The 56,603-nt window shown below is 65.7% G+C and overlaps 1 protein-coding gene across 2 annotated transcripts; it reads right to left on the bottom strand.

Annotated features, from left to right (window-relative positions):
* Positions 1-5,677: 5,677 nt before the first annotated feature.
* On the bottom strand, positions 5,678-53,955 carry LAMC2 (laminin subunit gamma 2). 2 transcript variants are annotated; one of them, XM_062211474.1, is made up of 23 exons: positions 53,793-53,955; positions 33,587-33,775; positions 32,314-32,449; positions 29,041-29,139; positions 28,179-28,315; positions 27,601-27,723; positions 26,647-26,836; positions 25,791-25,903; positions 24,513-24,731; positions 23,991-24,173; positions 23,480-23,725; positions 21,263-21,432; positions 19,441-19,591; positions 19,115-19,320; positions 17,957-18,036; positions 16,328-16,471; positions 14,625-14,769; positions 14,143-14,292; positions 13,128-13,242; positions 12,268-12,467; positions 10,647-10,805; positions 8,684-8,783; positions 5,678-6,980 (listed from the first exon to the last, which is right to left on the bottom strand). In XM_062211474.1, the coding sequence occupies exons 1-23, from the start codon at positions 53,866-53,868 to the stop codon at positions 6,727-6,729; spliced, it is 3,585 nt and encodes a 1,194-aa protein (XP_062067458.1). In that variant the 5' UTR covers positions 53,869-53,955; the 3' UTR covers positions 5,678-6,726. The 2 variants fall into 2 exon arrangements, with proteins under 2 accessions (XP_062067458.1, XP_062067459.1); XM_062211475.1 differs by having other exon boundaries at positions 29,041-29,136.
* Between the last annotated feature and the right edge of the window lie 2,648 nt (positions 53,956-56,603).

Raw genomic sequence — 56,603 nt, 5'->3', positions numbered from 1 at the left:
ACACCACACACGCTGCACATGTAGCACACACACCACACATGCATCACACCCCCACGATACACAGACACTTATCACACTCCACACACGCTGCACATGTAGCACACACACCATGTGCCACATGCATCACACATGTTCTCCCACACCATACACCAGCACTGTACACACAACTCACACCACACATACTGCAGATGTAGCGCACACACCACACACGTGCATCACACCCCACACACGATACACAGACACCACACACCACACGTGTATCACACATACCCTCCACACACATCATACACACACCACACATACTACACATGCCCCACACGTAGCCCACATCACACACCACACTACACATGTAGCGTGCACACCGTGCACCACACACATGTACCCCACACACCAGCGTGCACACACCACACACGTACCCATGCAGCGCACACATCCCGCGTGCACCGTGCACACCCCATGCAGCACACATGACACACGCACACACGATGCACCCAGAGCAGCAGCAGCGGCTCTGGGCCAGGCTCTGAGGCCTGGAAGCACGTCCGGCCGTGTGCGGGTTCCTCGGAACTCGAGTCCGTTCCCATTTGCCCGCGGCCTCTGGCCCCGCAGAGCCAGTCCTTCTCCCTTCCCAGCTGGCTCTGCCCGTCACGCGTGGCTGCACGTGTGGTGTGTGCAAGGGGTCCCCAGAGTGCCGTGGAGGCCACACGTGGCCGCATCAGAGCCTGTGTTCACGTCTTCAGACAGAAGCTGAGGCCACCTGGAGGTCCTTGCTGACTGGAGCCCCTCCTTGCCTGCTCTGCTGGGGGCTGCGTCTGTGGCCTCGGGCTCAGGACCACCCTGCCTGCCCCAGCTCCCGCTGAGGTTGCCCAGGTGGTGCCCAAGGCCAGCGCTTCCCCCTCAGGACCCAGGGGCTGCGGAGGAAGGCGGCCGGCGGGGGCAGTGGGGCCTCGGCCGCACTCCTGCCGGCAGAGCGGGGCTCCTCTGCTCCGGGCCCCTGCTCTCGGTGGTCTCCGAGGAATGGGCCCGAGTCTTTTACCAAAATGCACTGGGTGGGCCGTGAGGCCAGGGACGACGTGCTGTGCCCCTTTCCCCGTCTGCAGGAGAGGCCCAGGATGGGCACAGAGCGTGGCAGGCAGCGCCTGGGGGACACCCTCTGTGTCACGGAACGGTCCCCAGAGTCGGCGGCTCAGGAGCAGGGTGGAGCCGCCCCCCCACCCCAGGAGGTGCAGGGTCAGGGATCCACGGCTCGGGCGGCCAGCGGTGGCACAGCAGGCTGCACAGGGACTGCCGGCTCTGTGGGTGCACCTTGCCGGCTCCCCCAGCACCCGGCATCCTCCCAAGGCTGGTGGGGAGACACGACACCGACGCCGGGATGCTCAGCTGTCTGAGGGAACCCGAGAACGTACTGCCTGCATCCAGGAAGCTGGGGCCGGCCCGAGAGGAGCCTTGGGTTGGGGGCCTGAGGACCGGGGACATGGGGGCTGGGCCCTGGGCACGCGGGGGGCTGCAGGCTGCGGGCAGAGTGCTGGCTACAAGCAGCCCCAGAGGCCGTGGGCTGGCGTCCTCCACTCTGGGGCCCCGCTGTGGCCCTGCTGGACTCGGCCGCGAGGCGTGGGGTGGGCGGGTGGGTGGGGGGTGGGGTGGGGGAGGGGTGCTCAGGAAGAGAACAGGCCTGGACCTGGCTGAGCCCACCCTGGGGGCAGAGGGAGGAGGTGAGGGCAGCTCTCCTGCGTGAAGGAAGTGGGGGGGGGGGGTCCTTCCTCCTCCCTGGGGACAGCCAGGACCAGGGTGCAACAGGAGAAACTCCATGCCTGCTGCCCCCCTGGGCACCGCCCCCTCAGGGGCCAAGCCGAGACCGGCAGGGCCCTTAAAGGCTGGGGCCAGGATGATCAGGGCCGGGAGCCTCCAGAACTGACCCCTGGCCCTCCGGCTTCCTGGCCGTGGTTCTGTCCTGGGGGTGTCACGCCCCACGCCAGGGGGCCTCGGCCATCCCGTGCCCGCTCCCCGACTGCACAGCCAGGGAGAAGCGCCCCTGCCTGAAGTGCCTGAGGTCCCAGCTTCCCAGACTGGCGGCGTTGGGCCACGGCCGGCGGCAAGGGCGCAGGGCAGGGACGCGCCGTGGGCCACAGGTCCACGCGCCCTGCGGACCGAGAGTGAGAAGCTGCGATTCCAGGCTCATCGAGAGAGCAACGCAGGGGCGGAGCCACACGAGGGTTCAGGGTCCCCCGGGGAAGGGGGCCCAGCCCCCCCGGCAGTCCCAGCACCCCCCCACCCCGCCTCGCCCTGGCGCACTCCTGAGAGCTGGTGTGTGGAGGAGGAGGGTTTTCCGATTCTCGTTTTGGTCGTACACCTGCCGTTTTCAGAGTAGGGTTTGTTTTGTGGAAATCGATTCATGAATTAACCGAAATCTAAGTTGCAATAGCTTCACAGCGAAATATTTTCAGTCAGGTTTTGTTGCTAAAATAGTCGGTTTTACCAAAAGACGTGCCCGTTATGTTCACGGAGAAGGCCGCACTCCCGGCGGCGTGGGTCTGGGATGTTCTGTGAGGGGCAGGATGAGCCGCTGTCCTCACAGGCCACCACGCTCGGGGAGGGGACTCAGAGCAGGCTTCTGCCTGGCCGGCCGATGCGCGTGGCGCGTGGTGCGTGGCGACTGCGGCCACGGCCAGCGTCCCCGGGGCAGGAAATCGGCAAATCTGTCAGTCGTGCCTGTTTTCGCAGTTCGAGACGTCAACCTTAGACCTGGCTAATCTGCGTAACCCAGTGTTGGTTAACTTTGGCTCCATAATGGAATTAGTACTTTCCGAAATAAAAGTAAATTTGTGAAAATCAAAAGCTTCACCGTCGGCTCTGGCGCGGAGATCTTGAGTGAGACAGATCTGGCGACGCGCACTTTGCTCCGACAGCGCTGGAAGCAGGCGTGTGCGTGGGTGAATCGTGGGCTCCGGCCCCTCCACTTCCCCCGGCCTGCTCGGCTTCTCCTGGTCCCCTCGACTTCTCCCGGCCCCCTCGGCTTCTCCCGGCCCGCTCGGCTTCTCCCGGCCCGCTCGGCTTCCCCCAGCCCGCTCGGCTTCTCCCGGTCCCCTCGACTTCTCCCGGCCCCCTCAGCTTCTCCCGGCCAGCTCGGCTTCTCCCGGCCCCCTCCGCTTCTCCCGGCCTGCTCGGCTTCTCCCGGCCTGCTCGGCTTCTCCCGGCCCCCTTGGCTTCTCCTAGTCCCCTCGGCTTCTCCCGGCCCCTTCAGCTTCTCCTGGTCCCCTCGACTTCTCCCGGTCTGCTCAGCTTCTGGCCTGCTTGGATTCTCCCGGCCCCCTCCACTTGTCCCGGCCCCCTCGGCTTCTCCTGGTCCCCTCTGCTTCTCCTGGCCTGCTCAGATTCTCCCAGCCCCCTCAGCTTCTCCCGGCCCCCTCTGCTTCTCCTGGTCCCCTCGACTTCTCCCGGCCTGCTCGGATACTCCCGGCCCCCTTGGCTTCTCCCAGCCCCCTCCACTTGTCCCGGCCCCCTCGGCTTCTCCCGGTCCCCTCTGCTTCTCCCAGTCCCCTCAGCTTCTCTCAGCCTGCTCGGCTTCTCCCAGCCCCCTCTGCTTCTCCTGGTCCCCTCAGCTTCTCTCGGCCTGCTCGGCTTCTCCCGGCCTGCTCGGATACTCCCGGCCCCCTTGGCTTCTCCCAGCCCCCTCCACTTCTCCTGGCCCCCTCGGCTTCTCCTGGTCCCCTCTGCTTCTCCCAGTCCCCTCAGCTTCTCTCGGCCTGCTCGGCTTCTCCCGGTCCCCTCTGCTTCTCCCACCCCCCTCAGCTTCTTGCAGCCCCCTCGGCTTCTCCCGGCCCCCTCAGCTTCTGGCCCCCTCCACTTCTCCTAGTCCCCTCTGCTTCTCCCAGTCCCCTCAGCTTCTCCTGGCCCCCTCTGCTTCTCCCAGCCCCCTCCACTTTTCCTGGCTCCTTCAGCTTCTCGCAGCCCCCTCCGCTTTTCCGGCTCTGGCTGCAGGAGAGCTTAGTGGCCATGGCCACGGGTGCCCCACGGCGGGGCCCCGGGCGGGGACACAGCAGCTCCCTGCGGGCTGGCTACTGGAGGGCTCGCGAGGTGTTTGTCGGACTTACTTATTTTTACAAAAATCCTCTGGCTCTGGGGTTTTCTTTTTGGCGTAAAGCTGGGAGTGGGCGGGTTTGCCTGCCTCTGTGCGGGCTCCGTGGCACTTCCTGTGGCGCTCCGTGGGCCTCGTGCAGCCGCGGCTCCTCTTTGCTCGGCTGTTTTGTCCGCAGAGCTGATGTTGACGAGAGCTTTAGAATCGAGTGCACACACCGGGGGTTGTTAGCTAGCGCCTGTCCACGTCCGAACGCCACGTGCCGAATATGGGTCAAGGCGTGCAGCTCCGTGTCCTGAGGACCCCAAGGAAGCCTCGGATCGCCGCACTGCCCAGGAAGCTCCGCGTGGCTGGCAGAACAAAGAGATTCTAATCTGGGTTACGAGAGCCCAGGCGTTTCCCACGGCCCTGCAAACAGGAAAGGGGACGTGACGAACAGCTCCCTGGTCCCTGAGCCCTGTCCCAACACTGGGCAGCACCGAGCCGCCTCCCACGCTCTGCCGGCCTCCAGGATTTCTGACAGAAACCACAGGCTGGGGTGGGACTGGAGAGGGGTCTGCGGAGGAGGGGGCAGTGTGTCGACGCTGCCCGTGTCCACCCAGGATGGGCCCGACGCTGCTGTGTGCGGCTGCCCGCCACCAGCACAGCCGGCCCCAAGTGCCCCCACACACTGCTGGGATACAGGAAGGGAAGCCCCCACCAGCGCCGGAGGCGCAGCCCGGGGAAGCCGTGTCCAGGCCACGTCCACCTCCCCCTTCCGTGGGCCGCTTCTTGAGGACCTCACAAGAGGACAGTACTTCTGGCTGAGTCACTGTTCCGAGCCGGGGTCACCTCCCGTGGGTCAGGGTGGTCATTCGGGTGGTCTTGGCCATCGATGGGTGAGGGCCGAGGTTACCAGCGCGGGAGCCCTCGGCAGGCACTCGGTGTGGTCCGGCACTCGGGCACTCGGCACTGACGCCTTGCTCGCCCCCGCCTGTGGAGCTGTGCTGAGTGGGGGCTTCCCAAGGGGCCACATCCTCAGGACCCCCGCAGGCTGAGGTCCTGACACCGGGTTTGGGGCTGGCGGGACCTCGGGGCATCTCCTCATGCTCCTTCCCCCCACCCCCGCCCCCCTGAGGTCAAGAAGAAAGGTCGGCTGTGTGCATGGCCGCACACGCGCAGGACACAGCGGCATCGCAGCGAATCCACACGCGAGCGCTCCACCACGCTCTGTTCCTGGGCCTGACAGGTGGGCAGGTGCACAGGGGACAGGCCCCAGCCAGCAGAGCCACCAGGGTCCAGGCGTCCGTGGGGACCCCCTGGGGAGGAGGCCAGGGCGAGATCTCACTTGAGTAAATTTGGACTTGTTAGAAAGCAGGACATGCACGCAACAAATTGTAGATGTCACCTTTATTTTACAGCTGACAAAAACACGGGCAAGGACCCCAGCTCAGGCCGGTCCAGAGCGAGCCCCAAGCTCAGGAGGTGGGGCAGGACGGGGAGGCGGGGCAGGATGGGGAGGCGGGGCAGGACGGGGAGGCGGGGCAGGATGGGGAGGCGGGGCAGGACGGGGAGGCGGGGCAGGACGGGACAGGGCGGGACACTGCCATGTGTCTGGGCTCCTGCGCTCTGCTTCAGTCCCTCCTCTAACAATAGCTGAGGAAGTGGGGGCCTGGCCCCAGTCATCTCGCCCAGCTGGTGTGAGCTGGGGGGCTCGGGCCCTGGGGTTCCCACCGGGCGCTCCTCACCCCATGGTCCGCCGTGGCGGTGCAGGCAGCCCTGGCTGGCTCCCCCAGCTCGAGGAGATCTGCTGGGAAGAGGTTGCAAAGGCCCGGGGGTGCCCACGACAAACAGCGAGGCTATGGGTTGGCTTCTGGACTGTCTGCCTCCCGGGACAATCGGCAGTGGGCCGATGACCACGCGCTCTGCCCGGCCCGGGCGTGGCCGCAGCAGTCTCCGCCCGGGAGAACCCTGGCGGGACTGAGTGAGGATGGGTAAACCTTCCGGCAGCTTCGCCTCCTGTGACGCCCCGTTATCCACCCCCGGGAACCCCAAAGGAAGCACCTGCCCGAGGCTTGCTCTGCGGTAGGAAACGCTTTAATACAAATTCGCCACGGCACAGTGGGGAGAAAGCCCGTCACTCGGAGTCCGGAATGTGGTGGCAGCAGGGCCCCCCACGGGCACCCTCCCTGCCGGGGCAGTGGGACCTGGGCCGACAGGACGCGGGCAGCGGACGGCAGCAGGCAACAGGGTCTCCGCTGGCCACAGTGCAACTGGACCCTGCCCTCCTGCTCTGACCTGGGAAGAAATTTATGTCCAGGCAGAGTCCAGAGTGGTCTGTTAGCCACTGGCTGCAGACGGAGGCCCGGGGCGCCTGACACAAGCCAGGTCGGCTTACCACGACGGCGCTGCGCAAGCCCCTGCGGGCCGGGCTCCTCCCTCCCGGGCGACTCTTTGGGGGCAGCTCCTGGGGGAGTCTCATGCCCAGTGCCATTTGCCTCACTGCAAATGGGATGAGCTAGTGGCGGCGGGACAGCCAGCCAGCCACGGCCGGGGACGGCTGGCTCAGCGGGCCCGAGCACGTCCGTCAGGTCCCCGACCCAGCCCACTCGCGAGTGGATGCCCAGGGGCAGAGGTCTGTGGGCGAGGAGGCTGTCACAACATCAGGGGCCTCACTGCTGCTCCAGCGCCTGCGTGTTGTAGCAGCCGGGGGGCAGGGCGGCCCGCACCCGCTCCAGGTTGTCCACGTCGGCCAGCACCCCGGCGATGCTCGTCTCCAGCAGGCGCAAGTGGCCCCGCTGCCGCTGCACCCTCTCCTCCAGCTCGGCCATCAGGGGCCGCAGCTGGCCGTCGACCTGGGTCTTGGCTCGGGACAGCTCCTGCTCCAGGGAGGTCAGCCGCGCTTCGTCCACGCCGCCGGGCCGGTCTGTGGCGGGGGACGACAGGGGAGTCAGCCCAGCTCCTGCAGCGCCTGCGCTGCTCCCACCCCCTCCCCAAATGCCCGTTTCCACCTGCTCGGCAGACTCGAGCCAGAAGCCCCCAGAGGCAGCTCCGAGGGCCCCGACCTCGCGTTGGGCCCTGGGCGGCCCCAGCAGGACCCTGGCCTCAGTGGCTGGGCCGTGCAGAGCTTGGATCTGTCCCACCCCCGCAGCTGGCCTGCTTTCAGAACACGGCGAAATGGGACAGCTCCGGACGCCGTCCGGTGCCAGGGTGCACAGCCGCCAGACGGATCCCAGCTGTCAGAAAGTGACTGAGACGCCACTCGGCGTGGGGCTCTGGCTGCACTCTCGTCTACGTCCGGTATGAAACGTGACCACCTTGGTCCGGGCACCTACCCAAGAGCTCCCTCAAACCAACGTGCCCAGGAGGGGCACCTGGCCGCACCACTCACTCCAATCAGGGCTGCGGGGCCTTGGGCCACTCTGGCTCCGGGCCAGCTAGCCCCACTTGCCAGGGCCACAGGACCCGTCCCTCTCGGGGACCCAAGAGAACACGACAGCATGGAGGAGGAGCCCAGGGCCCTGTGCCTGGCGGGGATGGCATGGCAGGTCAGGGCCTGTGCCACACAGAGAGCCGAGACGACCCGGGGGCAAAACAGCCCCGTGGACAGGCAGTGGCGAGAGCGCGGGAAGAACAGGCGCGGCGTGGACAGACGGGGTTTGGTTCCCACCTTCCCCAGCTGCCTTGCTCTGAGCCTCAGTGAAACAGAACTGTCAACCAAAACCACCTCCCGCGGCCTCCCGAGACGGCGATGCCACCGCGGCAAGAAAGCCGTGGGTGCGGAGCTGGCTCGGCGACGCCTCGCGGGGCCCGGCCCTGCATGGCCCGCGCCCGCTCTCCTGGCCCTGGCCCCCGCTGCTCACGGAACACTGCTGACGTCGCAGTGGGTCTCCCTCTGCGGGGCTGAGATCCCCAAACAGAGCCCACGGAGAGGGGGCGCTCTGCCGCGGGGCTGCCAAGCTGACCGCCGCTGGCCCCGGCCGCCCAACCCAACCGCTGCTGGCACAGCCGAACGAGGGGCCCAGGTCAGCTCTGCCTAAAGGCCGTGTTGTAGCTACGACCAGCTTTCTTGGGGAGGGACTCCGTGGGGCGCCTGACCCCTGCCCGACTGCTGCCCAACCCTTCCAAGGCCTTGCAGTCTCTGGGCCATGGCCCCGGCGGCCCCGGTGCCCCAGCTGCTGACATGGCACAGCCCTGGCTGGGGAGGGGGCTAGCGCCAGGCCACTCCCGACCTTACAGCCGCCCCAGCCGCTCTCCTCCCACCACCTCCTCCGCCCTCTCCACCCCCTTCCAGCCCTTTCCTCTCAGCTGCCTCAGAGAACTTTCTGGAAGACACGGCGGTGCTGTAATCCCTCTGCTTGACACGGCCCGAGGGGCTCGGGGTCCAGGCCAGCGTCCCCCATGGACCCCTGGCCGCCTACGAAGCCGGAGCACGCCCAGGGCCTGGCCCTGCCAAGTGCCCATCTCACAAACAGAGGCCGGAAACGAGCAGCCGCCTGCCCGGGCACTGGGCCAGGGACACCGACGGCCACAGGCAGTGAGCGCCGTCCACCGCCGCCCGGGGCTGGGCACCGCGGGTGTTCCAGGGACGCGCCCTGGAGCCGGCGCAGGAGGCGGGTGCCCACAGACCTATCAGGTGCAGGATGCTGTCCAGCGCGTCTAGTGCGTCCAGAACTGTAGCTCCCGCGCCGTCAGCTTTGGCGCCCACCCGCTGGGCCTCGGCAAGCACCTGGAGAAAACGTACAGCCCCGGCCTGAGGGAGCGTCCCACACTGCCCGGCAGGGGGTCCCCGGGGTCAGGGCTCACGGCGTCCACACTGCCTGTCTACAGGGATCTCTCAGGGTCAGGGCTCACTGTCTGATCCACACTGCCTGTCTGGGGGTCCCCGGGGTCAGCAGGGCTCACTGTCTGCGTCCACACTCTGCCTCTGGGGATGCCCAGGCCTGAAAGGGAGCTTCCCACACTGCCCGTCTGAGGGGTCTTCCAGGGCCAGGGCTGTCTGTGTCCACACTGCCCATCTGGGGGTCCCTGGGGTCAGGGCTGTCTGTGTCCACACTGCCCGTCTGGGGGTCCCCGGGGTCAGGGCTGTCTGCGTCCACACTGCCCGTCTGAGGGGTCTCCCAGGGTCAGGGCTGTCTGTGTCCACACTGCCCGTTTGAGGGGTCTCCCAGGGTCAGGGCTGTCTGTGTCCACACTGCCCGTCTGGTGGTCCCCGGGGTCAGGGCTGTCTGCGTCCACACTGCCCGTCTGGGGGTCCCCGGGGTCAGGGCTGTCTGCGTCCACACTGCCTGTCTCGGGGTCCCCGGGGTCAGGGCTGTCTGCGTCCACACTGCCTGTCTCGGGGTCCCCGGGGTCAGGGCTGTCTGTGTCCACACTGGCCGTCTGAGGGGTCTCCCAGGGTCAGGGCTGTCTGTGTCCACACTGCCCATCTACAGGGGTATCCCAGGGTCAGGGCTGTCTGCGTCCACACTGCCCGTCTGGGGGTCCCTGGGGTCAGGGCTGTCTGCGTCCACACTGCCCGTCTGGGGTCCCCGGGGTCAGGGCTGTGTCCACACTGCCCGTCTGGTGGTCCCCGGGGTCAGGGCTGTCTGTGTCCACACTGCCCGTCTGAGGGATCTCCCAGGGTCAGGGCTGTCTGCGTCCACACTGCCCGTCTGGGGGTCCCCAGGGTCAGGGCTGTCTGCGTCCACACTGCCCGTCTACAGGGGTCTCCCAGGGTCAGGGCTGTCTGCGTCCACACTGCCTGTCTCGGGGTCCCCGGGGTCAGGGCTGTCTGTGTCCACACTGCCCGTCTGAGGGGTCTCCCAGGGTCAGGGCTGTCTGTGTCCACACTGCCCGTCTTGGGGTCCCCAGGGTCAGGGCTGTCTGCGTCCACACTGCCCGTCTACAGGGGTCTCCCAGGGTCAGGGCTGTCTGCGTCCACACTGCCTGTCTCGGGGTCCCCGGGGTCAGGGCTGTCTGTGTCCACACTGCCCGTCTGAGGGGTCTCCCAGGGTCAGGGCTGTCTGTGTCCACACTGCCCGTCTTGGGGTCCCTGGGGTCAGGGCTGTCTGCGTCCACACTGTCCGTCTGGGGTTCCCCGGAGTCAGGGCTGTGTCCACACTGCCCGTCTGGTGGTCCCCGGGGTCAGGGCTGTCTGCGTCCACACTGCCCGTCTACAGGGGTCTCCCAGGGTCAGGGCTGTCTGTGTCCACACTGCCTGTCTCGGGGTCCCCGGGGTCAGGGCTGTCTGTGTCCACACTGCCCGTCTGAGGGGTCTCCCAGGGTCAGGGCTGTCTGTGTCCACACTGCCCGTCTGGGGGTCCCTGGGGTCAGGGCTGTCTGCGTCCACACTGCCCGTCTGGGGGTCCCCGGAGTCAGGGCTGTGTCCACACTGCCCGTCTGGTGGTCCCCGGGGTCAGGGCTGTCTGCGTCCACACTGCCCGTCTGGGGGTCCCTGGGGTCAGGGCTGTCTGCGTCCACACTGCCCGTCTGAGGGGTCTCCCAGGGTCAGGGCTGTCTGTGTCCACACTGCCCATCTGGGGTCCCCGGGGTCAGGGCTGTCTGCGTCCACACTGCCCGTCTCGGGGTCCCCGGGGTCAGCAGCACTCACCGCCTGCACCATGTCCGTGTCCGAGGCCAGTGCCAGCCCGCGGCGCGCCAGCTCCCCCTCCATGCCCCGCACCTCACTCTTGAGCGTCACCAGCCCCTTCTCCAGGGCCAAGGCCCCATCTGCTGTCACGTTGGCTTCCAAGTTCGCACTCCCGATCTCCTGGGAGGGGAAGGAGCCAGGGGCGGAAGGGGAGTGAGGGTGAGGCCACAAACATTGCTGAGTTGCCTCTGGAGGACTCGCAGCTGCCCGTGGCGGGCCTGGGGGCGAGTCTGTGGACACGGGGAGCCTGGGCCGGGGACGCCCATTCCAGGGCTGTCGCAATAAGTGAACGTGGGGTCAGCCCAGTGCTCAGCACGTGGGGCCCAAGAGGGCCGCTGGGGAGACCGCGGGACCAGAGCCTCATGTCGCCCCGGCTCCTCTGCTGTGCGGTCCCTGGCTGGACTTCCTCGGTGCCCGAGACGGCCGAGTGTGGGGTGCGGGGCGGAGGCGCCACGGTGGCCGGCCGCTGTGTTTGTAAAGATGGCGCTTTCCAGTATCCACCAACGAGCTGGGATGGTGCATCGGACAGCAGTGGGCACACGACTGGCCTCTGCTCCCAGCAACGTAAAACCAGAAAGTATCCCTGCAGGGCCACCAAGGGGCCCGAAAGGAGGCCGAACACCAGGGAGCCCCCGGTGCCGCAGACGCTGGCGGGCCTGACCCCTCCCACCTCGAGTGTCCCTTGCACACGGGGACCGTACAGCCCCGTCCCCGCAGCTCCGGCCGGAGGAAACAGGGAGAGGTGTGGGAGGCCTCAGAGGACCCAGGGCTGCAGAGGAGCCATGACGCAGCTGCCCCGGGGGGAGCCGTGTCTGAGGCCGGGGCCCCACCCTCCTCGGGGCCTCGCTGGGACGTGGAGCTGCTGCAGATGTCCTTAGCTATGGCGAGGTCACCCTGGGGCCCTTGAGCCCTGTCCAGTACAGCTGTGCCCTGGGAAGGGACAGAGGCTGGCAGGAGGACAGCGCGTGACAGCACAGCAGAGATGGGCCGGGGGGGGGGGGCTGCAGGCGAGGCCGGGGGCCCGGCAGCTGCAGGAGGCACGGCAGGTCAGCCTAGGGTCTCGGAGGGGGCACCGTCCTCAGTTTGGACTGCTGCCTTGCAGAACCGGAGAGCACGGACTCCTGCTGCCTTGCACCTGCCCGTCTGCCGGAAAACCACCCGGGGCCGGCAGTGGGCGCAGCGGGTTAGCCGCCATCGTGCCTGGGGAAGCAGCGGGAGACGGCCAAGTGCCTGGGCCCTCCCCACCCATGTGGGAGCCCTGGAGAGGATCCTGGCTCCTGGATTCAGCCTGGCCTGGCCCCTGCCATTGAGGCCATCTGGGGAGTGGACCAGCGGATAGAAGACCTCTCTCTCTGGGTCACTCTGCTTTTCAAATAAAGAAACAAATCTTTACAGAAACCACAGAGATGGTTCTTTTCCTGGGGTTGCCCGACAGGGAGCTGCCAATGAACTCTCGCAGGTGGACACGGGCCCTGTGGGTCAGTCGGCCATGAATGCAACAGGCTCTGGCCATGGGATCAGGGCCACGGGGGCCGCCTCTCCTCCCGCACCGCCCGCGCCCACCGCACCTGCAGCCTCTCACCCGTTCTATCCCGCGGGTAATCTGCAGTGCCTCCCCAGCCGCGCTCCTGGCCCGCTGGGTGTCGGCGGCCGCGCTCCCCAGGGCCGCCTCTGCCTGCCCACTCTTGTCGCTGGCCTCTGCGACCTTCCGGCTGATGGACGGCAGTCTGTCCATGGCCTCTTCGGCCTCTGCCTTTCTGTCTCCCACCTGCAGGTCAAACTCTGGACCGAAGGAAAGAACGGCCGTGAAGACGGACTCGTGTCACGGGGAGGGTGCGGGGCGTGGGCGCTGGGACGCCCTGCCTCTGGCCCCAGTGGCGCACCACGAGGAGCCCAGCTGTGACCCCAGGGGTCCTCTGCCTGGGTCCACGGGGCTGCGGGGGTGCCGGGACCCCCACCACAGAGCCCAACGCACGGGCAGGAGGCGGGAGCCCGAGGGTCCCTGATCTGAGTGGGGGGGTGCGGAGCCTTCTGTGCAGGGCAGCCAGGACGAGTGCCATGAGCGGCCTCTCACTGCAGGGCCCTGGAGTTGGGGGGCCAGGGACAGAGGGGGCTCTGACGCCCCACACAGCGCCCGTGCCACTTCCACCTCGGAACCAGCCTGGCCGCAGAAGCCAACTCAGGCTTTTCCCTCTGAAGTTGGCAAAGCGGCGAGACTGGTCCGGGGCCACACAGCTGGCCCGGCCCAGACCCCTGGCCCGCGAGCTCAGGACTCAAGCCGTCCAATCCAGCCCACGCGCCCCCACCGCGCCGGAGACGAGTGCGCTGTTCTCTCCTGAGATGTCACGTGTCAATGCCCCGTCCAGCTGCTGGGTGAGGTGGGCGTGCAGCAAGGGGGGGCTGTTCCCGAAGGCGCGGGGCGCCTGGACGGCACGGGCTCACCTCGGAGGCTCCGCAGGATGCTCTCCACTTCGTAGAAAGTGGCATTGCCCATGCTGAGCGCTTCCTGGGCTCTGCTCCTAGCGAGGTTGGCGCGGGAGAGCAGCTGGTCTGATTCCTGCCATAGACAGAGGAGAGTGAGCTCAAGGCGCTGGCCGGGCCACTGGGCCACGCCGTGTGCCCAGACACAGAGCACGGTGACGCCACAGAGTGTGTCCCGGAGCGCACGGCCCAGAGGCAGCAAGTCTGACGGTGCCCTCAGGCACGCGAGCAGTCTGCACGTTGTGATTTCTCCCCAGAGCTGGGCGAAGACTCAGCAAAACCAGCCTGGTTAAGCTGCCACTGTGACACTGGCATCCCGTATGGGAGCGCCGGCTCCCCTCCCAGCTGCTCTGCTTCTGATCCAGCTCCCTGCTAACGCGCCTGGGGGCAGCAGTGACGACCCGAGTCCTTGGGGGAGGCCTGGAGGGCGTTGCTGAACCCTGGCCATGGCGGGCATCTGAGGACCGAACCAGTGGGCAGAGGCTTCTCTCTCTCTCTTTCCCTTTCTGTCAGTAAAGGCAGAGTGACAGCGACAGAGGGAGGGGGACACAGAGGGATCCTCCATCTACCGGTTCACTCCCCAAATGGCCACAATGGCCAGAGCTGGGCTGATCTGAAGCCAGGAGCCAGGAGCCAGGAGCCAGGAGCTTCTTCCAGGTCTCCCACACAGGTGCAGGGGCCAAGCACTCGGGCCATCTGCTGCTTTCCCAGGTGCGTTAGCAGGGAGCTGGATCGGAAGTGGAGCAGCCGGGACTCAAACCGGTGCCCACATGCTTAACCCTTTGCACTCAGTGCAGGCCCTCAAATAAATCTTTAAAAAACAAAACAAGAGACCGAGGCAGCCGGGGCGCTCCTGCTTGGTCGGCGGAAGACTGGGCGGTGGGGCAGAGCCACCCATCAGGCCTCGGACCCAGCACTCCCTGCGCACACGGCAGCCCCAGGCCCCTCGGGTCCCTGTGATGAGCTGAGAGACTACCTGTCGCCCGCTCCGTCCACGCTGCAGGAGCTGCCGGCTCTCCTCTTCCCAGCTTCCCAGGCGGCTGTGCATGCGTCCGAAGGCCTCTGTGTGCTTCGTCACCCGGCTGGAGAGAGACCTGGCCTCTGCTCCGGTCCTCTCTGCCTCCGCCTAAAGCCCAGAGAGGCGACCTCAGCTCACAGCCACCGCCGCGGCCTCCCTGGGCCTGCCTGTGCCATCTCGGATGGACGCAGCCGCCTCCAGGAGCCAAGGCTGCAGCCACAAAGCCGAGGGCCCGGGGAGCCGCAGAAGCAAGCAGTGCCAGGAAAGGCGGGCGCGGTGCTTGGTGATGGCTTCCCAGGGCCCCAGAATGAGGGAAGGGACAGACAACAGGGAGAGAGGCGGGCGGAGACGCTTCCCGCCCGGAAGCAGGGAGGCCGGAGCGGAACAGCTCCCCGGAGCCCCAGGAGGAGGCACACGCGCCTTCTCGCCGGGGGCCTCACCTGGAGGGAGCGCACGTCGGCCCCCTGCAGCTGGGCCACGGAGTCGAGGAGGCGCAGACCCTGCTGCAGAGCCGAGTCTGCTGCCCCGTCTGCCCGCTCGGCCTCCCCGGACAGCCGCTGGGCCAGGGAGCGGGTCTGCTCCAGCCTGTGGGGGAGGAGAGGGGAGGACCCTGAGCCGTCACTCACAGTAGAGAAAAAATGCACCCTGTGGTCTAAATGTAGCTGGACCAGCAGAAGACCGGGCAAGGGGGCCCGCCGACATGTGAGCCCGACACACACACGTGCACATAACGCACACACATGAGCATACGTGTATGCACACACGTGCTCCCATGTACACAATATGGATGCACACATACACATGGGTGTGCGTACACATATAATACATACACACGCACATATGTGCACATAATGCATACACATGAGCATACGTGTATGTACACTGCACAATACATCCACATGTGTGCATACACACGTGTCCATGAGTATTTGCACATATATGCATGTACACATGTATGTACATATACACACGGGTGCGTGTACACATATATAACGCATCCAGTGCACATACATGCACATATGTGTGTTTGTGTGCATGCACACACATGCACAGCACATCCACATACATGCATACACAAGTGTTGATGTGTATGCACACAGATGCAAGCGTGCACACTACATCCATACACACATGCATGTGCATATACACACATACATGTGTTTGTGTATGTGCACATAGATGCATGCACACATGCACACAAATGCACAATACATCCACATGTATGTGCACACACATGTTCACGTGCACACACATATATGCACATACACACGCATGCACGTATACACATGGATGCATACACATCCACACGTATAATACATCCACACGCATACATGCATACACACGTGTGTTCGTGCACACACATGCACAAACATGCATACACATGTGTTCACATGTGTGCAGAGATGCACACACATATGCATACGAACACATGCAGTACATATATGCACGTATATGGGTTCATGTGTACGCAGAGATGCATGCACACGTGCAAATACACACATGGTACACACATATACCCATACACACATGCACACATGCACGTGTACACGTGTTCGTTTGTGTGCACATAAATACATGAGTGCACACATACACCCATACACGCATGCACATATACACGTGTACATGTGTTTGTGTGTGTGCACACATACACACATGGTTGCACACACACCCATACACATGCACATGCGTACACACAGATGTTCATGTGTGTGCACACACATACACACATGGGTGCACACACATACACGCATGTACATATACACACAGATGTTCATGTGTGTGCACACACAGATGCATGTGTACATGCATACACACATGCAAACATGTCGACACACCCATACACGTTTGTATGCACACATACACACACATGCAGGCACACAGGCTGGGTCCCAGCAATGCAGCCCCAGGCCCCGACCCCGATCATGTAAATGTCACCCCCACGCCGTCAGATGTGTTGCTGTGACGACTGGAGCTCCACGGACGGAGACCCCAGGGGTGCCACGCGGAGCCGGCCTCCCGGGCTGCAGAGTTCGCCCTCAGGAACTCAATGTCCCGCCCGCCTGCGGCCGGTGCTGTGCATCTGGGAGCCAACACGGGGCCTTCGCGTGTGGCTCCGTGGTCCCCACGAGGGCCTGACACACACTTTTCCACCAGGTCTGGCACCAGGGAGCCATCAGGGCCGCCGCCGCCTCCGCTCTGAGCCTCTCGCACCAGGAACAGCGCCTGCTCGGACAGGTCCTCGGCCTCCCTGGCCAGCTGCTCCACGTGGCCGGCCGCCTCGACGTGGCTGAAAGGGCGGACAGCAGAGTGAGGGCTCCCGTGGCAAAGGGCTCCGTCAGGGCTCTCACAGAAACAGGGGAGGAAAGGGGGCCGGGTGGCTCGAGGCAGGACCGGGGACGGGCATCGGGCACGGCGGCGGGGATGCCAGCGGGGGCACCCACATCACGGCGCTTGGGTTTCCGGGTCCCAGCCCCCTGCTGAGGCCCCCGGAGGCAGCAGGTGATGGCCCAAGTGCCTGGGCTCCCTCCACTCCTGTGGGGAACCAGCACGGCTTCGGCCCGACCCAGCCCTGGCTGCTGTGGCATTTGGGGAGTGAGCCAGCAGGTGGAAGATCTCGCCCTGTCTCTCAGATAAAATGAAAATTCGAAAAAAGAAAAAAGCCAAACAGTAGTGACCCAGATATTACAGAACTCAGCCACTCCCAAGAGGCAGAGACGTCCTGAGGTTGGTGCGTGTGAGCCGTCCTGCACAGCGAGTGGAAGCGCATGCGTGTGTGTGTGTGCATGTGTGCGTGGGGGCTGGGGGGGGCGTGGTGCTGAGCAGTGCACGGGTAAGCTGTTTGCTGCGGGAGAGACCCTGCACCTTCCTGCATCTGGGGTCCAACTCCCCACCCACCCCCACTGCAACTCTCAACAGGGCTGAGCTGTTCCAGGAAGTCCCCCAGACCCTCTGTTCTGGTTCTAGAAAGGGATTTTTAAAACAGGGCTCAGGGGTCAGCGCTGTGGCACAGCAGGTTAAAGCCCCAGCCCGCAGTGCCAGCGTCCCATACGGGCTCCAGTTCGAGTCCCAGCTGCTCCACTTCTGATCCAGCTCCCTGCTGTGGCCTGGGAAAGTAGTAGAAGATGGCCCAGGTGCTTGGGCCCCTGCACCCGCCTGGGAGACCCAGAAGAAGCTCCTGGCTCCTGGCTTCGGATTAGCCCAGCTCTGGCCATTGCAGCCATGGGGGAGTGAACCAGCACATGGAAGACCTCTCTCTCTCTCTGCCTCTGCCTCTCTGTAATCCCACCTTTCAAGTAAATAAATCTTTAAAACAAAAACAAACAAACGAAACGCCAGGGCTCGGGAGGCAGCTCATGCTCCAAGCACACGCTCCAGCCCCCGCTGCCACGGAGCGCCTCTCGGACCCACGGAGCCGGCCGCTGGCTGCACTCAGTGAGCCTCTGCGAGCCGCAGGGGCTCAGAGCCGGCCAGGACCCAGAGGAAGCGGCTCCCCCCGGCCGGGCCCGCAGGCTGGCCGACGCCCCGCTGCTTCTCGTCCCGAGGCTCCACGTGGGAGCCTGGGAGTCCCTGAAAGCTGCGAGATGTGTTCTTCCAAGGGCTGACTCATCTCACGTGGCTGGGGAGCGCCTCGGACAAACAACAAGGCCCCTTCTGGGTCACGGAGAGGTCTGGGAAAGAAACGCCCACCCCGCTCCTGCACACACAGAGCCCAGCGTGGGGCTCGGAGCCTGGACACCCCCAGTCCCGGCAGATGCGGCCCGGCATGGCTCACCTGTCTGCCAGCCGCGCGGCCTCCTGGGCCAGACTTCTAAAGCCGTTGGGCCCCACGTAGCGCTCCGAGGCGGCGACGTTCTGCGGGAAAGAACGGGTTAATGCCTCGCACGGGGCCACTGTCACGCCCGCCGCCCACACCGAGTCCTGCTTTACCACGCTGGGCGCTGGGCGCAGCAGGAAGCCAAGCCAGAAACGTCCGCACACAGCTGCACTCAGGAACTGTCCCCCGGGAAGGCCCAGGGCACACGCGCCAGCTCGCGCTCCACGGTAAACAGCTTCGTCACCGGGAAATGAGCACACACTGTTCCCACGGGGTCTCCCACCACGGCAGCTGGGGCGCTTCCCGCTTCCCTCACTCACGCGCACCGTCCACCCACGCCAGTGCCGCCCAGCCCTTTCCACGCGGCTGCAGGGCCTGCCCTCCTGCCCGCTGAGGCCGTCGCTGGGGAAACCCTCTTCTCCGAATCAGGCCCTCGGCCGGCGCGGTGGCACAGCGGGTCAAGCGGCCGCCTGCACTGCCGCTTCCCATGTGGGCGCCGGTTCAAGTCCCGGCTGCTCCACTTCCCATCCAGCTCTCTGCTGTGGCCTGGGAAAGCAGTAGAAGATGGCCCAGGTCCTCGGGCCTCTGCACCTGCGTGGGAGACCCAAAGCAAGCTCCTGGCTCCTGGTCCAGATCGGCTCAGCTCTGGCCACTGTGGCCATTTGAGGACTGAACCAGCGGATGGAAGACCTTTCTGTCTGTCTCTGTCTATAACTGTTCCTCTCAAATAAATAAAATTCTTAAAGAGAAAACCCTTCCCTCAGCGGGCTCCTTCCCTTCGGGGCCTCTGCTTGGCCTCTGCTCCCATCAATCATCCACTTGCTCATCCATCATGCGTTCACACAGCAGGCGCCGGCGTGCAGATGGGCACGGCACGTACAGGAGAGGCGGGGCCGGGGAGCACGTGGTGCGGAGGGAGCATGGGCACGGCACGTGCAGGAGAGGCGGGGCCGGGGGGAGCACGTGGCTGGCCATAGAGCAGGAGCCTGCAGCAGGCAGGAACCTGCGCGGCGGGGGCGCTAAGCGCAGGTGCGACAGAGGCAGGGAGGGGGACACCCGGGGCAAGAGCGCGCTGCAGCCCGGCGGCCCTCCCCACGCCAGACCAGGCAAACCCACGGTGTTTCGCAGCGCCGCGTCGCTCTCCTCCAGGCTCAGGCGCATCTGAGCGAGCAGCCGGCGAGTGTCCTGCGCCCGGCGCTGGTGCGGGGTGCCCAGGGCCTGCAGCCTCTCTGCCGTCCTCCCCAGCTCGGCCAGGCGTGCCCGGTAGCTGTTCTCTTGGCTTCTCATCTTGGCCAACTGGACACTGAGGGCTCTGCCCGCATCTGCACACAGAGGCGGGAAGAGAGGGCCGAGGGTCACGCACAACGCTGACCCCAGGGACCTCCATGTGCAGGTGCCGAGGCGGCGGGCAGGGGCGCTGGGCCACACGAGCACTCGGTCACCTTCTGAGCCCTGGGCCTCTCGCAGGATGTCCCGCAGCGCCTGCTCGGCCTGCCGCACCCGGCCGTCCAGCTCCGCGTTGGGCACCGCGCCGCCCTGCGCCTTCGACGCCAGGGCCTCCAGGCTCCACAGCTGCTGCATAAACGGATCCAGCTACAAGCGCACGGGAGAGAGGGCCAGGGAGAGGGTGGGACGGGGCCCAGGCCAGAGCCGGCCGGAGCAGCGGGGAGGCAGACCCCGGCCAGTCTGGGCCCAGGTGCTCGGGGTGAACCCCAGCCCCACAACTCGCCGACGGCGTGACCCTGCGCAAGTCACCCCTATGCCCACAGAATGGGACAGTGGAAACCATAAAACCACGTCACAGTGCTGCTGCTTGGACGCAGGGAGTTAACGTTGCGAAGTGAGGGCCGGCTAAGCCTCTGCCTGAGGCACTGGCATCCCACATGGGCGCCAGTTCTGGTCCCGGCTGCTCCACTTCCGAGCCAGCTCCCTGCTCATGGCCTGGGAAAGCAGCAGAAGACGGTCCAAGTGCTTGGGGCCCCGAACCCATGTGGGAGACCCAGAAGCAGCTCCCGGCTCTTGGCTTCGGATCGGCACAGCTCTGGCTGTTGCAGCCATTTGGGGAGTGAACCAGTGGATGGAAAACCAACCCTGCACCCCAACTCTGCCTCTCAAATAATAAATAAATCTTTAAAAAAAAAGTTTGCAAAGGCCCAGCACAGCGGCTGGCACCCGGAGCGTACAATGAGTCTAAAGCAGGTGGGTCTCCGTCTGGGCCTTCTCCCCTGCATCCCTCACCCCAGAGGAACAGAAGCTAACGAGCAGCAGCCGCAGCACCGAGCTCCTTCTCCCGCGGGCGGGCGGGAAACCCACGAAGCCCAAGCCTCTTTGGAAAGCGCCGCCCCTGGGGACCCATCATGGGTGTCACGGGCAAGGACCTGCCTCGGGAGGCAGCCCACTGGCCAGGGGCCTGGAGCAGCTCTGGGCTCAGCGAGGGCCCTGGGGCCAAGCCACTCTCAAGGACTGCAAGTGTTCCAAGCCCTGCTCGGCCCCCGCTTCTGAGGTCAGAACGCCTGCCTCCAACTGAGCCGCGGGGAGTGCCAGACAAGGCGCAGCTGCCGGGGAGCACGGAGCCGCTCACGGGACAAGACCGTCACGGGGCTTTGCGAACCTTGTTTACTTCTCTGAGAGATGGAAGGGGGAGGGGAAGGCGAGGTCCCTTACAGGCTGCTCACACGCCCCAACGCCAGCAAAGGCAAGCGCGGGGTCCCTTACGGGGTGGCAGGAGCCCAAGCGCTTAGCCACCGTCACTGCCTCCCAGCAGGGAGGGGAGCTGAGCGTAGACCCAGCTACTCCGGTCAGGGCACCGTCGCGCTGCCCGGCATCTCAACCACGGGGCCAGACACCGGCCCTCAGGGTTCGTCTGTGTGGGTTTTTGTTAGATTTATTTATGTATGTGTTTATTTGAGATGCAGAATGAGAGAGAGAGAGAGAGAGAGCGCGCGCGCTACCACCCGCTGGGTCACTCCCTAAATGTCGCACAGACAGCTGGAACTCCCTCTGGGTCTCCCATGTGAGTGACAGGGGACCGAGCACTTGGACCATCATCCGCCTCCTGCCCAGGCACATTGGCAGGGAGATGGATCAGAAGCAGAGCAGCCAGGACTCACACTCGGATACGGGGTGCGCCTGCGTGGCCAGTGGCAGCTGAGCCTGCTACGCCACACACCCAGGACACCAGGCAGGGCCTAGGGCTGCGCTGGAGCCGCCCTCCGGGCCCCTGGGGATTGGGTTCTGCAGGGTGGGGTGGAGGGGCGTGCACACCTGACTCTGCACTCGCTGATAGCAGGCAGGACAGCCGGCCGGTGCCGTGCGGGCAGGGGCGGCCGGGGCTGCGTGCTCACAGTTGAGGCCGCTGAACCCCGGCTTGCAGACACAGCTGCCGTCCCGTCGACACTGCCCCGGCTCCGAGCCCTCGGGGTTGCAGTTGCAAGCTGGAGATGAGAGACAGACAACACAGCCTGCCCATCACACTCAGCCCAGCGCCCCGCGGGCAACAAAGCCGAGAGGCAGTGGGGCGGCCGGTGGTGAGGAGCCCGGCACCCCGTCACGCCCTGTGGCCTGCAAGCCCAGCGCACGCGGTGTGGGCTGGCCCGAGTGCCCGGTGTGTGGGCCAGATGTCACTCTGGTGCTACGCTCAGCGCCTGCCTGGCCACTCAACTACCCCGAGATGCTCCGCAGACGCGCACGGGCCTTGCCCTCGGGGTGAGGGACGTTTCTCCCAGGCCTGCAGTGTCCCCGTCTTACTGAGGAGGCACGCCAGCTCGCGGGGGGCGAGGAAGCTGCCCGAGGGCCCGCAGCACGTGAGCAGGAAGCTGAGCCTCCACTCCCTTCCCTCTGCTCAGCCGGGGCTGCGGGAGGCGCCACAGGAACTTCCCCACCACTGCGGTGGCGTTGGCACAGGTTCCCGGCTGTGCGCCTTCCTCCGCTGCCTTGCTCCCGGCCGCGGCCTCCGTGCTCGGACAGTTGGGTGACAGCCTCACCGGCTGCGCACAGCAGGATTAAAGGCCACGCCCACTTTGGTGCAAACAGCTCTGAACACCACGCATACCAGGGGCTCTAAAAAAAGTTCACGGAAATGCACGTTTTGAAAATGAACTATGCATAGATTTCAAAACTTTTTGCACCAAAATAAACTTGTCTTTTTTAAAAAATTTTTTTGACAGGCAGAGTTAGACAGTGAGAGAGAGAGAGAGAAAGGTCTTCCTTCCGTTGGTCCACCCCCAAAATGGCCACTACGGCTGGCGCTGTGCCGATCCAAAGCCAGGAGCCAGGTCTTCTTCCTGGTCTCCCATGCAGGTGCAGGGCCCAAGCACTTGGGCCATCCTCCACTGCCTTCCCGGGCCACAGCAGAGAGCTGGCCTGGAAGAGGGGCAACCGGGACTAGAACCGGCGCCCAACTTGTCTTTTAATTTCACTTTTCCACGCACTTTCATAGCTCCCTAGTTCAGTGGAAGCCAGGGAGAGCTGCGTCCGGGACCCCCTGGGCTGGGTGGACGCCGCCGGCCCAGCGTGTGCGTGCTGCTCTTTCACCGCGACCACTGCTGTGAGGGCAGATGTGTCCCCACTGCGACCGCCACACCGCGCCCTGCCCGCACCTCAGGACTCTAAGGCCCTGGGCTACCCCCGCACCCTGCAGCCCAGGCCCAGGCTGGACATCGCCGAGCCCAGAGCTCCAGGTGGGGGGTGTGAGGGGAGGGGGTGGGGGAGGCTGGGGGAGGGTCAGTGGGGTGAGGGCCAGTGGGGAGAGGGTCAGTGGGGGGAGGTTCAGTAGGGGGGAGGGTTAGTGTAGGAGTAGGGTCAGTGGGGGGAGGGTCAGTGTGGGGGAAGATTAGTGGGGGGAGGGTCAGTGCAGGGTTAGGATTGGTGGGGGAGGGTCAGTGTGGGGAGGGTCAGTGGGGGTGGGGAGAGCCGGGGGGCAGAGCTGGGGGAGGCTCTGAGCAGCCTGCAGATCTCAGTTCTCCACCCTGGGTCCCCAGAGCCATTCCTGACTTTGTCTCCCACGAGCTCTGGAGTTCTGGGCACCAGGCCCAGTGTGGGGTCTCTGTGACAGCCACACGAGCCCCTACTCCTGGTCTCTGGAGTGCCACATCGGGGGGCTGCGCAGGAGAGGACCCGGCGGGGACCGCCCACCACTCTCTAGGCCTTTCCACCTTGCTGGCTTCCTCGGGGGCCTCTGACCTCTCGTCCCCCCCCCCTCACTGGCTGATTCGGGCTCTGTGCCTCCAGCAGCAGCTGTGAGCGCCGCTCCACCTCAGGAGGGGCCCAGGATGGAGCCCGCGCTCCCTCGGCCCTAGCGACGTGGACCGATCGCCTCCCGCCTCCCTCCTGGTTTTCCCAGCAGACAGCCTGCAGCTGTGTCCCGAGCCCTGGTCCAGGGGAGCCGGGTTGGAGGGCACGTCCGGGGAAGGGGCCGTCGCAGTCACAGAACGTGCATCGTGATCGCCCACTGCTGCACCCTGCCGCTGTGGGGCCTCCTACCACGACACTTGTCTGCTGCGTGGGGGGCCAGCGGGTCCCCGAAGTAGCCTGCTTTGCAGCGGTCACAGTGGGCGCCGGCGGTGTTGTGGATGCACTTCAGACACCTGCCCGTCAGCCGGTCGCAGTTCCCGGAGGCCCTGGGGTCCACGTTGTTGTTGCACAGACAGGGCTGACAAGGCCTCGTGGGGCCACGTTCCCCCAAGGGGTCCCCAAAGTAGCCATCGGCGCAGAGCTCACAGCGGGCACCTGGGAAGGAGGCGGCAGGGCCAGGCTCAGGGGCCTGCACTGCGGTCACCCTCTGGGAGAGCGCACGGAGGCCCCCGGGGGCAAGCTCTCCCGCTCGCCCCACGGCAGCACAGTGGCAGGGCCCAGCGGCCACCAGGCCCCTGAACAGGAAGAGCTCTGCCTTTAGGGCAGAGGGGGCGGCGCTGGAGGGGGTACCACGTCGTCCACAGAAACACCCACGACGGAACCCCCGGGAACGGAGGCCGAGGGAGCAGCCCGGGCTCACCCGCGGCCCCCGGCGGGCAGCTGCTGCACACCACCTCCTCCGTCTCCGGCATCACCGAGCAGCCGAGCCCATCGGGACACGGGCAGGGCTTGCAGCCGCGGGGGTCCTGAGGGTCGTTGTAGAAGCCGGCAGGGCAGTCGGCGCACTCGATGGCGGGGTTCTCGTCCCCCGCGTAGCAGTCCCCTGGGACAGAGGAGCGAGCAGGTGTCCACAGGCGGGGCCAGGGCAGACAGGCAAGCCTCTCTTTCTAGAATGTTCCCCAAAGAGCCCAAGCACCGGCATTCAGCCCTCCCGGCCCGCCGCAGGTCTTGTCCTCGCCGCCCTGACATCGGTAACTCAGCGAGGCGACCTCAATGCCATCCTCTCCCTGCCCCGCCTCTGACCCCCCCCCCCAACGCTGCCCAGCGCCCCGCCCCGCGCTGAGCCCTGCAGCCTCTTCCTGGCACCGGGCACCTTTCCCACACCCCTGTGGCATTCCAGGTGACCCCAGGCGGCCACCCGGCCAGCTGTCACCCCACTCACCTGTGTCGGGATCGCAGGCCCCGCCCCCTGGGCAGCTACAAGGAACACAGGTACCGAAAGGCCCCAGCCCCGCGGCGTCTCTCTTGTAGCCGGAAGCGCAGTCCTGGCAGAACTGGCCCCTGTACCCGGCTGGGCACACGCACTGCTCCACCCAGGGCGCAGGGGCTCCAGGGACGGGGCGGGCAGAGGTCAGGGTCACGTTGTCGAGGTACCCAGTGCCTGCAGCACAGAGGACAAGCTCTGAGCGGCCAGGCTGGGCAGGCCTCGCTTAGGGCTTTTGTGTTTCCTACCAGAGGCAGGCGGCGCTCGCCAGGCCGGGTGCGGGGGGTGGCTGCCCCCACAGGCAGGGGGTGCACTGGGCCGGGTGCGGGGGGGCAGCTGCCAGGCCGGGTGCGGGGGATGGCTGCCCCCACAGGCAGGGGGTGCACTGGGCCGGGTGCGGGGGGGCAGCTGCCAGGCCGGGTGCGGGGGATGGCTGCCCCCACAGGCAGGGGGTACACTGGGCCGGGTGCGGGGGTGGCTGCCAGGCCGGGTGCAGGGGTGGCTGCCAGGCCGGGTGCGGGGGGCAGCTGCCAGGCCGGGTGCGGGGGGTGGCTGCCCCCAGAGGCAGGGGGTGCACTGGGCTGGGTGTTGGGGGCTGCCTGGCTCGGGGCTCACGGGCTCTGCAGCTGGAGGGCCAGGGTTGGCCCCGGCACCACCCTCACCAGCCGTGTGGGTTTCCTCTTCCCTGGCTGCAGATATCGGGTCACAGCGGTGCCTGCATTTTTTTGTGAGAACTAACAGAGACGACGCGTGGACCGTAGCTCCTGGTGCAGCGGAAGGCTCGGCCTTTGGTTACCAAACACCTTTTCACTTCCTGCCATGTCGGCTGCACCGGCGACACGGAAACCATGTGTGTGGCTGAGCCTCCTCTACGTGAGGGCTATGGAGCTGGGTGGGGGGCTCTGAATGTGAAGCAGGAGCACCCAGCGTGCGGGGTTCAAGAGGGGACAGACAGGATCCCGGGGAGGCACGTGCTCCTCCCAGACAGTCCTCGCCCTTTCCCAGCTAAGGAAACACTCTCGCTGCCACCATGGCCACCTCCCACCTCGCGTCCCCCTACCCCACCCCGTGCCGGCCTGTTTCTAGAGAGACAAGAGCATCTCCTAGGCCGCAGAATCCTGGACTGCATCACACTCCCCATCAGCACCGTCGGGAGGGCTGGCCGCCCCGAGCCCCCTACCCTGGAGAGCAGAGCCAGGGCACCGAGGGCGGGGCGGGGGGCGCTCAGCCACTCACTGTATTCTCCGTACGTGGCTCGGATTCGGAGCGCCGTGAGGTTCCGCAGCAGCCGCCTGTACTCAAAGTAGCTCAGCTGGGGGCTCCAGTGACTGCTGGGGTGTTCGCTTAACCTGCACGATCGAAAGCCAGTCTCGACCCTGGCCGCCACTCCTCCCGCCCTACACAGGCTGTGCCTGTGCGCAGGGGAGCAGCCCGGCTCCAGGCATGGGCGGGGGGCACCCCGGCCAGGGCGGGCTGGGCCCAGGGTTCTGCTGCCCCAGCACAGCTGCTCCCAAGGGCCACACACGCCCCTCCACTCACGCATGGGCGCCGCCTGCCCCGACTCGGTCTCAGCCCCAACCTGCGAAGCCCCCGACTCCCCCTGCAGAAGGAGGCTCTTTCCGAGACCGCGCACGGCAACACCGCCGACGCCACGGTTGTGCAGTGTGCATTCGCGTCTCCCAGCCATGCAGCTCCCCTGGACACCAGTGCTCACGGACAGCGGCCCCTGAGCAGGGTCAGTGCCGGACCCTGAGCTCTCGGGACGCACGACGCTGTGTCCCGTCCTGGGGATAGCGCACCCTCCCCAGAGATGCACACAGGCCCCGAGATGGCGCCCCATTCGCACTCGGTCCCTCAGAGTGCAAAACTGCCCACGGCCACTGCAAGCCTCTCTCCTTCTCTACCAGGAGCGGCTGCTGGCATCGCTCAGGCCTCCGGCCAAGCCGAGCCCCTCCTGCGTCTCGGGCCCCGCAGACTCTGCCGCTGTCACCCGCTCAACCAGGCCCCTACATCCCCCACTGACCACACCGCCCAGCCAGGGCCGCACCGCCAACCAGGCCGCTGCACTGCCAGCACACGGGCCTCTCCTCACCTGAACGTGTACGTCCTGGTGACCCCGCACGGCAGCGCCTTGCCGCGTGGCATCAGGGGAGCTGTGACCCGCAGCCCGGCACCTTCCAGGATCACGTCACGGGCAGACGGCTGCCTGCCCCCCCGGTCCACACGGTAGTCGAAGGACAGCCTCTGCCCGTAGCTCACCTGTTGGTTCCCAAGGAACTTGGCTACGGGAGAGAATTTTACAAGAGAGACATCAGCGGCGCGAGTTTCCACGAGCGAGGGGGCTTCTGCCTCGGCCCGCCTTCCCTCCCGTCCAGCCCCGAAGCACCCTGTGTGACCCCGGCCATGCCACCTGCCGTGGGCCATCATGGATGGCTAGGCCACTCCATCTGCGAGAGGGTCACAGTCACGGCGCAGCCCGGGCACGGAGGGACGCGTGGGGCCCCGGCTGCCACAGCAGTGGCGTCCCGTCAGGTGAAGCCCTGCAGCGCACAGGGTGCCATGAGGCGAAGTTCTCTGCTCCCGGCTGACGGCCCAGGGGACTGGGGACACCTGGCCGGCACTGGCACGGCCCAGGGGACTAGAGATGGAGGCCACGGGCACCACCTGGCCGGCACTGGCATGGCCCAGGGGACTGGGGACGGAAGCCACGGGCACCACCTGGCCGGCACTGGCACGCCGCTGGGGGCCGGATACGGGTCCAGTTCTCCCCAGAGCCTCCTCCAAGGCCCGAGTATGAGAAACGCTCTGCTTGGCTTTTGTACCTGCCTCTCCGGGGACCCGCAGACCTGACCACAGCTCCAGGTTTCCTGCCCTGATGGGCAGCCTGGAAACTTCCATTCGATTCCGTAGGCCCCTCCGCCAGGGCCCGCCCCCCAGTCTCGGAGACCTCATCCAGCACAGCGTAAACCCCCTGCCTCCTGGGGACGCCTGCCAGCCCTACCCCACCCCCACCCCACCGCCACAGCGCACAGCGTCCCACACGTACCAGGAGCCACGAAATAGATGGGATCGGTGCGCCGGGCGGAGCTGAACACGTCCCGGTGGTGGGGCGACCACTGGAGCTTCGCGGGAGCCCCACTGCTGTGCACGGCCCTCCAGCCATCTGCATCTGTAACACGAGCAGACCCTGGGCTCGGGCGCCGGCCCCTCCGCGGGCGTCCACACCACACGTGGCCCCCGGCACCCCGGGGGCCGAGCCCAGCCTGACTCTCGGGGAAGGCAGCACGTTTCCATCTGCCCGTGTCTCCACCTCCACTGCCTGCAGGAAGGGGCCGGCCCGGGGGGGCGGGGGGTTCGGAGAGAAGCGTGGAGTCAAGCATATGGACCCCCCACGCCAACAGAGCCCTGGGTCCCCCGCGCCTCCGACCCTGCCATGAGCGACAGTGGTCCCGCTGGCAAATGTGGGTCTCATAAGCGCTCCAATCCCAACGCACGGGGACGGGACACAGGAGAGCCACACCCGGCCCCGCTGTCCCAGGTTCCTCCTTGGCCTCTGCTTCCTCCACACGTCAGGGCAGGCCCGGGCCCCGAGAGATGACGTGCTTGGAAACACGAGGCCCTCACCTCGGGGGAAGGTGGAGGAGACCTCGTGGACGCTGTAGCCCGCCGAGCTGCGGCAGCTGGCCGAGTGCCCGTAGCAGAAGCACTGGGTGCAGCCTTCGGGGTTGTTTGGCTCCAGGTGGTAGTGGCCGGGCCGACACCTGTCAGGGAACGGGATTAAGAGATCAAAGCAACAAGGTGGGGGGAGGGGAGGAGGTGCAAAGCCGCACAAGCGCGGAGGGGGGCAGCCGAGCCGTGACAGAGACCAGGAAGGGACTCCCGGGCCGGGCAGGCCAGCGGTCACTGCTGGGGCGGGTTTTGAATCTAGGAAGGCTCATCTTGGAGCACGCGAGTCCCTTCTCCCCAGCAGCCAAGGGCCACTGGAAACAGGCCGGGCGGCCGTCTGGCTGGCGTTCCCTCCGCCCAGTGGGAGAGGCTGGCCGGGTGCCAAGAGCCGCATTCTTGTAAGGGCACGAGGCCGCCTTCGCCTCCGGGCCCGCGCCCGGCCCTCTGCCCCCAGACTCTGCGGGAGAGCAGGGTTTGTCCCCAGGGAGCAGGTGAGGCTCCCAGGGCTGCACCTGCCCCACAGGGCTCAGTGCATGTGCGGCCACACCCCTGCCCTGAGTGCTGCTCCACTGTCAGACGGGATTTCTCCCAGAGCCTTAGCTCGGCCAGGACTCCCAGCGCATTCCACTTGGGCCTCTGGTGATGAAAGCGACGGCCCGGGGCAGAGAAGGCAGTCGGGGCGGTGGGGGGGGGGGGGGGGTCAGCATCCTGAAGCCTAGCTTTTGAGGACAGAGCTGGGATGAGGCCACCGGGTTTGTCAGGGGTTCCCTCACATGGCGGCCCAGGGCTGCCCTGCTGCCGCAGGCCACTGCCCACACACCTGTCACAGCGTTCCCCGGTGACAGCTGCCTTGCAGACACAGCGGCCCGCCTCACAGGGCCTGGCGGTGCCAGCGGGGTCACAGTCACACGGGGGGCTTCTGGGAAAGAAGAAAATGAAGTTTAGGGAAGCTTCGCGGCCACACACATGGAAGCCAACTGCTCTCACAGTCCTCGCGGACTGCGCCCCTGCCAAGGTCTCCGCTTGGGGCCGGGTCTCACCACAAGGGACCTGGGATTTCACTCCTCCTCCTCCCCCGCCTCCCCCAGCCCCAGCCAGGCCCCATCAGCCATTCACCTGCTTCCTGTGCCTACGGACTCGCCCACTGTGGACACAGCCTGCTCGCGGGCTCGTGCCCCGCATGGGCTTTTGTGCCTGGCTTCCCTCACTTCTCATCACGCGTGCAAGGCTCACCCCCGCCGTGCCGGGTGTGTGGACACGTGTGTGTCTGCTGTCCACGGAGGACACTGGAGCTGTCATACAAGACGCTGCCATGGTCACCTGCACACGAGTCCTCTTCGACACGTGCCCAGGAGTGGGCCTGCTGGCCGTGGCCGGCACGCGGTGTTCCAGGAAATAGCGTGAACACCCTGCCTCAGCCTCCACTGGCCCTGTCACTCACTCTGGCTGCAAGTCACACGTCCACCTCATCCATCCGAAGCCAAGCTCCCACCTTTCCCCCTCGGGTCTGCTCCCCCTCCGACTGCCCGAAGAACCCCTCCCCCAGCCCAGAGCACCCGCGGGCCTCCCTCTCCTGGGGTCCCCATGGAGGCCGGGTCCGGTTAGGAAACTCCTCCCCCTCCTTTGCCCTTTGATCCCACGCCCACCTCTGGCCTGCTCTCTCCCCTGCACTTATCCGGACCGGGTGACAATCAAGTTTTCAGCATCAGCTGGACGCCGAGCTCGTGGATACCAAGGCCACGGGGAACAGCCCCTGCCCAGGAGTGGTGAGGCCGGCCCCTATGGGACAGCCATGGCACCTGCCAGGCACGGCCGTGGACAAGACAAAGCCGCGGGGCTCGTGTTCTCTGGAGACCCAAAGAGCAGGGCCAGGGTTGGGGTTGGGGGGCGGTGTCCGTGAGGAGGTGGGGACGGGGACGCAGCCCTGGGGGCTCTGAGGAAGGACGCGTGCTCCAAGCTGGCCAAGGCCATGGTTGCTCCCTTGAGGAAGGGAGGGCGCTGCTGCGTTGGGCCTGGCGGGCAAGGAGAGACCTGGGCTGCGGAGAACTGGGGGCCCAGGGGCGCTAATGTGGGGTGAGCAGTGCAGGGCTGTGAACACTGGGGACCCGAGTGGGAGGTCATGGGGGGTGGGCAGAGCTGTGAACACTGGGGACCCGAGTGGGAGGTCATGGGGGGTGGGCAGAGCTGTGAACACTGGGGACCCGAGTGGGAGGTCATGGGGGGTGGGCAGAGCTGTGAACACTGGGGACCCGAGTGGGGGGTCATGGGGTGTGGGCAGAGCTGTGATCACTGGGGACCCGAGTGGGGGGTCATGGGGGGTGGGCAGAGCTGTGATCACTGGGGGGCCGGGGGGGGGGTCATGGGGGGTGGGCAGTGCTGTGAACATTGGGGACCCGAGTGGGAGGTCATGGGGGGTGGGCAGAGCTGTGAACACTGGGGACCCGAGTGGGAGGTAATGGGGGTGGGCAGAGCGTGAACACTGGGGACCCGAGTGGGAGGTAATGGGGGTGGGCAGAGCGTGAACACTGGGGACCCGAGTGGGAGGTCATGGGGGGTGGGCAGAGCTGTGAACACTGGGGACCCGAGTGGGAGGTCATGGGGTGTGGGCAGGGCTGTGATCACTGGGGACCCGAGTGGGAGGTCATGGGGGGTGGGCAGAGCTGTGAACACTGGGGACCCGAGTGGGAGGTAATGGGGGTGGGCAGAGCGTGAACACTGGGGACCCGAGTGGGAGGTAATGGGGGTGGGCAGAGCTGTGAACACTGGGGACCCGAGTGGGAGGTCATGGGGGGTGGGCAGTGCAGGGCTGTGAACACTGGGGACCCGAGTGGGGGGTCATGGGGGGTGGGCAGAGCTGTGAACACTGGGGACCCGAGTGGGAGGTCATGGGGTGTGGGCAGTGCAGGGCTGTGATCACTGGGGACCCGAGTGGGAGGTCATGGGGGGTGGGCAGAGCTGTGAACACTGGGGACCCGAGTGGGAGGTCATGGGGGGTGGGCAGAGCTGTGAACACTGGGGACCCGAGTGGGAGGTCATGGGGTGTGGGCAGGGCTGTGATCACTGGGGACCCGAGTGGGAGGTCATGGGGGGTGGGCAGAGCTGTGAACACTGGGGACCCGAGTGGGAGGTCATGGGGGGTGGGCAGAGCTGTGAACACTGGGGACCCGAGTGGGAGGTAATGGGGGTGGGCAGAGCGTGAACACTGGGGACCCGAGTGGGAGGTAATGGGGGTGGGCAGAGCGTGAACACTGGGGACCCGAGTGGGAGGTCATGGGGGGTGGGCAGAGCTGTGAACACTGGGGACCCGAGTGGGAGGTCATGGGGTGTGGGCAGTGCAGGGCTGTGATCACTGGGGACCCGAGTGGGAGGTCATGGGGGGTGGGCAGAGCTGTGAACACTGGGGACCCGAGTGGGAGGTCATGGGGTGTGGGCAGTGCAGGGCTGTGATCACTGGGGACCCGAGTGGGAGGTCATGGGGGGTGAGCAGAGCTGTGAACACTGGGGACCCGAGTGGGAGGTAATGGGGGTGGGCAGAGCGTGAACACTGGGGACCCGAGTGGGAGGTAATGGGGGTGGGCAGAGCGTGAACACTGGGGACCCGAGTGGGAGGTCATGGGGGGTGGGCAGAGCTGTGAACACTGGGGACCCGAGTGGGGGGTCATGGGGGGGTGGGCAGTGCAGGGCTGTGAACACTGGGGACGATGAGCGCCGGGGCCGGGACAGGGGCGTCTCTGCCGAGTCCAGCCGCCCTCCCAGCCCCCCCACACCCGCGGCCCTGTGGACTGCGGTCCTTCTCCATCTTCTTCCAGAAAACAAGACAAGGGGCTCAGGAGCTGCGGGGTGGGGGCGGGGGGGCGCCTGCTGCTCCAGGGTGGGGCTGGGACTCGGGCAGAGTGGGGGGAGTCTGGCCCACCTTCACCAACAGCAGCGGGCAGCTTGCTGACCCTCCGCTGGCTCAGGCCCCCACACCGACATGAGCGAGGCCGGCCCCACGCCCTTCAGGTCAGCCTGAGTGTGCACAGCAGGGGCTTGGGACGGAAGCCAGCGTCACTGCAGGGCCGTGCAGGTGACGGTGGCGGGCGCGCATGCTCACCCTGGTCTCTGGTCCTGGCTGCACCCGGCCTCGGTGAGCGTGTGGAAGCCTGGGTGGCACCGGTCGCACCTGTCCCCCGTCACCCCTGGCTTACAGCTGCACCGCCCAGCGCTGTCACACTGGGCCCCGAGAGAACCTGCAACCCCCAGGCAGGGGAGGGGAGAGGAGAGAAGGGAGGGAAATGGGTCATCTCCGGGAGAGCCCCCACCCCCACCCCGGGGAGCTCAATGAACACCCAGGGCCTCCCAGGAAGGGGCGGGGCAGGGAGGGCGCTCCCCTGTCTGCTCTGCTCTGGCCCCAGCGCTTCGCACAGGAGCTCTCGTAAACACGTGGGTCCCCAGGAGGGAGTGGGTGTCGGTACTGGGGGGGGCGTCCCCTCCTCCACGGGGCAGAGACCTCTCTGGAGCCCACTGCTCCAAAGAGCTGCTCTGATTCAGTCCTGCAAGCGCGCGCTGGGCGGCCAGTCTCTGCAGGGCACCCAGCGCCAGTGACTCCCAGCGAGGTCGTGTGGCCAAGGGGACATGGCAAGGCCAGCTGGGCCCGGAAACCTGTGCTCAGCAGCTCTCCGACTCGGATACAGGACCCAAAGCCGGCATGGAGCTGAGCCAACCTGACACACCCAGCAGGAGCCGGCCGGGGGGCCTGGGAGGACCCTCCAAGCACACTGCACCCACAACTCCGCTCCAGGGAGTCTGCCCGCCTTCGCACTCTTCCAGCTGCCGCTGAGAACTGGCTCCTCGTAACAAGGCGAGGCTCTCATTAGGCTGATGCCTGCTATACCACTAATGGATTTCTAGAGGTAACAGTGTCAAGTCGAGGTGCTCAGAAAACAAACCAGCCCGCCTACAGAGCGACCTCTCTACTCATTAACGTTCACTGTTTGCCTGCACCCATCTGTGCACACCCAACACCTGCTCTGGCTGCAGCCCAGTGTCTCCTGGGGGGCGCACAGCCCGCCAGGTGCTCCTGCTGTCTCCCCAGCAGAGCCAGAGCCGCAGAGCACAGGAACACATCCCCCCACCCACCTTGGGCAGAAGACTGCGGAGTGGGGAGGAGCGATCCCTGTAACTGCACAGACGGCTCTGTCCCTGGGCTGTCCGGGGGCGGGGGAGGACTCCAGCCAGCCGGCCCCCGGGGCGCCAGCTGCTTCCAGCTCCCTGAACACCCCGGAACCCCCCTGCAAGCTGCTGTGGACGCGGGTGACTCCCCGTGGCCCGGGGTCGGCCAGCCTGCCCCCTACTTCTCTTTCGCTCTCCCGCTCCCCCTGTTCTACCTGTGGGGCTGCAGCCGCAGGGCAGGCAGCGGTCCCCATCTCTGGGCCGGTAGAACCCCTCCCTGCACCTCTCGCAGTGGGCGCCGTCCGTGTTGTCTTCACAGTCCAGGCAGCGGAAGCCACTGCCCGTCTGCCGGTGCAGCTCCTGGTCGAAGATGCACCGCCGGGACCGCCCGCTGCACTCACACACTGCGGGGGACGGGAGAGACAAGTCAGAACAATCGGAGCAACGGCCCAGATTCCCGTCGTGACCCCGAGAGCCAGCGAGGGCTTCCGCGAGGTCACTTCACCCGGGACGGGGTGGGGGCAGGGGCGAGGGCGGGGGCGGTGAGCTGCAGCACACTGAGACCGCCAGGGTCCGTGCTCCCAACCCAGAAGCAGCTGCCACCCAGGACAGGGCGAGCACAGGGCTGCCAGATCACCCAAGCCTCCAGAGAAACCAGACGAGTGAAATGAGAGGTTTTCCAGTGGAAACTCCTGGTTTACAAATCTGTAAGGAATTCATTAAAAAACAAAAAACCACTGTGTGATTCCACACACCAAGAACACCGGCTGGAGAAGACCCCGGCACAGCAAAGGTGTCACCGTGCAGGCACAACACCCATCCCCCAGCGAGAGTCGGGGCCGGGAGCCGATCCCCCGACGTCAGAGGGGACAGTGGTGCCAGGATATGGACAGGTCGCCCTGCAGATGGTGCACAGAGACTGCGGTGGCTTGGCCAGCAGGGAGCGCGGGAAGACCCAGCGAGGTGGCTGGAGCCCGGCGGACTCAGAACCAGTTCTAGTCACAGCTCGCAGGACAAAGACGGGGGCCTTGAGGTTAATGGACCTGGAGGGGAGGCTGGCACTCTGGTGAAGTGGGCCAGGCTGCCCCTGACGCCAGCATCCCATATCGAACTGCCAGAGGGAGTCCTGGCTGCTCTGCTTCTGATCCAGCTCCTGCTAATGTCCCTGGGAAGGCAGTGGAAGGTGGCCCAGTGCTTGGGCCCTGCACCCACGTGGGAGACCCAGATGGAGCTCCTGGCTCCTGGCGTCGGCCTGGCCCAGGTCGGGCTCCTGCAGCAATTGGGGAGTGAGCCAGCAGATGGAGGATCTCTTTCTAGCTCTCTCTCTCTGCCTCTCTTTCTCTGTGTGTGTGTGTGTGTGTGTGTTGCTCAACCTTTCAAATAAATAAATAAAGCTTTAAATAAAAACATAAGAGAGTTGAACCAAAACCCAACTCTGGGCAACGCACTTCAACTCTCTGGGTGTTGATTTATTCACAGGGAGCAGCTCACCCCACTGCCCTCACTGACACAGACGCCTTTGTTTGAGCCGTCCCAGCCTCTTGCTTGGGAAAACTGAGCAGAGAGGGGGCGTGGCTGGACCCCCTGGACGGCTGACCTCACAGCTCAATCCACACTCCCAGGCTGGACCCCGTGGACGGCTGACCTCACAGCTCAGTCCACACTCCCAGGCTGGACCCCGTGGACGGCTGACCTCACAGCTCAATCCACACTCCCAGGCTGGACCCCGTGGACGGCTGACCTCACAGCTCAGTCCACACTCCCAGGATGGACCCCCTGGACGGCTGACCTCACAGCTCAGTCCAAACTCCCAGGATGGACCCCGTGGACGGCTGACCTCACAGCTCAGTCCACACTCCCAGGCTGGACCCCGTGGACGGCTGACCTCACAGCTCAGTCCACACTCCCAGGATGGACCCCGTGGACGGCTGACCTCACAGCTCAGTCCACACTCCCAGGCTGGACCCCGTGGACGGCTGACCTCACAGCTCAGTCCACACTCCCAGGCTGGACCCTGTGGATGGCTGACCTCACAGCTCAGTCCACACTCCCAGGCTGGACCCCGTGGACGGCCGACCTCACAGCTCAGTCCACACTCCCAGGCTGGACCCCGTGGACGGCTGACCTCACAGCGCTCAGTCCACACTCCCAGGATGGACCCTGTGGACGGCTGACCTCACAGCTCAGTCCATACTCCCAGGATGGACCCCGTGGACGGCCGACCTCACAGCTCAGTCCACACTCCCAGGATGGACCCTGTGGACAGCTGACCTCACAGCTCAGTCCACACTCCCAGGATGGACCCCGTGGACGGCTGACCTCACAGCTCAGTCCACACTCCCAGGATGGACCCCGTGGACGGCTGACCTCACAGCGCTCGATCCACACTCCCAGGATGGACCCCGTGGACGGCTGACCTCACAGCTCAGTCCACACTCCCAGGATGGACCCCGTGGACGGCTGACCTCACAGCTCAGTCCACACTCCCAGGATGGACCCCGTGGATGGCTGACCTCACAGCGCTCGATCCACACTCCCAGGATGGACCCCGTGGACGGCTGACCTCACAGCTCAGTCCACACTCCCAGGATGGACCCTGTGGACGGCTGACCTCACAGCTCAGTCCACACTCCCAGGCTGGACCCCCTGGACGGCTGACCTCACAGCTCAGTCCACACTCCCAGGATGGACCCCGTGGACGGCTGACCTCACAGCTCAGTCCACACTCCCAGGATGGACCCCGTGGACGGCTGACCTCACAGCGCTCGATCCACACTCCCAGGCTGGACCCCGTGGACGGCTGACCTCACAGCTCAGTCCACACTCCCAGGATGGACCCCGTGGACGGCTGACCTCACAGCTCAGTCCATACTCCCAGGATGGACCCCGTGGACGGCCGACCTCACAGCTCAGTCCACACTCCCAGGCTGGACCCCGTGGACGGCTGACCTCACAGCTCAGTCCACACTCCCAGGATGGACCCCGTGGACGGCTGACCTCACAGCGCTCGATCCACACTCCCAGGCTGGACCCCGTGGACGGCTGACCTCACAGCTCAGTCCACACTCCCAGGATGGACCCCGTGGACGGCTGACCTCACAGCTCAGTCCATACTCCCAGGATGGACCCCGTGGACGGCCGACCTCACAGCTCAGTCCACACTCCCAGGCTGGACCCCGTGGACGGCTGACCTCACAGCTCAGTCCACACTCCCAGGATGGACCCCGTGGACGGCCGACCTCACAGCTCAGTCCACACTCCCAGGCTGGACCCTGTGGACGGCCGACCTCACAGCTCAGTCCACACTCCCAGGATGGACCCCGTGGACGGCTGACCTCACAGCGCTCGATCCACACTCCCAGGATGGACCCCGTGGACGGCTGACCTCACAGCTCAGTCCACACTCCCAGGATGGACCCCGTGGATGGCTGACCTCACAGCGCTCGATCCACACTCCCAGGATGGACCCCGTGGACGGCTGACCTCACAGCTCAGTCCATACTCCCAGGATGGACCCCGTGGATGGCCGACCTCACAGCTCAGTCCACACTCCCAGGATGGACCCCGTGGACGGCCGACCTCACAGCTCAGTCCACACTCCCAGACTGGACCCCGTGGACGGCTGACCTCACAGCTCAGTCCACACTCCCAGGCTGGACCCTGTGGACGGCTGACCTCACAGCTCAGTCCATACTCCCAGGATGGACCCCGTGGACGGCCGACCTCACAGCTCAGTCCACACTCCCGGGCTGGACCCCGTGGACGGCTGACCTCACAGCTCAGTCCACACTCCCGGGCTGGACCCTGTGGACGGCCGACCTCACAGCTCAGTCCACACTCCCAGGCTGGACCCTGTGGACGGCCGACCTCACAGCTCAGTCCACACTCCCAGGATGGACCCCGTGGACGGCTGACCTCACAGCTCTGTCCACACTCCCAGGCTGGACCCTGTGGACGGCCGACCTCACAGCTCAGTCCACACTCCCGGGCTGGACCCCCTGGACGGCCGACCTCACAGCTCAATCCACGCTCCCAGGCTTCCTCACGGAACTGGGCCAAGCTGAGGCTCTCCCGACACACACCCGGGAAGCTCTGGTCGCTGTGTGCGCTCACCTCCAGAGCACAGCTGGTGTAGAGTTCACCAAGAGACAACCTCACCATCCTTTCATACCGCCTGCCCCAGCCACCTGCCATCTCCCTGCTCCAGGGCTCCGCTCTGAAGAACTGGGTGTTGCGACTTTAAACCCACAGCCACGTGGTGCCCACTGCAGCTCCCGCAGGGGAGGCCCCAGCGGCAGCCCCAGACCCTGCCCCGCAGGCCCGGCCTTGCTGGCCGCAGTGAGCGACGCGTGGGCAAAGGCCGCCCGGGCTACAGGAGCTGGGCACGCTGGGACGACGCTCTCTCTCCAGCCTTGCTGAGCCCTGCACTTGGCGCAACAGGGAGCGTTCCAGAGGTGCCCACCTGCAGAACCAGGGGCTCTCCACACACAGCCCCCTTCCCATCGCTGCCAGACACCGGAGACATCTCCCAAGTCCAGACTAACTCCCCGAAACTGGCCACTGGTCCTTCCCACCACTGGAAAACCTTGACCATTCGGGGTTCTAGAACATTCCCGCAAATGGGCTGAATAAAAGAGGTGAACACAGGTGGTGCTGGGGCCACTTCCTGAGCCTCCACTCCCACTGGCACGGCGCAGGCACACCGGGGACTCCACCGGGACAGCACCGGGGCGCAGGCACACCGGGGACTCTACCGGGACAGCACCGGGGCGCAGGCACACCGGGGACTCTACCGGGACAGCACCGGGGCGCAGGCACACCGGGGACTCCACCGGGACAGCACCGGGGCGCAGGCACACCGGGGACTCCACCGGGACAGCACCGGGGCGCAGGCACACCGGGGACTCCACCGGGACAGCACCGGGCGGGAGCAGGGCGACGCTGCCGAGGACAGGTGACGGGCAAAGCCCACCGCAGCCGGCGCCTCCGCCCGTTTCCCAAACAGACAGACTGGCTCCGTGCTGATTTCTAAGCATCGGCCAACAGTGTTTAAAGTTTCTTTTGAAACCAGGCAGATCTGCGCACACGGCCGTGCACTGCTGGCAGGAAAAGCCCACCTAGCGCTGGACGGAGAGAGTACCTGAGCCCTGGCACGCACCGCGGCAGCCCCCACCATTCCCTCCTGTCCTCTCCACTCACCTGCTCGCCCCCCCTCCAGTGCACACCGCACAGCACCTGCCCCAGGGCTCCCCACTGCCCCCTGAGCGCCCCCCATGCTCACCCCCCCAGTGCACACCGCACAGCACCTGCCCCAGGGCACCTGCCCCAGGGCTTCCCCCATGCTCACCCCCAGCAGTGCACACCACACAGCACCTGCCCCAGAGCACCTGCCCCAGGGCTCCCCCCATGCTCACCCCCTCAGTGCACTCCACACAGCACCTGCCCCAGGGCTCCCCACTGCCCCCTGAGCTCCCCCCATGCTCATCCCCCCCAGTGCTCACTGCTGCCCCCTGAGCGCCCCCCATGCTCACCCCCCAGCACACACCACACAGCACCTGCACCCTGGGAGGGCTGAGGGTGTTTGACAAGCAAAGAGGCAGATGGTCAGGAGACCCGGATGTGTCTCAGTCCGTGTGTCCCCACGTACCTGGACTTGCCCTAAAGACACAGACTTCCAGCAGTGGGCCTTCTCCCAGCCCCCAGGCGCCGGCTCTGCAGGAGGCCTCAATCAGAGCATCATGACTTCGTACACAATAAATCCATCAAGGGGCCTGCGCTGTGGCCACTCTGCCTGCAGTGCCTGCATCCCCTGTGGGCCCTGGTTCGAGTCCCGGCTGCTCCACTTCCGACCCAGCTCTCTGCTATGGCCTGGGAAAGCAGTAGAAGACGGCCCAAGTCCTTGGGCCCCTGCACCCATGTGGGAGACGTGGAAGAAGCTCCTGGCTCCTGGCTTTGGCCCGGCGCAGCACTGGCTGTTGTGGCCATTTGGGGAGTGAACCAGTGGATGGAGGACCTCTCTCTCTCTCTCTTCTCTCTGTATCACTGCCTTCCAACTGAATCAACTTTTAAACAAACACACACCTACATGTGCTGCTGCTGCCTGGCAGCTTCCTCGCCCCCTTCTTGTAACTCCCTCCCCAGGCCCCTCAGCGGTGGCTCTCGCGGGACCGACCCCCCACCCCGCCTCCTTCCTCCCCCCTGCTGTCCCTGGCCAAGGAGCTGTGTCCACTCCGTAAACACCGCTTGGCAGCTCTCGGACCTCACGAGCGGCCAGACTCCAAAGCAGGGCATTGTTCAGGTGGTTTTGCGTTCCTTTGGTTCGTCAGCGGCCTCTCCCTGGTTCAGCAGAGCAGGCGTGGGCCCGGGACCTGCCTCAGCTAATACAGGAGCAAACCCCGTGGGAGCCCAGGGGACAGCAGGGGTCCCTGAGTCCCGGGTGCCAGGTCCACTGTCGGCCTGGGCCCCTCAACGCCCCAGATCTCCCGGAAGCCAGGGTTCTTTGCGTGGCCAAAGGAGGCGACTCGTCAAGTTCACCCCAGTGCCTGGTCAGCACGTCTCAGGTGTCTCGGGCGAGATCTGAAGCGTGGGTGGTGCCCGGCGGCCCTCAGGCACTCATTATCATAACCACATGGCGCCCCCGGCGGGCCCACAGGTGCCTCTTAGGCAGGCTCCCAGCCACCCCCTGCCAGACACGGATCAAAGGGGCGCGGTCCACCCACCAGGCAGCGCCGCCGAGCACCCGGAGCCCGGCGACTCGACAGGGGACAGGTCGGGGCAGGCAGCGAGGGGCCCAGGCTGCTTCCAGCTGAGCCGAGCCAGGCCCGGGCGTGGAAGGAGACAAAACCCTCCCCAGGGCTGAGCTCAGGGCGGGGCCCTGGGAGGAGCTCCGGTGAGGCAGTCCCAGGGCTGCAGGAAGGTTTTGAGCAAGGTACGTGAGGAGCAGAAACGTTAGCCGTGGGCAAACGCGTGGCCTTTGTGTCCAGGCAGACGCCAGCCTGAATGCACTTGGGGGCTCTGGCCTGCGACCTGCGAACTCCTGGTGCCACCAGGGAGCCGCTTGGAAACAAAGGCCACGCCGCTCCCCGGGCAGCCTGGCCCCACACCCGCCCGTCGGCCTGTCCCCCACTTCCTGTCCCGTACATGGCACCGAGCTTTCCCACCGGCCTGCAGGCTTGCTCCCTCTGCTGCCCAAGCGCTGCCCCAGAGCACCCAGGCCGTCACCCCGGGTCCCCCAGAGGAGCCCATCAGGCGCCCCTCCCTCGTGGCCTCTGCCGCCGTCCCATCTCTCACTGTGTGCCCACTGCGGCCGAGCTGGCTCAAGGCCAGGACCGTGGGCTGGGTGGGAAGGGGAGGGATGGAGCAGGAGGGAGGCAGGGAGAAGGGGCCACAGGCAAGAGTCTAAACACCCAGAACCCCCAGAATCCCGGGACCACTGGGAATCCCCCAGCACAGCGCACAGAGGTTTCACTGTCCACGTCGTGGCGTTCGGTGTCACAAACACAGACGGCCAGGCAGGGACAGGAAGAGATGGGGAGGGGCGCTCCCGGGGGCTGCTGCACCCCGCAGGTGACGACTCCCCACCGGACCGCTCCCTGCACCCCGAGCTGCCAGTCCTCCCCCAATGGGAGCACGGGCAGCGCACCTGGCCGCGGTGGGGCGACCTCAGGGCCCAGGAATCCGAGCGTCCTGTCTGAACCTGCGGCTGCCAGCACTCCTGCCTCCCAGCCGCGCGGGGCTCACCCGGGTCTGAGAGCCGGGAGGCGACATCACGCTGTCTGCAGCGTGTGTGTGGAGGCCATGCTCAGTCCTCGCCCTCCTCCCCTTCCCGGCCCCTCCTGTCTGTGCTAGCCCTACCCAGCCCTGCCCAGCAGTGCCCACCCGCGGTGGGGGCAGCCTGGCTCTGCAGGACCCCCGGAGAGCCGCCCATCCGGACGCCGCCCTCAGCCTGTCACGCCTTCTCTCCAACATCTCAAAAGCAGGAAAAACTCTGAACACAACTGTGGGCGCCCTGGCCTCATAGCTGCGCCATCTTTCCCGTCTCCCTGAAACCTGTGCGACACGAGGCTTCCCCCACCCATCGCTCCCCGCACCGCACACCGCGTCCATTCTCCCCACAGCCACTGCGACCGCGCCCACCACGCACATCCCCGCGGAACATGGCACCCATTCCTGTACCACCACCACGCCCACCCCACATGCACCCCGCGTCTAGGCAGAACCCCAAACGCATCCCTCCGCGCACCCCGCACCACACCTGTACCCACAGTGTCCGGGCAGAACCACCCACCCCACACCACTCCTGTACCCACAGTGTCCGGGCAGAACCCACACCACACCTGTCCCCACAGTGTCCGGGCAGAACCACCCACCACGCACCACACCTGTCCCCACGGTGTCCGGGCAGAACCACCCACCACACCTGTCCCCACAGTGTCCGGGCAGAACCCCACACCACACCTGTCCCCACAGTGTCCGGGCAGAACCCCACACCACACCTGTCCCCACAGTGTCCGGGCAGAACCACACACCACACCTGTCCCCGCGGTGTCCGGGCAGAACCACCCACCACGCACCACACCTGTCCCCACGGTGTCCGGGCAGAACCACCCACCACACCTGTCCCCACAGTGTCCTGGCAGAGCCACCCACCCCGCACCACACCTGTCCCCGCGGTGTCCGGGCAGAACCCGCACCACACCTGTCCCCGCGGTGTCCGGGCAGAACCCACACCACACCTGTCCCCACAGTGTCCGGGCAGAACCCCGCACCACACCTGTCCCCGCGGTGTCCGGGCAGAACCCGCACCACACCTGTCCCCACAGTGTCCAGGCAGAACCCCACACCACACCTGTCCCCGCGGTGTCCGGGCAGAACCACCCACCACGCACCACACCTGTCCCCACAGTGTCCAGGCAGAACCCCACACCACACCTGTCCCTGCAGTGTCCGGGCAGAACCCCACACCACACCTGTCCCCACGGTGTCCGGGCAGAACCCGCACCACACCTGTCCCCACGGTGTCCGGGCAGAACCCGCACCACACCTGTCCCCACGGTGTCCGGGCAGAACCACCCACCACATCTGTCCCCGCGGTGTCTCGGCAAAACCCCGCACCACACCTGTCCCCGCGGTGTCCGGGCAGAACTACCCACCACACCTGTCCCCGCAGTGTCCGGGCAGAACCCCGCACCACACCTGTCCCCACGGTGTCCGGGCAGAACCACCCACCACACCTGTCCCCGCAGTGTCCGGGCAGAACCCGCACCACACCTGTCCCCGCGGTGTCCGGGCAGAACCACCCACCACACCTGTCCCCACAGTGTCCGGGCAGAACCACCCACCACACCTGTCCCCACAGTGTCCGGGCAGAACCACCCACCACACCTGTCCCCACGGTGTCCGGGCAGAACCACCCACCACACCTGTCCCCACGGTGTCCGGGCAGAACCACCCACCACACCTGTCCCCACAGTGTCCGGGCAGAACCCGCACCACACCTGTCCCCACAGTGTCCGGGCAGAACCACGCACCACACCTGTCCCCGCGGTGTCCGGGCAGAACCACCCACCACGCACCACACCTGTCCCCACGGTGTCCGGGCAGAACCACCCACCACACCTGTCCCCACGGTGTCCGGGCAGAACCACCCACCACCCACCACACCTGTCCCCACAGTGTCCGGGCAGAACCACCCACCACACCTGTCCCTGCAGTGTCCGGGCAGAACCCCGCATGCATCCCTCCGCGCACCATGCACCGCGCACCATGCACACCGCCGCAGAGTCCCCACACTGCGCACTGCTTGACCCGGGCCTCCCGCGTCCCTGCAGTCAGGACCCGCTCCCAGGACACCTTCCCCTCCTGCCCCTGGTCCCCTCGGTCTCCCGCGTCCCTGCAGTCAGGACCCGCTCCCGGGACACCTTCCCCTCCTGCCCCTGGTCCCCTCGGTCTCCCGCGTCCCTGCAGTCAGGACCTGCTCCTGGGACACCTTCCCCTCCTGCCCCTGGTCCCCTCGGTCTCCCGCGTCCCTGCAGTCAGGACCCGCTCCCGGGACACCTTCCCCTCCTGCCCCTGGTCCCCTCGGCCTCCCGTGATGCCTCCGCTTCCCCACAGCTCCTTGTCCCCCTTTGGGAAGGCAGAGCAGCGCGGTGTGGAGCAGGAGCCGGGGGCCACGGTTCCAGGTGGCCGCCCCCTCCTTGTTTGCTCGAAGAAGTCAGGCTAACACGTGGCCTTCAGGCGGTGTTGGGAACCGTTGTCTGCGTCGGAGCCGCAGGACGGGCAGCCCTTCTGCCTCACGCCGGCCACCGCACCCCGTGTGCGTGAGGTCAGCTGGGAGGTGCCGTGCACGCGCACCGAGGAAGAGGGGAGCTGCGAGCGCTCCTGGAAACCCGGGCGCGTCGGTTCCTGCAGGGGAGTCCTGGAAGATCCCTCTAAGTAGCTCTTTCTTCCTGAGTTCTTAAATCATTTTTACAAATATTCAAAGTGCGCTTTACTTAGGAAAGTGGGGTACACCTGCCACCCCTCAGTGTGTGATCAGAGCCACTGGAAGTTACGTGCTCAAGACAAATATTTGTTATGTTAATAATAGCCAACAATAAATAAATATTATCATGTGATTATGAAAGTGTTTATAATTTTTTTTTTTAAAGAAGGTGGATTACAGAGACAGAGGGAGAGCTCCCATCCACTGGTTCACTCCCCAAATGGCTTCAACAGCCAGGGCTGGGCCAAAGCCAGGAACCAGGACCTTTGTCTCCCTGGCTGCAGGGGCCAAGCACTTGGGCCATCTTCCGCTGCTTTCCCAGGCCATTAGCAGGGAGCCGGATTCTAACTGGTGCCCACATGGGATGCTGGCACAGCAGGTGGCATCGTCGACTGCTAGCTACAACGCCAGCCCCATTAGTATGTTCTAGAGTTAAAACCTGCTGCCTGGGGTCATTCTTTCCAGGGTTTCGGATTCCCCGGTGTGGATGAGGGCCTGGAAACAGAATCTGAACGTTTCACCGCCTGCGCTGACCCTGAGCTTCCAACACCTGATCCAGCTCCATGTGAGGGGCGTCACCGTGAGTCCCTAAGTAGAAAAGGACGCCTGGTACAGCGCTGCCCTCGCTCCACAGAGCCAGCACGGGAGGAGCCCCCAGCACTGGAACCCCTGAGCCATACCCTGCCTGGCGCACCTGCTGTGGGGCTGGAGCCCCCTGGGCCGTACCCCCCCTGGCGCACCTGCTGTGGGGCTGGAGCCCCTGGGCCGTACCCCGCCTGGCGCACCTGCTGTGGGGCTGGAGCCCCCTGGGCCGTACCCCACCTGGCGCACCTGCTGTGGGGCTGGAGCCCCTGGGCTGTACCCCACCTGGCGCACCTGCTGTGGGGCCGGAGCCCCCTGGGCCGTACCCCACCTGGCGCACCTGCTGTGGGGCCGGAGCCCCCTGGGCCGTACCCCACCTGGCGCACCTGCTGTGGGGCTGGAGCCCCCTGGGCCGTACCCCACCCGGCGCACCTGCTGTGGGGCCGGAGCCCCCTGTGCCGTACCCCACCCGGCGCACCTGCTGTGGGGCTGGAGCCCCTGGGCCGTACCCCACCCGGCGCACCTGCTGTGGGGCTGGAGCCCCCTGGGCCGTACCCCACCTGGCGCACCTGCTGTGGGGCTGGAGCCCCCTGGGCCGTACCCCGCCTGGCGCACCTGCTGTGGGGCCGGAGCCCCCTGGGCTGTACCCCGCCTGGCGCACCTGCTGTGGGGCTGGAGCCCCTGGGCTGTACCCCACCTGGCGCACCTGCTGTGGGGCTGGAGCCCCTGGGCCGTACCCCGCCTGGCGCACCTGCTGTGGGGCTGGAGCCCCCTGGGCTGTACCTTGCATGACGCACTGGCCTCCTGGGACGTCTACTGTCACAAAGGACAGAGCTTGCTTCTCCATCACTGGCCAATTCTGGATGATAAGACGTGGATCAATCTTTTCAGCTCTTAAGTTGTCCGGGTCCATCAAGAGTCAGTTTAATTCAAATCACCACAGCTGGCTAGCAGGGAGGCGCCTGTTTTCACTAAGGGTTTGTAGCACAGTCACGCCCGGTATCCGCGGTGGGATGGGTCCTGGGTGGCCCCGAGGGCACCAACATCTGGAAACGTACGGGTCCTCCTGTAAGACGAGCAATCTGCAGAGCGCCTGTGTCTGTCTGCGCGTTTCCACTCTTATTTTAAAGATTTATTTATGGGCCGGCGCCGTGGCTCAACAGGCTAATCCTCCGCCTTGCGGCGCCGGCACACCAGGTTCTAGTCCCGGTCGGGGCACTGATCCTGTCCCGGTTGCCCCTCTTCCAGGCCAGCTCTCTGCTGTGGCCAGGGAGTGCAGTGGAGGATGGCCCAAGTGTTTGGGCTCTGCACCCCATGGGAGACCAGGAGAAGCACCTGGCTCCTGCCATCGGAACAGCGCGGTGCGCCGGCCGCAGCGCGCTACCGCGGCGGCCATTAGAGGGTGAACCAACAGCAAAGGAAGACCTTTCTCTCTGTCTCTCTCTCTCACTGTCCACTCTGCCTGTCAAAAAAAAAATTAAAAAAAAAAAAAGATTTATTTATTTATTTATTTGAGAGGCACAGTTGCAGAGGGAGAGAGGGAGAGACAGAAGGCCTCCCATCCGCTGGTTCACTCCCCAGATGCCCGCAGCAGCTGGAGCTGGGCCGATCCAGAGCCAGGAGCCAGGTGCTTCTTCCAGGTCTCCCCACCTTCTGCTGCTGTCCCAGGTGCATTAGCCAGGAGCTGGATCAGAAGAGGAGCAGCCCAGACTCGAGCCAGCGCCCACAGGGGACGCCGGCACAGCAGGCAGAGGCTCAGCCCGCTACCCAACCCTTAGAATCACCTCTGGCTCGCTCACTCCGCGATGTTAGGGGAAGCCTGTACGTGTCCTGGACGGACACAATTTCCCCGGATGTCTCAGCCCACGGCTGCGTGGCTGTGGCCGCCCAAGCGTGTGCTACATCCCAGCCTGGACACATGCGTGGCAGGAGGCTTAGCTGCTGCGGACCAAGCCCAGAGCCCACAATGGAGACGCAGCCCCTGCCGCCCTCACCAGGGCCGAGGACCATGGGAGAGGGAAGGAGAGCGCCAGGGCCGAGCGGGCTGAGTGGCCGGTTTGTGCTGCAGCACCAGAGGAGCAGAGGGCTCGTCTGCCTGGGCTCAAGGGTGAAAGGGGAGCGGTAGGCACGGGAGGGGTGCGCCTGGCAGCTCGCGCCAGCTACGGCTCGGAGACAGGGTCAGGACCTGCAGAAAGCCCTCGGCCCCCGCCCACAGAGCACACGGCATCCTGGGAGCGTTTCCTCCACAGCCTAGAAAGGGCGTCCGCGCCCTGCACAAAGCAGCAGAGGTGCAGGCAGGTCCAGCCGTTAGGTGGCCGCTTCCCCGGCCGGAGCGCGGGCTCGAGGCCCAGCTGCACCACGTCCGAGCCGGCTCCCTGCTGCTGTGCACCCTGGGGGGCAGCAGGTGCCGGCTCCAGAGCACCCACACTGCACCCCAGCCTGCGCTCTGGGCTTCCGGCTTCAGCCTGGCCCGGCTCTGCTGTTGTGGCCGTGCGGAGCGTGCCCCGGGGACGACCACTCTCACGGTGCCTCTGCCTTTCAAATAGAATGTAGGCCAGTGAACTCCCACATAAAGAATTAGCAGGTCAGGCCGGCACCATGGCTTAACAGGCTAATCCTCCGCCTTGTGGCGCCGGCACACCGGGTTCTAGTCCCGGTCGGGGCGCCGGATTCTGTCCCGGTTGCCCCTCTTCCAGGCCAGCTCTCTGCTGTGGCCAGGGAGTGCAGTGGAGGATGGCCCAAGTGCGTGGGCCCTGCACCCCATGGGAGACCAGGAGAAGCACCTGGCTCCTGGCTTCGGATCAGCGCGGTGCGCCGGCCACAGTGGCCATTGGAGGGTGAAAAAATGGCAAAAAGGAAGACCTTCCTCTCTGTCTCTCTCTCTCACTATCCACTCTGCCTGTCAAAAAAAAAAAAAAAGAATTAGCAGGTCAGCATGCCCGGCAGCCGGCGTGACCACAAGGGAACAGAGCAGGAACCAGGAGTCTGAACAAAGCAAAGAGGAAACCGATTCGTGCAGCGGCTCCGGAGACCGTGGCGCAGTCAAGGCGGCCTGTCCGTAACCTCCACTGTGTTCCGCCGGCTCCTTAGTGACAAGACCCCCGGACCGTCTACGGCGCTCCTGAGCAGCGTGCCTTGAGCTCAGAAAAATGCACTGAACGGCTCGAGGGCCCGGCCGCCTCTGATTGCCCACAGAGAGAAGGAAGGACCCTCCAGAGAGGGGGCGCGGACAGACCACCAGCCCTGCTCCGCTCCCCTCCTGCCACTCACGGGTTCCCGCGGGCACAGAGCCAGGACCTCGGGCTCTGTGGACTCACTGAGATCAGAACCCTGTTCCAGTGCCGGCCTCCCCTCTCCCCAGCGAGGCGGCCGTGGGCAGGGGTGGCGCCCACACACCCGGAGCTCTGGCTGAGAGGCCCCGAGACCCATGGGAGCTGCCGCCCGCCCGCGGCGGGAGAGGGCAAAGGGTCACGGAAGACGCACGCTGTGAAAAATCCCCAAGAATTTTTGCCCCGAAGTAAACTTATCTTCAATTTTTTTTTTGACAGGCAGAGTGGACAGTGAGAGAGAGAGACAGAGAGAAAGGTCTTCCTTTGCCGCTGGTTCACCCCCCAGTGGCCACTGCGGCCGGCGCACCGCGCTGATCCCAAGGCAGGAGCCGGGTGCTTTTGAAATACGCTCATGTCCGCTGGAAATGCCAGACCGGCACCACAGGGAGCTTTAGCACGGCCTCCCCCTCCCCCTCCCCCTCCCCCTCCCCCTCCTGTTCCTGGCAAACCAGCCACTGGGCCCAGTCCAAATCCGTTCTCCCGTCCGTGCCCTCGGGCCAGAGCTGTGCGAGGCGTCAGACCTGCTGCTTCGGGCATCTGTGAGCAAAGGCCAGCGCTGGGACCAGGGGGCCTCAGGGCAGCCGGACACGGCCCAGGCGCCCCAGACCTGAAAAGCAACGCAGTGGGAATTTGTAGACAGGAGCCAGGGGCCACGACGGTGAAGGAGCAGCCAGCTCCGCACGTCTGGCCCTGTCCCATCCGCATGGCTGTGGTCACTGCAGCCACCCTCTGTGCCCTGACACACTGGGCCTGCTGGAGCCCAGCCCTGTCCTGACCGCCGGGAGCCGGGGCCTCCGGGCGGGCTCCTGCACAGAAGCCCCAGCCCTGGGCTGGCGGGGCGGGCGCCTGCGGCTGAACTTGAGGGGCACTCGTCCACGGTGCCAGTGGTGGGGAGCGATCCTGCCACATTTTTTGTCCCAAACATGGAGATCCACGCGTCCAGGATAAATAAAGGTGACGCTCGGAGAAGACGGCTGGAGTCTGGTCCCCAAGCCGTCAGGACAGGGGTGCCTCCCACCCGCTGCTTCCGTGACGGCCCCTTGGCACCACGTGTTTGTCCAGGGCGGGGCCGGGAAGGCGGACAGTCGCCCGCACGCGCTGAGGACTCAGCCCTGGGCTCTGGACGGGACCCAGAGGTGACCTCACCTGCCCGGAGTGACTCAGCTGCCTGCTCACCTGGGCCTGTGACTAACGTGCGGATTCCAGACTCCACACGGGCCTGGGGTAGATACGTTAGGTCTTGTCCTGGCAAACTTCCCCAGGAGTGAACGTCGGGAGGAAGGAGAACCCAGGCTCAGGACGTCCCAGCGCTGCGGCCGCCTGCCCGATGTCCCCAGGAACACGACTGAATGACGTCCCAGGGGGACGGGGCGGCGCCCACCCGAGACCCCCAGGGCACGGCCACATTCCTGCCTCCTGCACACTTGGCAGACAGCGGAGCCTGTATTTTACCAAGTTTATCCCTCGGGGGAAAGGAGCATATTTAAGCCTCTTCACCATGTTACACATTTGGGGCCAGGGCGTGGCACAGAAGTGCAGCAGGGTAAGCCACCGCCTGCAGGGCCAGCATCCCATATGGGCGCCGGATCGAGACCCGGCTGCTCCACCTCTGATCCAGTTCCTGTTGTGGCCTGGGAAAGCAGTAGAAAATGGCCCAAGTGCTTGGGACCCTGCACCCGTGTGGGCGACCTGGAAGAAGCTCCTGGCTCCTGGCTTCAGCCTGGCCCAGCCCCAGCCGTTGAAGCCATTTGGAGAGTGAACCAGTGGATAGAAATTTTTTCTCTGTCTCTCCTTCTCTAATTCTGATTTTCAAATAAATAAATAAATCTTTAAAAAATGTTATATACTAGATATTTTATATAGGGTACATTCTCAATTCTGTTATTATTTTTTTTAAGATCTGCTTTATTTATTTGAAAGGCAGAGTGACAGAGAGCGAGAGGCAAAGGGAGAGAGATCTTTCATCCACTGGCTGACTCCCGATTTTGTTATTTAAAGGGAGAGAGATCTTTCATGCACTGGCTGACTCCCGATTTTGTTATTTAAAAGGAACACTGCGGAAGGTCCAGCAAGCTGGGAAGCCTCAACCGAGGTGCCAGGGGCCACAGGGCTCTCACGGTTCCCATGTGGCACAGTGGCACAGGGTGAGCGCGGCGGCCGCCATGAAGGCGTTCACGGTAGTTTTGCTGAGAACCCAAAATGCATTTCAAGATCACTTTTAATTTTAAAGCCTCTAACGATGTATTTAATTTGATCTGAGAGAGAGCACTCCCAACCACTGGTTCACTCCCCAGCGCCCGCGATGACCAGGACCAAAGCCGGAGCCAGGAACTCAACCCAGGTCTCCCCATGCTGGCCGTGTCCAGTGTGGAGACGCGGAAATGGAAGGACAGCTCGCCCCAGTCCCACAGCGCGAGTGACAGGGCCAGATCCGAGCTCAGGCCACCATAGCAGAAGCTGGGGCGGGGGGTGACACAGTCCCAGGAATCCTCTCCGCCAGTGCTGGGGCGGGCAGAGGCCTGGGTAGTGACGGATCCACCGTCCCCTGCGTGCGCCCTGGGGACCCCCAAGCTCTGCTGTCCCCCAGGCTCCTCCTGCCCTTTGTCAGTGTCCGCCCCCGCCGCCCCCCAGCCTCCCGGGATCCTGCCCCCGCCCCCCCCCCCAGCCTCCCGGGGTCCTGCCCCCGCTCCCCCCAGCCTCCTCTCCCGTCCTCAGGCCCCAGGGGCGTCATGTGGAATGCACACCACACCCCCCCAGCTGGACTCCTCCTCCTAGTTCCCCTACTGTTCTCCGACCCCAGGCCCGTGGGATCAGCAGTCTTCCAACCTTGTCGTCCTAACCTTCCCGAGATCCGCTCTGCCCGCGGCTTCCCCAGCACCAGAGGCACCTCTCACGTGGACGGCGGCACCAGGCCCTGCTGGACTCCAGCGAGGGACCTTCTAAACCACGATTCCACTCACGCCCACCCCGGTCTGCAAAGCATCCCCTCTCCACAGGCCACAGGGCACCGCCCAGCACGAGCCCAGCACCGGGCCTTGCCCCTCCCCTCACACCACCTCCTCCACCACAGCTGCCCGGCAGCCACAGGGCACAGCCCGTGCCCAGCCAGAGCTGCTGAGGGAGCCCCGATCTCCGGTGTCCGAGCTCAGGGGCCCCCGGCCGCTGGCTTCCAACTTGAAGGAAGCGGGGTTTTAAGGCGCTTTATCAGTCTTCCCTCCTGCGGCGACTCCACAGGGCTGCCGCATCCCACTGCCGTGGCCCAGCAGGTGGAGACGCGGACTCCGGGTGGCTGCGGAGCCTGGAAGTTTCCAAGAAGGCACCAGCGAGGGAACAGCCAATCCCCGAGGCCAGGCCAGCTGATCAGACCACACGTACGACCACACGTACGACCACGGGAAGCGACACCCCTGCCCGGGGCTCCCCGAACATGTGCAGCCCCCAGGACCCTTGGCTGCCAATGGGGTCCAACACGTCACAGCGTCCAGCAGCGGGCAGCAGCGTGCACAGTCACTGACCCCCAGCACGCATGCCCAAGCTGGCCCGCCCTTGCACAGGGAGCCGAGGTGCCCGGCAGGCTGAGCTGGCCGGACGGCGGGCAGCAGGCTGCACGTTCAGTGGGCCAGGCACCAATGTGCAGCCGTGGCCACCTCCAAGGCTAAAGGTTTGTTTCCGTCCCTTGTTATTTTATCGCAGGGACCCAAGCGTCCAGGCCCAGAAGCCGGGCTGTCTGCCCATAGTGGCCGCCTGAGCACCTGGCCACGGACGACTCCTTCCTTGCTCACACTGGCTACTCTCGTGGTGTTGGGCTGCTTCCCACTGGCCAGGGACAACTCGGACCAACCCCGAGGGAACCACCGACAGGACCACACCTGGTTTTCATATGTGTGTTTTTTACTATTTTCTCAAACTGGCATATGTAAGCACACGTGACGTATGATGCGTTCACACACAGTGAACCAGTGACAGTGGCAAAGCGAAAGAACACACGGGAAACCTCGCCCGTGTCCTGTGCCTGCACGCCTGGGGCCTGGGGCCCACACGGGAAACCTCTCCCGTGTCCTGAGCCTGCACGCCTGGGGCCTGGGGCCCACACCTGACCCCTCGCTGGTGTTCAGGAACGGTGGCGTGGACGCAGGTTGGTTCCGAGGCCGTGGGAGACGGGACCCCAACAGCGCTCATCCCAGGGCGGCCCCCAGCCGCACCGCCACACACACAGTGTCGGAAGCAGGTGCACACAGGCATCACCTCACGCTCACAAAGGCACACGTGTGGGACTATGTGGCTCTTGGCCCGGGACCGTGGAGACGACCGTGGAAAAGCCATCGAGGCCAGAGCAACGTAAACACGAAAGTCCAGCGCCATTCTGAGGGCAGGGATCCCCGGTAGCCGTGGCAGGACGGACGGCCACTGTGTGTGGTCCCTGCCGCCCGGCATACAGCCAGCAGCCAGGCTCCCAGAGTGTTCTGTGTACATGATCCTGGCTTCTGGGGACACCAGGTGCAACCACGGCCTCGCGTGGCAGTGCCACGGGGGGAATGCCACGTGGAGACCGGCACTGCCAGTCTCTCAGAGCCGCAGAAGCGTGATACGAGGGGTCCTGGGTTCAGTCGCAGGACACAGTCGCGTCCCCCCAAATCCCTGAGCCAAACACACACTGAGAACGCCCTCGCCAGCGTGGCGCCCTGACACGGGGCATGGGTGGAGGAGGGAGAGCAGGGAGGAGCAGGTGAGGTGCAGAAGACCCTGGCTGGCACCTGGCGGCCTCGCTTAAAGCTCCGGCCGCCCACGGGTATCTCCTTTGCACTCACTTCTGCAGGCTGAGGGCCAGGAGGGGGCACCAAGGAGGTCGGGACCACCGGGGTCCTCAGAGGGCCAGGGCCTGGCCGCTCACCTGCCCAGGGGCCACTCTCCCACCCAGGGGGCTCTCACCTGCCCACTCTCCTGCCCGCGGCCCTCACCTGCCCACCTGACTGCAGCCACTCACCTGCCCCGGGCCCTCATCTGCCCCGGGCTCCCCCCTGCCCCAGGCTCTCACCTGCCTCAGGCTCCCCCCTGCCCACGCCCTCACCTGCCCACCTGACTGCAGCTGATCACCTGCCCCCGGGCTCTCATCTGCCCCAGGGGCCCGATCACCTGCCCCGGGCTCTCACCTGCCCCGGGGCCACTCACCTGCCCCAGGCTCTCACCTGCCCACTCTCCTGCCCGCGGCCCTCACCTGCCCACCTGACTGCAGCCACTCACCTGCCCCGGGCTCCCCCCTGCCCCGGGCTCCCCCCTGCCCACTCTCCTGCCCGCGGCCCTCACCTGCCCACCTGACTGCAGCCACTCACCTGCCCTGGGCTCCCCCCTGCCCCGGGCTCCCCCCTGCCCCAGGAACCCGCTCACCTGCCCTGGGCTCCCCCCTGCCCCGGGCTCTCACCTGCCCGGGACCACTCACCTGCCCCAGGGGCCACTCACCTGCCCCGGGCTCCCCCCTGCCCACTCTCCTGCCCGCGGCCCTCACCTGCCCACCTGACTGCAGCTAATCACCTGCCCCGGGCTCTCACCTGCCCCGGGCTCTCACCTGCCCCGGGCTCCCCCCTGCCCACTCTCCTGCCCACGGCCCTCACCTGCCCACCTGACTGCAGCCGATCACCTGCCCCAGGCTCTCATCTGCCCCAGGGGCCCGATCACCTGCCCCGGGCTCTCACCTGCCCCGGGGTCACTCACCTGCCCCGGGCTCTCACCTGCCTCAGGCTCCCCCCTGCCCCGGGCTCTCACCTGCCCCGGGCTCCCCCCTGCCCACTCTCCTGCCCACGGCCCTCACCTGCCCACCTGACTGCAGCCACTCACCTGCCCCGGCTCCCCCCTGCCCCGGCTCCCCCCTGCCCCGGCTCCCCCTGCCCCGAGCTCCCCCTGCCCTGGGCTCTCACCTGCCCCAGGGGCCGCTCACCTGCCCCGGGCCCCCCCTGCCCCGGGCTCTCACCTGCCCCGGCTCCCCCCTGCCCCGGCTCCCCCCTGCCCCGGCTCCCCTGCCCTGGCTCTCACCTGCGCTCCCCGAGGCGGCGCGGGCTGCGGGCAGCAGCGCGAGGCACAGGCAGAGGTGCAGCCAGAGGGCGGGCATGGCCGCGCTCCGTGCGCTCCCTCCGCGGCGCCTCCTCTCCCCCGTCAGCTGGTTTTATCGGCGCCTCGGCCTGACTCAGTCCGGACAGGAAGACGGCCGCGTTCCAGTGACTCACACACCTGTGGGCGAGGCGCGGCCCAGCCTCCGGCGGGGCGGGCTCAAGCGGCGAGGGCGGCACCTGCGCGCCGCCGCCCCCTCTGCGGGTGGTCCCGGTCCGCACCGCCGCGGTCCCCCCGCCGGCCGGCCCAGAACCCGCGGGGGAGCGCCTGGGGGTGCTGCGGGGGTGCAACCCCCCGCCCCCAGCCGCGCGGCCCCAGCGCCGCCCTCTCCGCCCCACCCTCCCTGGCCGGCGACTTCCGGCTCACCTGGGCTTGCGGCCTGGGCCGCCCCCTGCGCCCCCCACAGTCTCTGGACTCCCCAGAGAAAGGGGGCGGGAGCTGGTGCCCCGCCCCTGCTCGGCCCCAGTGCGGAGGCCGAGGGGGAGACCTGGGAAGTCCCACCCGGGCCTCCCTCCCGGGCCAGCAAGGCCTCCAGACGGGGCTGTGGCCGGCCAGGGGCACGGGGACCTGCTCCCAGACGGCGGGGATTTCCATGCCGCCCCCACGCCCGGACACCGCCCAGGCGTCTGCGGCCGAGGACGGGAGCTGCAGCGCCTGCACCCCAGGCTCTGCCCAGAATCCCGCCCAGGCCACGCAGAGGCCGCTCCCGGAGGCCGGGGCCAGCTCCTGCGGGGTTCTGCTCGCTGTGGGGCCTGAGCCGGTCCCCTGCAGAACAGGGGCTGGGGGTGACCTGCACAGGGTGCCGTCGGCCACCACAGCGCTAGTGCTGGGGTCTGCCATCGTCCTGGGACATGAGAAGAGCAAGCACACGGAGTCCTGGCCGGGGGCCAGCTGTCGTGGCACGCCACGGAACAGCCACTTGAGTCCGGCTGCTCCGCATCCAGTCCAGCTCCCTGGGAAGGCAGTGGAAGATGGCCCAAGTGCCTGGCCCCTGTACCTGCATGGGAGACGCGGATGGAGTTCTGGGCTCCTGGATTGGCCTGGCCCAGCCCGGGCCATTGTGGTCACTTGGGGAGTGAACCAACGGGATGCAAGATCTCTCTCTCTCTCTCTCTCTCTGTAACTCTGCCTTTCAAATAAACTAATTAATTATTAAAAAGCGAGTCCCTTAGACACATGAACGTCTTCATCCAGACAACCCTGTGGACCGCGGGCCCCAGTCACGTCCCCACTCTACAGCTGAGACCACGCGGTCACAGAGAGCACCCACGCTCAAAGGGGCAAGGCAGGGTCTCAGAGCCGGGCAGCCCGGCCCTCGGCCACAGGCTCTCTGTGGGTGACTTGGCACAGACGGGTCGCATGCTGCACGCCCAGGTTGTCTATCTGCAAACACCCCCTGAGCCCCGGGCTGGAGCAGCAGGTGGGCAGCAGGAGCCCCCGCCCCGGCCAGCAGCAGCCATCTGTGTGTGGACAAAACACGTCCAGCGGGCACCGTCCTGCTTTCCTGTCCCTACCTCCTGCTCCCTCCCCGTGGCCTCCTCACCTCCAAGCAGCCCCCACCCCGCTCCCTGCTCAGGGCCGCATCCCGCCCTGTGCCTCTGAGAAGCTTCCAGGGCCTGGCAGTGTCCTTAGCTTCCTCCGAGCCTCTGTGTCTCCATCTGTGAAATGGGCCAACAGAACTCTTACCTAGCAGAGCAGATGGGGAAATACACAGGTTAGGACCCATCTGGAGCCCGGGACGCACCAGGCGATGGTGGCTGTGAGAGCTGTTGCTGTTCTCGCTAAGCCTCCGTCAGCTGCGCTGGCTGGAATCGGTAAAACAGCACAGGATGGGAGGTCTGCGCCACGTCTTTCTTTCTTTCTTTCTTTCTTTTTTTTTTTTAATTATTTAGTATTTATCTTGAAGGCAGAGTGACAGAGAAGGACAGAGATCTTTCTTCCGGGGGTTCACTCTCCAGACACGGGCCAGGAGCCAGGAGCTCCATCAAGGTCTCCCCAGCGCCGGGATTGGAGGCGCGGGGCGGCCAGGACTCACCCCGGGATTGGAGGCGCGGGGCGGCCAGGACTCACCCCGGGATTGGAGGCGCGGGGCAGCCAGGACTCACCCGGGGACTGCCGGGAGAGGCCAGGGGTCCCTGCACCACGCTGCCGGCCCCGCCCCTGCTCCAGCGCTCCCGCTGACTGGTTATTTAATCATAGCGTGAAGCTTCTGGGAAACTTGGCCTAATCGGGCTCGTGTCCGGTTCCTGGTGTTTACTGGGTGTGTGTGTGTGTGTGTGTGTGTGTTAATGGGTTTGCATTTTTACTGCGTTTTGGGTATTTACTTCAGGTTTGGGGTTTTGTGGTTCAGGTGGAGGTAAGATGGAGTCAGTGTATTCCTATGACCAACTTCTCACCTGCTTTAAAACATCAGCCAACACCTCCGTGCCTTCCTATGCGACCCCAGTCCCTCTTTCCTCCCCACATCTGGGCATCGGTCCAGCGCTGCCACTCAGCAGGACAGAGGGACAAACCCAAGTGCAGAGCACGGGCACCCGCGGGCCCTGCGCCCAGTCGAAGACCAAGGACCGGGTTCTAGGCAGCTCCCTCTGTGTGCAGTTCAGAAAGGGGGGCCACGTGGGGCAGCGGGGGACCACGTGGGGGGCGGGGGCGGGGGGCTGGGCCGGGGGCGGCTCTGCCCTGTGAGGTGAGTCTGAACCTTAGTGGGGCCGAGGAATCAAACGTCCACTGAAAGTG

This window comes from Lepus europaeus, chromosome 14, assembly GCF_033115175.1.
Source record: "Lepus europaeus isolate LE1 chromosome 14, mLepTim1.pri, whole genome shotgun sequence".
Taxonomy (NCBI): Eukaryota; Metazoa; Chordata; class Mammalia; order Lagomorpha; family Leporidae; genus Lepus; species Lepus europaeus.
Note: the sequence above shows the minus strand (reverse complement) of the source record. Positions and strands in the feature narration are given on the sequence as shown.

What these genes read in the sequence shown, in the direction of transcription:
- LAMC2 (XM_062211474.1), bottom strand. Translation starts at nt 53,868, where the DNA reads ATGCCCGCCCTCTGGCTGCACCTCTGCCTGTGCCTCGCGCTGCTGCCC. An exon ending in CATCTATTTCGTGGCTCCTG is followed by an intron (nt 26,837 to 27,600) that starts GTACGTGTGGGA and finishes TCTCTCCCGTAG; the next exon opens with CCAAGTTCCTTGGGAACCAA. An exon ending in CCGACGTGCGCTCCCTCCAG is followed by an intron (nt 14,293 to 14,624) that starts GTGAGGCCCCCG and finishes TCTGGGCTTTAG; the next exon opens with GCGGAGGCAGAGAGGACCGG.